Below are 72,089 nucleotides of genomic sequence, written 5' to 3' on the forward strand. Positions count from 1 at the left end.
CCAACTCCACCTAGTTCTTTATTTTCTCCAACAACCTCTCCTTCTTCCTCACTATCGTTTTCTAACCAAGTTGAACCCATGAACACCGAATCACTTTCAACACTAGACACCAGTCCACCATCACCTTCTCATCTCCCGTCACCTTCTTCACCACCTGAGCAACCCCATCCTCGTCATTCCGATCGGCCTCACCGACCTCCAGCATATCTCTTTGATTACTTGTGTAATTCCTCTCTCATCTCTACAAATCAATCTCCCTCAAAGTGCAAGTATCCTTTATCTTCAGTCATGTCTTTTTCTTCTCTTTCATCTTCACATAAAAAGTTTCTTTTATCTCTACATTCTGACGTTGAGCCAAAGTCTTTTAAGGACGTCAATCAACACTCTAATTGGCGTAGTGCTATGAAAGATGAGTTGGATACTCTTGAGATGAACAAAACTTGGCGTCTTGTTGATTGCCCTACAGGGGTTAAGCCGGTTGGCTGTAAATGGGTCTATCGCATAAAACACAAGCCTGATAGTTCAGTTGATCGATATAAAGCACGCCTTGTGGCTAAAGGGTTCACTCAAACCGAAGGTGTTGATTTCTTAGAAACTTTCTCCCCTGTTGTCAAGCCTGCCACCATCAGATTAGTTTTGGCATTGGCCTCTATGAAGCATTGGCCCATACATCAGTTGGATGTCAATAATGCTTTCTTACATGGGATCTTTCTGAGGATGTTTATATGACTCTGCCACCCGGATTTATATCTCCTCAACCGAATCAATGCTGTAAGCTACTAAAGCCACTATATGGTTTATGACAATCTAGTCGTATGTGGTATGACAAACTTTCTCATCTTTTGCTATCTCATGGATATCAGCAGACCTCATCTGATTATAGTTATTTGTCAAATTCATTGGTGATCAAATTTCTATCATTTTAGTCTATGTTGACGACATTGTTCTCACTGGTAATTCCATTTCTGAACTTGCTACCATTAAGTCTATTTTGCACCAACACTTCTGAATTAAAGACTTGGACCCATTAAAATATTTTTTGGGTATTGAGGTTGCTCAATCAGAGAAGGGAATTTGCTTATCTCAGAGAAAATATTGTCTTGATCTTTTGGAGGATTCTGGTTTATTAGGTGCTAAACCTGCCTCTATTCCAATGGATAGTACCACAAGACTATATCAAGACAAAAGTTCCCTGCTATTCGACCCTTTTGTATATCACCGTTTGGTTGGCCGTCTTATCTATCTCACCACTACTCGACCGGACATCATGTATGCCACTCAACAATTAAGTCAATTCATGGCATCTCCTACTGAATCTCATCTTCAAGCTGCCAAGCATGTGTTACGATATCTGAAAACTAGTCCCAACAAAGAACTTTTCTTTCCAAGGGAATCAGAAATTCAGCTTCTCAGCTTCAGTGACTCTGATTGGGCCGGATGTCCTGACACTCAGTGATCTTTAACAGGTTATTGTTTCTTCTTAGGCAGTTCTTTAGTCTCTTGGAAGACCAAGAAATAAACCACCGTTGCCCGCTCATCCACGGAAGCAGAATATCGTGCACTTGCCAACACAACTTGTGAACTTCAATAGATATTAAATGTGTTACAATTTTTACGCATCTCTCCTATCCGCCCACCATCTTTATATTGTGATAATCAGAGTGCTCTTCATATTGCTGCTAACCCAGTTTTTCATGAATGGACCAAACATTTAGAGGTTGATTGTCACTTGGTTCGACAAAAAGCTCAAGTTGGAGTGATGAAACTTCTCCCAATTCCTTCTTCTTGGCAACTAGATGACATCTTTACCAAGCCTTTGTCTCCTCAACCCTTCCATCTTAATCTAAATAAGCTTAGTGTTCTTGACATCTTTCATCCTCCAGCTTGCGGGGGTGTATTAAACCACTCTTCCACCTTAGCCCATGACAACAATAAAGACGTCTCACGGCCCACAAATTCAGCTCAACAGAATACACAAATTCAATTATAATTTTAGTCTTTATCTTATCTTATAGTTATCTTTATCTTTATCTCTATCTTATCTTATAGTTACTTTTATCTTTATCTCTTTCCGTTTTATTATTTTGACTATCCGAGTAGATGGTGGGTGGAATAGGTTGAGGTACTCGAAGCTTTGCCATAGTTGTTGTAAGGAGATTATCTCAGTTTGCACAGCAGCCATACCATGATACTCGACCTCTATACTCGACCTTGACACCTTGGACTGCTTTCCACACTTCCAAGCTACGAGATTACTATCCAGGTACACACAATACCCACTAATCAACCTTTGATCATCCAAATTAGCACCCCAATCTGCATCTGCAAAAGAAATTAAGTGATAGTCAGTGCATTTGTAAAATAATAAAGGTTTAATTACTCTGCAAGTCTCCATAGTTTCATCAAATTTTCAATTAGATTTCTATACTTTTTTTTTTCAATTGGGTCCTTATATGTTAATTTTTTTTTCAATTTAGTCTCTGACGTGAGAAAAATATTTGAAATAATAGAGTATTCTATTAAAAAAATGAATATTCTCATGATTGGGTTAGATTACCTAATTGAGGACACCTCCATATTTTCAAAATACCAAAAGAACCCTTGGCATTTTGTCCCAAAGTCAGAGAACCCTAGCCAGCCCTAAGTTATTCTCCGAAGTTCCCGTCTAGCCGCGTTTCTCCAACATCGAATTCTGGTGTTGTCGTCCGTGGCGTCCGTTGTCGTCGTTGATTTTGCTGATTATAAATTTTGTTGATTGTTGATTGTTGTTGTTGTTGTGATGATGCTAGTTTATTAGGGTTCTTGGCACTCTGGAATGGCGTATGTGGTTAATTATACCTTTTTCTTTCTTGCATTTCTTCATTTTTTCAACAGAACTCAAAGATCCATCACTGAAGTAAGTTCTTAAAGAGCAAGCTACAAAGATAATCTTCAATGCTCACAATGGTACTCTTCTTGTATACAATTATATATTCAACTATGTAATGTACTCTAATGTTAATATGCAATTTTAATGAAACTGTGACTTGCATATATCTTATTATGTAGCTGCAGACATTAAGCTTTTAGAGTATAAACCTTCAACTATTGCAGCATCTGCTCTTATCTATGAATCTCGCGAACTATGTCTGCAGCAATATAGTATGCTGAGAGCTTCAGTTGCAACTTGTGAATATCTAGATGAGGTGAGTTGCATTCAATCAATGTCATTTGAAAAAAATATTTGACTCTTATTTGGCAATAGAACCAATATGTTGATGATGTTTATTGTAGGATTCATTGACCAAGTGCATTGACCTAATGCAGGAGATGGTTATGTGGATGGAAGCGAACAAGTCAACCATTGATACAAGCTTTCTAAGCATTGAGACTCCGGTGAGCGTGCTGGAGAAAAGCATCAAGCGGCCTGAACTGGCTCTGCAATAACAGGTGATGATTTAAATTCTTTTCTTCAGTTTATCAAGGTTGATTCCTTAGGTTTAAGAATATGTCAATTATTTTGATATAATGGTTTATAAGCTGATTAGAAAAAAAAAATGACACTGGTTGAATATCTATTTCTTGAATTGATTTTTTATTTTTTTTATATAATGATTTGGGGTTTAAAATATGGATATATATGCAGGGATTTTGTTAATTGTTGAATTGGTTTGTGAATTAGTTTTGTTGATTATGAATTTTGTTGATTGTTATTCCTGTGATGATGTTGGTTTATTAGGGTTCTTGGTGCTCTACAATGGCATATGAGGTTACTTACACCTTTTTCTTTCTTGTATTTCTTCATATTTTCAACAGAACTCAAAGATCCATCACTGAAGCAAGTGCTTAAAGAACAAGCTACAAAGATAATCTTCAATGCTCACAATGGTACTCTTCTTGTATACAATTATATATTCAACTATGTAATGTAATCTAATGTTTAATGTTCAATTTCAATGAAACTGTGACTTGCATATATCTTATTATGTGATTGCAGACATTAAGCTTTTAGAGTATAAACCTTCAACTATTGCAGCATCTGCTCTTATCTCTGCATCTCACGAACTATGTCCGCAGCAATATTCTATGCTGAGAACTTCAATTGCAACTTGTGAGTATCTAGATGAGGTGAGTTTGCTTTCAATCAATGTCATTTGAAGAAAATATTTGATTATTTTTTGGCAATAGAACCAATATGTTGATGGTGGTTATTGTAGGATTGATTGATCAAGTGCATTGACCTAATGCAAGAGATGGTTATGTGAACAGAAGTGAATGAGTCAACCATTGATATAGGCTTTCTTAGCACTGAAACTCCAGTGAACGTGCTAGGGAGAAGCATCAAGCAGCCTGAACTGGATTTGCAATAATAGGTGATGATTTAGATTCTTCTTTTTAGTTTTTCAAGGTTGATTCCTTAAGTTTAAGCATATGTCAATTGTTTTGATATAATAGTTTATGAGTTTATTTGAAAAAAAATATGACACTAGTTGAATATCTATTTCTTGAATTGATTTTTGAATGTTTTTTTATATAATGGTTTAAGGTTTAGAATATGGATATATATGCAAGGGTTTTGTTAATTGTTGAATTGGTATTGTAAATTATAAATTTTGTTGATTGTTGATTGTTGTTGCTATAATGATGGTGGTTTATAAGGGTTCTTGGCTCTCTAGGATGGCGTATGAGGTTAATTACACCTTTTTCTTTCTTGCATTTCTTCATCTTTTCAACAGAACTCAAAGATCCATCACTGAAGCAAGTGCTTAAAGAGCAAGCTACAAAGATAATCTTCAATGCTCACGATGGTACTCTTCTTGAATACAATTATATATTCAACTATGTAATGTAATCTAATGTTAATGTTCAATTCAATGAAACTGTGACTTGCATATATCTTATTATGTGGTTGCAGACATTAAACTTTTAGAGTATAAACCTTCAACTATTGCAGCATCTGCTCTTATCTCTGCATCTTGTGAACTATGTTTGCAACAATATACTATGCTGAGAGCTTCAATTGCAACTTGTGAGTATCTAGATGAGGAGAGTTGCATTCAATCAATGTCATTTGAAGAAAATATTTTATTCTTATTTGGCAATAGAACCAATATGTTGATGATGGTTATTGTTAGATTCATTGACCAAGTGCATTGACCTAATGCAAGAGATGGCTATGTGGACGGAAGCGAATGAGTCAACCATTGATACAAGCTTTCTAAGCATTGAAACTCCGGTGAGCGTGCTGGAGAGAAGCATCAAGCGGCTTGAATTGGCTCTGCAATAACAGGTGATGATTTAAATTCTTTTTTTAGTTTTTCAAGGTTGATTCCTTAGGTTTAATCATATGTCAATTGTTTTGATATAATAGTTTATGAGCTTATTAGAAAAAAATATGATACTGGTTGAATATCTATTTCTTGAATTAATTTTTGAATTATTTTTTATATAATAGTTTAGGGTTTAGAATATGGATATATATGCAGGGGTTTTGTTAATTGTTGAATTGGTTTATGAATTGGTTTTGCTGATTATGAATTTTGTTGTTTGTTGATTGTTGTTGCTGTGATGATGTTGGTTTATTAGGGTTCTTAGTGCTCTGGAATGAAGTATGAGGTTAATTACATCTTTTTCTTTCCTGCATTTCTTCATCTTTTCAACAGAACTCAAAGATCCATCACTGAAGCAAGTGTTAAAGAACAAGCTACAAAGATAATCTTCAATGCTCACAGTGGCACTCTTCTTGTATACAATTATATATTCAACTATGTAATATAATCTAATGTTAATGTGCAATTTCAATGAAACTCTGACTTGCATATATCTTATTATGTGGCTACAAACATTAAGCTTTTAGAGTATAAACCTTTCATTATTGCAGCATCTGCTCTTATCTCTGCATCTCGCAAACTATGTCCGCAGCAATATACCATGCTGAGAGCTTCAATTGCAGCTTGTGAGTATCTAGATGAGGTGCATTTGCATTCAATCAATGTTATTTGAAGAAAATATTTGATTCTTATTTCGCAATAGAATGAATATCTTGATGGTGGTTATTGTAGGATTCAATGACCAAGTGCATTGACTTAATGCAAAAGATGGTTATGTGGATGGAAGCGAACGAGTCAACCATTGATACAAGCTTTCTAAGCACTAAACCTTCGGTGAGCGTGCTGGAGAGAAGCATTAAGCGGCGAAGAATCTAATACGCCTTTTCCGCCGACACATGTTCTAGATTTCTCAAGTTTTGAAGGAGCAAAGAAGCTAAGAAAAAACCATCATTTGTGGTACATGTTTTTCCTGTTTCAGTGTTTCAACTCAGACCAAAACTCAAGCCAGCAGAGAGGATGACAAGGCTTTGGTCAATAGAGTGGATAAATTCATATTTTACTGGTTTCTATTGCATAGAATCAAAATTTAGAAATAATTAAAATAATTATTATATGTAGAGTAACTAGAGAAAAATCTGTAATATAGAGAAAAACCTATAACTAGGAAGAAGGAAAAAACGGAGAAGAAGAGAAATCAGAAATATGAACCTATTATAGGTGGAAGACAGGGGTATACAAGTAATTTCACAATTCACTAACGTTTTTTTAACGTTTAACATTAACAGGGACTAAATTGAAAAAAAAATAATGTACAAGGATCCAATTGAAAAGAAAAAAAATTATAAAGACCTAATAAAAATTCGATGAAAATATAGGGACCTCCAGAATAATTAAACCAATAATAAACCATTGCTTACCAAGTCCTGTACATAGCGTATAATTCTTTTCACTGCCTTACAGTGATTAAGAGTGGGCGATTTCATAAATTGTAAAACTTTGTTCACGGAGAATGACAAATCCGGTCTCATGATAGTTAAATTTTAAAGTGCGCCTACAATGGAGCGGTATTGTTTGGGATCCTCATACATGTCAGAGTCATTCTTTGTCAGTTTCAGTCCAAAGATCATCGGTGTAGGCATTGGTTTGGTTGCATCCATTCCAGCTTTCTTCAAGAGATCTGTTGCATATTTTCTTTGGCTAAGCATGACTCTTCCACTGTTGACATAATTCACTTCCAAACCAAGAAAATAATGCAATTTCCTCAAGTCTTTTAGAAAAAAAATTTGATTCAATTGTTTAATAACCACATCAATTTCAGAACTAGAACTTCCAGTAAGTATAATTTCATCTACATATGCCAATAAATATAAGTTTTCAGTGCGTTTAATAAATAATAAATGATCTATTTTTGTATTTTTAAAACCAAAGTGTTTTAGTGTTCTTGCAAGAGTTTGAAACCATGCCCTTGGGGCTTGTTTCAAGACATAAATGGATTTTTGCAATTTACTCACCATACATGGATTAGATGAAGTAAAGGCCTCGGGTTGATGCATATATACAGTTTCTTCAAGCGTTCCATTGAGAAATGCATTATCAAAATTAAATTGGCGCATTTGCCAACCATTAGTTAGAGAAATAGAAAGGATAACTCTTAGGTAGCGTTTGTTTTGAGGTATTGAGATAGAGACTGGGATACTGAGACTCAGTATCATGTTTGTTGGTTTAGAGACTGATACTAAAATTTCTGTTTCTGTCCCCAAAATTTTAGTATTTCAGTACCTCCAAAAAGTAGAGACACAAGAGAATAAAATTTTTAGAGATGGAGACTGAAACTTTAATAACATTTTATACCTAAAATACTTTCATTTCAATTAATAAATTCCAATTTTACTCTTTGTGCAAATTAAATTAGAATTTTATTTTTGTTTCAATTTTTGTCTCTCACTTTGCACCAAACAGAATACTGACATTTATTTCAATTTCTATCTTAGTCTCTGTCTCTCAGTCTCAGTCTTTCCGTCTCTGTCTCTCCACCAAACGCTACCTTATAGTTTGTGGTCAAATTATCGGGCTATACACTTGCTCAAAGTCCACACTTTCATGCTGATGAAACCCTTTTGCGACAACTTGTGCCTTATAGCGCAAGATCTCTCCAGCAAGGTTCCTTTTAATTGCAAAATTCATTTGCAAGGTACAATGGTAGAATTTGGTGGTGCGTGAATGAGAGACCAAGTTTCGCACCTCATAAGTGCATCAAATTCAGTTTGCATTTCTTTCCTCCAGTGCTTATGTTGAACAATTTGCTTAATATTTTTAAGGATAATGTTCAAGAATTTTAAATTAGTAGTGACTGTAGAAATAAAAGTTCTTGTTGAATGGCACCACTCTTGGAATGAATGATCATAGGTTGGAAATTTGTGATAGGTGGTGGAGGGTTTGGTATAGAATTTGTGATAGGTTGTAGAGGATCTGAACTATTACTAACGGGTAAATGAACTTCAATAGCACAAATAGGTACTGTTGCTGAGATTTGTAAATCTGGTGTAATAGATAAAAGTGTATTGATGGTGGAATTGTTATTATGATCATGGTTGGTATTTGATGTAGCTAAGATAGGAGTTTGGGGTAAAGTTATGATGGATTCAGCAAAGGATTGTAATTTGGATTGCACGTACTCCTTTAGAGCTAGGACATGTTCGAAATGATCATTATAAGGGAATAATTTTTCTTCAAACAACATATGCTTAGTAAGGACACAATTTACAAGATTTAGATAAACATTTGTAGCCTTTGTGTTGGCTATCATACCCCAAAAAAAGGCATAACTCAGATTTGTAGTCCATCTTCCTCTTGTTATATGGCCTCAAATAAGGGTAGCAACCGCAACCGAAAATTCTCAAAGAGCCATAATCAAGCTTCTGGTGAAAGATAACTTCAAATGGTGATTTAAGATTCAAAATTGATGTTAGCAACCTGTTTGTTAGAAAGGGTACAAGAGAAGAGTAAAAAAAAGATTCGTGTGTATTCAAATTATATCAAATGATACAATATAAAAGAATATTTATAGGTGCTAAGAGAATCAAAATAATAAAAATGTAATATTCTATAATAAATATTCAGATATGCTAAATAATTCTAATGAAAGCTAATTGATCCTAATATGTTCTAATATCTCCCCTCAAACTCAAGTGACAACTTAGGTTTGAAACTTATTTAAAACAAGAAAAATAAAAAAAAAATGCATAAACTGATAGAATGGGTGCAGACAAAGCTGCCAGAAGAAAGCACAGATGGAACGGCCAGAAGGAGGCGCAGACGGAACTGCCACAAGAAAAGTGCAGACAGAACTGTCGGAAGGAAGCACAGACGAAACTGCTGGAAGGGAACGCAGGCGAAATGCCGCAAAGAAAGTGCAGACAAAACTGCCGCAAGAGTGACCAACTGTCGAAAAACTGCTGAAAAGATGGCGAACTGTCGAAAAAATGGTGAGAAGTGACAAAGTGCAAAAAGATAACAAACTATCGAAAGGTGACAAAAAAACATATGGTTTCTCCATGAGAATAAGTAAGTAGTGAATGAGCTAATCGATTAGGTGAGAAAGCATCAAAGCATTCACATAAGAGAAGGGAAAAATGGCACGAAAGAAAAGTATGAAAAATACGATAATTTCACCAGAAATAAAATATATCCTCACCAAGGAGGATACCGTGGCTCTGATACCATGTTAGAAAGGATAACAGAGAAGAGTAGAAAAAAGATTCGTGTATATTCAAGTTGTATGGAATAATACAATATAGAAGGATATTTATAGGTGCTAAGAGAATCGAAATAATAAAAACGTAATCTTCTATAATAAATATTCAGATATGCTAAATAATTCTAATGAAAGCTAATTGATCTTAATATATTCTAACACTGTTAATCAAATGTACCGCAATAATAAAGGCATCATCCCAAACGAGGAATGGCAAGGTAGTTGTGGCAAGCATAGACAATCTCATTTTTGTGATATGTTTATGTTTGCGTTCCACACTTCTTTATTGCTCATATGTATAAGGACAAGATAAACGATGAGCAATTCCATGATTTTGCAAAAAGGTTGTAAAAAAGTTTGAGAGAAATTCAAGGCCATGATCAGTTTGCAAGGCCTTCACTTTGCAACCTGTTTGAGTCTCCATAAAATGTTTATAGCTCTGAAATGCAGTTAAAGTTTGTGACTTACTCGTAAGAAGCAAAATTCAAGTGAACTTACTATAAGCATCAGCAAAGCATACATAATATTTGTATCCATTCTTGAAGCTAATGGTGCAGGCCCTCAAATATCTCCATATACAAGCTTAAGAGGATTAGAGTATTTGGACTCAGAATCATTACATGGCAACTTATGCATTTTGGACCCGAACACAAAAATGAGTATATCCCGGTGACTGAGCACTCGAGATATGATAGCAGCCAATATAACATGTCCCAAATGCACTTGGGATACGACACAGTACCCGAGAGATGCGCCTGTAGTGAGAAATGGGTTACAGTACCCGAGAGATGCTCAGATTGGAAAATAGGGTCGCAGTACCCGAGATGCATTTGAATATCTATATATAATGGTTGCAGTCGAGATCTCCATTCATTTGAAGTATTTTTTAAAGTTTAGTAACCTTTTAACACCTTTAATTTGAGTACTTGAAATACAGAGGTCCCCCGACAATATGTGTGCGACGAAGACATCAACCGATTAAATGCAACGTGGTACGTTGCCGGAGCATTGGAATTCGAGGTTAGTTTTTGTTTTATCTCTTTTATTTTGAGTAATTAATTAATTTATATATGTACCCTTTATTAAGTTGGTTAACGTGTTAGGTATTTTGAATTAGTGAGTTAGAAGATTTATTAAAATACTTACCTAATTTATTGAACATGTTAGGATAAAAAGATATAAGTAGTTAGAGTAACTGTTAAAATGTTTAGAAATATTTTTTATTTAACTTAAATAAATAAATATATTAGTTAAAAGAATAAATATATTATTTTTTTGAAATACATGTTAGATCATATGTTTTTGCTTTAATTAATTGTTGGATTTAGATTATCTAGAAGACCATTTGTTAAGTTAGAATAATTGAATATGAACAATTAATTTTCTAATACTTACTTGAAGTTCCTTTTTTATTTAATACTTAGGATATTACTAATTAATATTAATGTTGTTATATGAATATATTATTCATGAAATAGAATATTTTATTAACAAAATTATTTATTTATTAGGTTTAGAATATTTAATGGGTTGGATAAGATTAATTTGCGAGACTAAATGTTGCTACTATTGCAAAGGCCTCGATTACTATTGCCACGTCATGTGACTTTGTCCACTCCCCCGCCTGACGTCCTATTGCCTTACATTAGGGAGGTTAGACTTAGACATGCAGTAGAGTTGAGAAATTTTATATTTGACAATGCCTTGCTCTTTGCATTTGTGGAGCGGTAGAGGCCCGAAACGCATTCCACTTGAGGCAAATCCGGATACTCTCCGTAAGTATGTCAGGTGCTACTTAATGATGCTTATTGGGAGGTTTCTGTTCATAGACAAGTCAGCTACACTTGTCCCCCTCATATGGCTGCTGTTGCTGGAGGATTTCGATCATTGCAGGTGGTTGTCTTGGGAGTCTGCACTCCTGCCATACACATACCACTCGCTTTGCACTGCTTTTAGGCGTGATGTGACTGGCATTGCAGGGTGCATATCGCTTGTACTGTCCTGGATTTATCAAATATTCCAGTCATTTTGTTTGGTTGGGTATAACATCCTTAAGTTTCCACTTGCAGTCAGGTAATTAATGATTTTTAAAAAAAATTATTTAAGATCATTAATTAGAGTACGATTTAGTTACTACTTTAATTAATTTTATAATTTTTATTATCATTATTATTCATATTTTATAGATAATGATAATAATACTTATCCTGAGTATACTTTATACACCTTGTGTAGGTTGGTAGGACTTGGACAAAAAAGCAGAGACCATCACCATGGCAGGATATTGCGATTACGCGGTTGTATCGATGCCCTCACCTTTGATGAGGTACAATGTAAAATTCAGTTAAATAATAAATAATATATTGATTATGAGTGAACACGATTAAAGACTTAAATTTATAATTGGGAGAGATAAAAATATTTAGAATACGAATTAGAACTCTTATCTTAAAGATTTTGGCTCAATGTTGGGCCAAACAAACTAAAAATTAAAATGGGCCCATGTTGGGCCCAAGCCCAAGGCTTATAAGCCTTTCCTTTCGCCACATTTCAGCATTCACTTTATCATTTTAGAGAGTGAGTAGCTGAAAGAAGAGGGAAGAAAGATGAGAAAGCAAACCCTTGTACACTATTCATTATCACTTTCATGTGCTCATTACTTCCAAATCTTAGCTCCGATTGACGAACCATTTGTGGCCACGCGTTGCTCTCCTTATCCTCTTTGATTCTATCCAACTATTATGGTGAGTAAATCTGAAATCCTTGCTCCATTTTGGAATTCTTCATTGTTTTGCGTTTTTGGGGTAAATGGTGTTGAAATCTTGTAATTTTGGTTCTTTAAGGGTACTCTAGCATGGATTCCAAGTTGGTTCCATCCTAATTTCGAGGGTTAATGTAAGGAATCTCAACTCCCTTTATTATCCATAATTTTAAGTAAAAGTCCTAGTATGAATGTTGAATAAATTGTTGTGGTTCGATTATATGGGCTACCTTAACTTGTTTGGTTGAATTTATGCGGTTGGAGTACTTGGTGTGGTTGCGGAACAATTGGTGGAGGCTTGGACGAGTTGTTTGAGGCCTGATTCTAGTCAGAGAGGAAGTTCAAGTGTTAGAGAAACCGTTGTCGATAAGGTATATGTTTTAGTTTTGAGTAGGCATTATGTAAGAGTATGTGAAAACCTAGGCTAATTGCCTTAGGATAGGATTGAATGAATTGGTTGATTGATGATTAACTATTATTGAGATAAAGTGTGAATTTGCAAAAAAGAGCATGATTGAGTCTTAATATATTGTGATTGAATAAATGATGTGAATTCTTTGTTGTATGAGTGTTGTGTGTTGTTGTTGTAAATGGATATAGTTGATGGGATGTGCTAAATGAGTTAGAATTGGGTTGCATAGGCTTGGAATTGTTGGAAATTGATAAATAAGTTTTGAGGAATGATTTGGGGTTATTTTGAAAGGAATGGAATAGAGGAGTTGGTGAAATTAGTGATTTATCAAAGTTGGTAAAAACAGAAATTTAACCAATTTCAATGGGCCATAACTTGGCGCTCGTAGTTCAGAATTGAATGAAATTTTTCTTAAATTAAAGCTAGTGAAGATCTTTAAAACTATCTAAGAACGGAGAAAAACGGAATTTTGTAGAGAAAGTTATAACTGATTGAAAATTGGCATTAAAAACTAAAAATTGAGACTAATGCAGAAAAACCAGAATTTTAGCTTGTGTGTGCAAGCACAAGTCAGAGCGAGTGTAAGTGCTCGTGCGTATGCATGCCAAGGGGAGTTTTCAAGTTGTGGGTACGCACAAGGTGATGCGTACGCACAAGCTGGAAATTGCTTTTGATCAGTGCGTATGCACAAGGGTGATGCATACGCACAGGTCCTATTTTCTCATAAATTCTCCATTTTTTTTTACTGTTTGGCTTTCCTGGGAAGCCTGTAAACTCCTGTAACCCCTGTGTAAGGTTTGATAACTAGTTTCTAGGTTTTAAAATGAGTGTGAGTATATGAGATGTATTAAAATGATATATTGAATGAGATTGTGGATCGAAGTTAATGATAATTGATGAAAGCTTGTGGTTAATGGACCTACTGAATATATAAAACTAATTAAAGACTTTAATGTTGACTGATTGAAAACTAAATTACTGTATTGGCAAGGACGGTGGTGAATCTCGCTTGCATACTAACTGATATTTGCTCTTGGCAAGGACGGTGGTGAATTCTGTTTGTGCAATAAGTTGAGTTATACCAAGGCAAGGGCGGTGGTTAATCCCGCTTGTTCGTGGTTCTCTCTGGTTGTAAGGGTGGTCGGCCATGCATCCCGGATAGCAACACCTCCACGGAGAAGGTGATAGGGAAATATCCCTCTTAGACTGACATGAGATAAGTCTGGGTTATGCCTCTTGGGATGCTCGGCAGAGAGACAATATCCGCGTTAGCTACTGGATGTGTCGGATTCTGGCAGTTTAACCGACACGTAAGCTCATGGTCAGTAGGACAGGCATGCATCATGTGCATCTCTGTGCAACTGCTTGAGTGTGTATCTTGTGTTTGGTTTGCCTAAGTGAATATATCTGCTTAACTGCTAATTGCTATATATGATGTAATTGCTTTTGGTTGTGTTTGTACCCTATTACTTGTGTTTGCTACTACTGAATATATTGTTGAACTATATACTGATTGGTTGTGACACTAAAAATAGAGGAATGCTGAGATATGTTGTGATAGTAGAGGATATGGACCAATGATATAGACGAAGACTTGGTTTATTTATCTTGTTTGGATTAGCAAGACCCTAGGCTTGAATCTTGGGAGTTGGAGTTTAGGATTGCCTAAAGGGTTCGTGTATTTTTACATTGTTTCTATTTTGGAACTGTTACCCTACTGGGAACCTTCGGGTTCTCACCTGTTGTGGGTTTTGTTGTTTTTCAAATACAGGACATGATGCACCTCGCTGAGCATGCTGAATTTTCTTGGACAGCGAAGACTCCTTTATATTTTGTACTTTGTGTTTAGTAATGTTTACTTCTTCAATTTTGTATATGTATTTGTATACCCCTCCTAGAGATTGATTTTGGAGAAGTAGTATTGTACCTTGGTTATCTTTCTGGTTCTGTAATATACTTTCTAGCCAGCCTTTTCTTTGCAGGTCGAGAATAGTACTTGTTATGTATCTCCTTTTGGATCCTGTGTTTATATATATCTTTTGTTTCTGTATATCGACGCTTTTATCTTTAAGGTTGTCGAGTGAGATGCGATTCTTATTTTGCTTATCCTTTTTCACAGGCTTCTAGTTAAATTATCTTTTGAATATACGTATGTACTTTTCCGTTTTAGATGTTGCAATACCTCACCACCTCTAATTTACGACTATAGCGTAAGACCTTCTGTGGTAGGGTGTTACATACGATCTATTTTAGTTTCTATTTTATCACAGTTATTGGTCTTCCATATCTAATTATTGTTCTTTATGCGACATTCTAATTTCGATGGACATGATACGAGGATCCCCAGTTACAGCAGTATATATATACAAATCAGAACACTGCATACCAAACTCTAAACCTAATTTTAGTGAAATAACAAACCCAAACTAACAAAATTACTTAACAAACTCAGTTACTCTAACACATCTACTGTTATAATTCGAGATTAATTTTTAATCACTAATGAGTGAATTGTTTGAACACTAAGAAGATTCTATGTAATACCGGGAGCATGCAGTAATCTATTTAAAAGAAATTTACGATTGTCATAAAGAAAGACAATATATGTTTTACCAAATGAGCAATAAGAATAGTTGACTCATTACTTAAGAGGTTTGATCAAGACCATTATGTATTCAAACATAGTGAAAATATTATTAGTCTGCCTTGATATGATAAGTACCACCATTGTCAAAGAACCATGATGAATCAGACATGGCAGAGAAAGTGAAAACATAAGCTTTTGGATTATGAAAAGATGAAAAAGGAGGCAATGTTGAAGATTAAGAAGCAGTTGAATTCAAAGGTGTAAGTTGGAAGGATGGTCAAACCTATGGAAGTAGGACAAAGCTAAGTGGCCAAGCTTGTTTTAAACAGGGCATTAGGACAAAAAACTTGATATGAAGATTGACCATCTCTAACGGAACAAGCAGATCTACCACTTTTTGCTCCAAAATTTTTCTCGAAATTGCTTCCATTGAATTGGGTTCTTTGAGTGAGATATCGATTACTTTAATGAGAAGACCAGGCCAACCTCTATTTTCCGAAAAGGATCAAGAATATCCTCATGTGCTAGAAGGAGCGCCTTAACTTCAATCAAAGAAACAAAACTAGATTTTGCCATAATTGATGAGATAAACATTGCATCTTCAGTCAAATCATTGGATATCACATAAATATGATCTTCCAGAGAAAGAATGTGAACAACCAGTAAGAGAATAAATATTTTTTTGAATTTTTTGCAAATAATCAACAGCAATTAAACCTTATTTCTTAACTGATTTGAGTTGAACTTTCAATTGTTGAATCTTGATCTTTGAAGTCTTGGAGAAATACTCCTCTAAACACTACAAGAATAATACTGAGTACCATCGGATTTCGTCGAGTTCAGCATCGCAGAGTAGCCATGGATTTACCAGCAGATTTATCGGCAGTAAAGGTGATTACTGAGCATTTTTTATATTTTTTTAATAATTTAGATGTGAATTTCTTGAGTTTTTATGCGATTTAGGTGTTTTAGATCATCATGGATGCTGCTTTGAGTCGCATTATTGTTTTGTTAATTTCAGGTGAAATTCGGACGAGTTTGACAAAGTTCATACAGAAGAAAAAGGAGAAAATTTGGTGCTATCAAGCTGGCACTAAATGCCACCACCAGGCGTATAGCGCTACAAGCCTCGTTCTTTATGCCAGGGTTCTGTGAAGCTGGTGCTAAACGCCATGTCTCGGTGTTTAGCACCAGGTGCATTATAACTCGTGCCATGACTCTACGAAGGTGGCGTTAAACGCCATTGCCTGGCGCTACTGCCTGGCGTTTAGCGCCAGGTGTCCAGAAAGATTGAAGATATATTCTGTTTGGTGGCGCTAAATGCCACTGTCCAGCGTTTAGCGCCAGCCCCGTGTTGACAAGTTCTTCGGAAGGCTTAATTTGGTTTTAAACTTCATTTTTAAATTAGAAATTTATAATTTTTAGGGTTTGAGGATTATTATTTTGCATCAATTAGGATTAGATATAAAACGAGAAAAGATTCAACCCTTCGGGCTCTCTTCTCTTCTTCTTCCTCATTCCGCACTTTCACACTTTTACTTGAGGTTTTTCTCTGAGTCATGAGCAACCAAACCTCCACTGTTAAGATTAGGAGCTCTATTTATTTTAATGGATTAATACTATTGTCAATCTACACTTAATCAATGTACTGATTTAAATTCAAGGAGTGATTTCGTTCTTCATCCTAGGAATTAGAGTATATTGGAAGATAACTTTTTTTCTATTTGAATTCTTGTTGAATCTTGAAAAAGTTATATCACTAGAATTAAAACTTGGAATCAATTCCTTACAACTCTCTAATTATCTGGACTTAACGGATACGTGACATATAATCTCCTTATTTTTGCGTACTTAGGGTTTGTGTGGCTAAAAACTAGAATTGGACTTAATCTTCTAATTTAAATTAAGTGACCAAGGAATTAGTGGTTGATTGAGTTAGATGAGATTAAATTACTAAGGAATTAGGGTTTACTCACTTAAGGTTTGCTATAAATTGAATCTTTGTTCGATTAAAGTAGTTGATAAGAATTGTTAATCTGGAAATCTAAACATCTACAAAGCCTTAACTGTTTTCTCATATTAATTTTACCCACCATTCACTGTTTGCTTTCTTACACTCTCTGATTTACTGCTTTATGCTATTTGAACTCGAAACCACTCAATTTAGCTTGTCTTACTAGCCTAATCACTCAACTATTATTGCTTAATCCACTAATCCTTGCAGGATTGACACTCACTCACCTGAGTTATTACTTGGTACAACCTGATGCACTTGTCGGTTAGTTTGTGGTATTCAAAATTTCGCACCAAGGTGTCAAATTCGTTAGGTTAAATTATTACCAGTTGATTTGTGTTTTCGACGGTAAATTCGCCAATAATAATTGGAGGGAAAACAAAAAACTGGGCGTCCTTTAGGGTTGGATTTACAAAAAATTGGCACGTCCTTTAAGGTCGGATTTACCGGCAAAAAAATCCGATGGTAAACCCACTTAGTGAAACGCTTTGTTTTAGCGACTCGCAAAACGTTACCTCGGATTTTTTTATAGTAAAGCGACGGTAATTATGCTGTAAATTTGAAGCACGAACCCTCTTCTACCTCATTGAAATTTGAATATGATGTGTATTATACCAATTTGAATTTATTTTTTATTTAATTCAATTTAAAGAGCAAATGATCAAATTCGTCCCTAAAAAATCACTCATTCTCCAAATTGATTCTCGAAAATTTTTTTTAATCAAAGTCGTCTTTCAAAGATTTTAAATTAGTCACATTAGTCATTCCGTCACTTTCATTATTGATAGCGTCAAAATTTGCTGATGTGACACGATAAATGACACCACACTGACCACAGCACACTCCTGGTAGTCTTAAGTAGCTATTAAGATGATAAGTTTATACAATTAGATCAAATCAATCCCAAATTAAAGAAATTCTTGAGACATTGGAATCTCTTAATTTGAAGTTGAATTGATCTAATTTGATAAACTTGTTGTCTTAGCACTCAATTAGAACCATTAGATATGTGTTATGACATTACATAATATGCTATATCAGCAAATTCTAACACCATGAACAACGAAAGTGACAAAATAATTAATGTAATTAACTTAAAATCTTTAAAAAATAAATATAATTAAAAAAATCTTTTAAGAACCAATTTAAATAACAAACGATATTTCAAAAACGAATTTGACTATTTACTTTCAATTTAAACTATTGTGATTTTGCAATAGTTCCCTTTTCAACCACTTTTGTCCGGTTTAAGGGTTATGGAATTTGCATTAATAAGATGAAATGGGCATGCTAGCTAGGTACCAAGGGTGTGAAACACGCATCGCAATTCGCAGATTCTTGTTTGGCAACAAAAGGATGAATGATAACGATCACATATCCACCAATTTGGCTTCATCGCCTCACAACCCAACACGGAATTTAATTTATATCACCCGTCCTCATCATCCTCATCCTATTTACATTCTCCCGTCAATGACAAATAAAGCAGGTCCATTACCCCCTTGCCTTCCCAGCTAGCTAGCTAGTGTTTGAATTCTTAGGTAAAGGCGTAAAGCTACTCAGTTATAAAGGTAAAAATAATATGTTATCCATCCACAGGCATTTTTTTTAAAAATTATTCCAATATCTTTTATAAACTAGCGAATTTCATGTATTATTATAAATCTATTTCTATATGTATTTAATATATAAAATAAATTAAACTATAAATAATTAAGTTAGTACATTATTTTTATCTAAAATACATTTAATGTATGTATGTTGTAAAAACTTATTTTTACCGAAATTTTAATTATGTATTAAATTAATTAAATATCTGATTATTTTATTATGTGTTAAAAATGGTTAAAATAGGCATGTTAAATAATATTATGGGAGAGAAGATAATTTATCCCTAATTTATGAAAGATACTGGAACAATTATTTTTTAATGTGCACTACTGATGGGTTGTTTCATCAATTTGTCATTTTATTACAAGTCATAATTAGCTCAACTTAATTACACATTAATAATTTTAAAGTGTAAACGACATGTGTTAATGGTGGTTATCAATTTTATGATCAAATGGTCACAACGCCGATGGATATCAACAATGTTAAATATGTAATTGTCCGCCTGAATTAGAGTTCTTAATTACTTCTTCTAAGTGGGTAATGTTAAGTAGACAAAAAAAAAAACCAGAATTTGTTTTATTTAGTATTAATTAATTATCGCAATAATTAATAAATACTAAATAAAGTAAATTATGGCTGTTTTTTACTGATTTTCTTTTGTTATCAAACATTTCCGCTTCCAAATAATGCTGAGCTTTGTAGTCTATACAATTTACCTGTTCAATTAATTTCTAAAATAACCTAACATGTTTTGTCTTCTTTATTTCCATATTCATAATATGTTTACTAACACACATGTAGTGTTTATCAAGTTACGTATTAGAACCTATTATTTATCTCGATCACTACTAAGCATGTGGAAGATAAACTTTTAAAATAAATAAAAAAACATTAAGTGGGCGTTACCAAGGAATTTCAATTTATTTAAGAAATTATTCATAAAAAGTAAATTATTCTGATGTTTGTTTGAAGTTTTAAAATCTAGTTTTAAAGAATAACTTATTTTCGAAAATGTTTTATTGCTTAAAATATAAAATTTTTGTTCCATATAAAAGTTAGATATTTAATATTTTCATGTCAAGAGAATAAAATTAAAATATAAAATTACTATTATATTCTTCAATTATCATTTCTTTTGTCAAAAAACTCATATTTTTGTTGACACTGAGGTTATTTAAAAAACTCAATTAAAGAATCAATTATTTTGCAGCCAATATTAATTATTTTTTATTTTAAATATTAAATATTAAATTTTAAATATTAAATTCTAAATCTTAAATTTTAAATTATATATTCTAACATTGAACTCTAAATCCTCCAAAAATTGAGGATTGGAAAAAATAATTTTACAATAAAAAATTAGTTAATATTTACTAATTGAAAATAGATTGTTTATATATACTTATTCTTTTAAAAGAAAAGATTATATTTCTAATTTATTCTTGAAACTATTAAAATAATTTTCGATCAATTGTAAAGCTAAATAAAAAATTTTAATGTTCAAGTAAATATTTCCTAACATACTCATAAGTTTCTCATCTTAGAAGATTCCATTGAGGTGATTAGATAGCGATGATTTTTTACTTTCAACGATAAATTTAGTATTAAGTCAACATGCTCTGTCTATTTAAACATCTCTAAAAATTCTAGGATTGATTTATTTTTAAAAATTTGAAAAGTTGAAACTTCCTAAAAATGTGTACCTTTCTTTAGCTAATTGCTAATGTAGTCGCCAATAAAATCATTTTGATAAATGGAGTTCGAACTCACAGATACGTGAGCCAAAAAGATACTAATTGCTCGACTTGTGGTTTTTTTTCAAATTCTTTGCTCTACGTCTTTTGTGACTGCAAAGTCACAAAGAATACGTGGAAGAGCATTGACGCTTCATTGAGTTCTAGTATGTTCTTTTGTCAACCCTTCTTTTTCAGATTGTTGAAGAACTTATCATCTCTATCCCATTACCAAGGCGGTCTTTGGTCCTTATTGTTTACTTGCACTCTATGCTTTCTTTGGTCTCGTCGCAACAAGCATATTTTTGAGAGGGATAATGCAGTAGATGAAGATAAAATTCATTATTTAGCTATGCACTTATTAGCAAAAGTGTATAACTTAATACATAAAGAGATAGTTCGGTCAAAAAAAAGGGTTGGTGCTTTTCTGAAAAAGAAATTCATTAGATCTCCTAAACTCTCCTTTCATTAAACTAAATTCTGATGGCTCTGTTACAAAAAATGGTCTGGCGGTTTGCAAAAATATATTAAGAGACCATAAAAGTAAGTTTTTGACTTGTTATAGTGCAAATCTAGGCAGCTATACGATAATTTTAGTAGAACTTTGGAATATTCTGTTTGGATTGGACGTAGCTTTAAACTTTGGATACATGAATATTTATATGGAAGTGGATTTTAAAGTAACAATAAGTCTCTTATTTTAAAAAACTATCAAATTAATTAATCTCTACAAGGGCATTAGTTTTGGCTATTAAAAATCGTTGGAGTAGGTTAAGCAATTAAAATATCGTTCATGAGTTCTAAAAAGCGAATGCTTATGCAGATATATTGATATGAGAAGGATATAAACTTCAGTTGGGATTTTTTTTTTTTATTCCGTCGTGTATTTTTTTAAGTTTTTATGCAGATTTCATTAGAACTACTTTTTTTTAATGATTTTTGTTTTTTTTTTTATTTTATGTTTTGATATCTATAAAAAAAAATATTTTTTAACCTTAAAACAAATCCTCTTAACCTCCGTCAAGTTATACATGACAGACACACCGGCTACGCACCCTATTATGAAGGCTTCAAACGAAGCACCAACGTCCAGCTTCAAACAAATAAACCACTACATACAGTATTCTCAATGAATTAAATTATACGCCAGTCTGCTGCATGTTTCTAACCTGAAACAATAGGCATATTTCTAATTACTCAGAATTGCTTATGTTTATTTATAATGAGTGTCTGTTCGACGTGATTAAGTCAGCGCAACCTTAATTACATGTCACAGATGGGGCATGTGGCCCTTTTAGCTTGGACACACAAAATCAATTTCGATTCTTCGAGTAGTTAATTTATTTATCTATTTAAATATAAAATTTAAATACTCTAAATAAATATTAAAATTACAGAATTATATTTGCAATTCAAGTTCAACTAGATACTACCGGTATAATTTCTTTTAAAGAAAAAAATACAAGCAATATAAGTAGGAGTATATATATATATATATATATGAGGTGAAGTTTATGATATCTATATAGTTATAGTGGTTATTAGAATTATATAATTTTAATAATATTTAAAAAATATTAGTTAAATTAAAATAATATTTTTAATTTAAAAATAAAAGTAAAAAGTATTAATAAAATATAAAAAATATATAACTTTAATGCAGTATAAATATTTTAATTACTATAGTCATAGACACCATAAGATATACCTCACAAAAAAGATCGAGTATAATTTTAATATAGTATAAATTTTTTATATAATTATTTAATTATATATTTTTTATTAGATGAAATAATAATTTTGGCAAGTAAGTAGCTACTTTTAATTTGTTACATCACAATAAGTAATTAAATATACTTATAAGTTATAAAATTGATGTAAACGGGTGTCGAAATCATAATTGATATATAAAAAAAATACAGAATCAAATCAATGATTGTGGAGAAGAAGTGAAGAACAATGACACTATTCTTGAATGGAAATGCTTGCTCTGACGAATAATTCGAAAAAGAAATAAAGTTAAAAAGAAAAAAATTCTCATTTCGCTGGTTGATTCACATAATTTTAGCGGGAGTATAATTTTTCATTAGAGAGAAAGACAGGTATCTTAGGTTGAAAAAAATAGACTCAATATTCCCACTTGACACATACATTACATATAAAGGAAAAAATACAATGTTTTCTAAAAAATAATTTACTATTAGAAAGAATAAATTATAAAAAGATTTATTTTATTTTTTTATAAAAGAATATATTCAACAACTAAAATTTGTTAAATTGATAAAAAAAGATATTATTCTTTAATTAATAAAAAATATTTAAAAATCAACAATCCTATAAAATGAATTGCGAGTGAATTTGTTTATAATTATCGATTTATTTTTAAATATTTTTTATTTATTAAATAAAAATACTGTATTTTTTTATTAAGTAAATTTTAATTTTTTATTTATTATATTTTATATAAATAATTTATATTTAAAAGTTATAATTTAAAATTTAGAAAATACTTTTTTTTTTTGTTTCGAAAGGCATTAACATTTGTCGCAATTATCACGGTGAAAGTGAGAGCAGGCAAATAGCCAAATACAAAGCGGTAAGCAAGTCACCAAAAAAAAAAAAGCGGTAAGCGTAACGGTGAAACTATTACACCAGCCAAAGAGTGAAAAGACGGTAATACCCAAAGAAAAAGTGATCATGATGTTCACAAGTGGGTGTGTTGGACTGTTGGTTTTGTCGTATTTGGAAAAGGGACGTAATCGTCAATAAATGAATTTGTATGAACAAAAAGGGAAACGGAAAAAGGAATAAAAGAAAGGACTACAAAGTGAGTCATGTATAGGACTACAAAGTCTCCTACGCCATAAATAGAACTATGAAGTGAGGGCTTAACTACTGTGCTCTACAATTCCATGGACGGAAAGCTATGTCCTATGTACATTTTGTGGGGTCATCTCATGCGAAACACGTGCGCCGTAGCAGTCAAGATCATGAATAATTTATATGTGAAATCAACGATGTTGATTATTATAGTGGTTAGCTTTGAGGGCGACTAGTTTAAGTGGGTGGAGTGATCAGTTCATTTATTTATTTAAATTAATATTAAAACTTAAATATCGTTTTATATATATAATAACTTATTTATCAATACATTTTTAAATGAAATTCAAATTTACTTCGTTTTTGGCCTGTCAAATTTTGAGATGATAAGCATCGTGTGGGACCATATTCGCTCTTAGTCTTCCTTTCGCTTCAAAAATTATCATGTGATGTTGTGGGTGGGTTTGGGAGAGAGATAGATGATCAACTTGTGGCCCTTTATGCTCTCTTACTCTAAATAATATATTATATATGTCACCATCTATTGCATAATGCACACCTTAACTAATGAGTAATTAAATTCAGAGGCTACCACGACATATGCTCAATACATGCACCACCGTCCACCGCCATTGTTTGTAAATTCAGAATCAGGACGCTGCACGCCCCTCTGCTCCCAACTCACTACACAGACTCCTCAATATATAACATGAATTAGATATTGCGATACTAAATTCCTATTAGAATTACGACTATATTAATTTTAGGGCAAAACACTAAGATAAATTAAGAAGAACTAAATTTTATGCAAATCGGTCAAATGGAAAAATTGATTCATGAATTCATCATTGCACAAAATCATATAGTTCGAATCAGGGTTCATCGAACTAGGTTTGCATGTAATTCGAAATAAACTGGTTCAAATTACCTTAGCACGTGAACATAGCATAATTCGAATCAGACGGATTCGAATTATACATTGGCTAAATCGAGGCAGGCTGATTCGAATTAGCTTGTTGAGCGAAATACTACATAATAATTCGAATATAGCTTATTTGAATTACTCGTTTTTGGCCACTAGTAGTAATTCAAAGTGGCCTGATTCGAATTACACTAGATTCGGCTATAAAAGGAGTTCGAATCCACCCCATTCGAATCATTTCTCACTCTCAGACACCACTAAATCACAGAGAAAACAACCCAGATTAGCTTCGACAAAGGCTCGAGCAGGATAGTTAGCTGATGGGGGACAATCCAGCTAGACTATATCGCTTGGATGGAATGGCTCATATTGTCGGGGTCATCAACGACGAGGTTAGTAGTTAATTTTTTTTCTAGTGGTTTATTTTTGTGGTTATGCATGTGGTTTTTGTTGGCAGTATTAAATGTGGTTTATTGAAGTGGTTTTATTTGCGGTTTTGTGGCGGTTTATGTTAGTGGTTTACGTTAGTAGTTTACGTTAGTGGTTTTGGATGTGGTTTATGTTAGTGTTTTTGGATGTGGTTTATGTTAGTGGTTTTGAATGCGGTTGACTTTTGTGCTTTTAGTTAGTGGTTTTGTTTGTGGTTTATGTTAGTGGTTTATGTTAGTGGTTCATGTTAGTGGTTTCCCTAGTGATTTTTGTTAGTGGTTTAGGTTAGTGGGTTTGTTTGTGGTTTATGTTAGTGGTTTAGGGTAGTGGTCTAGGTTAGTGGTTCATGACAGTAGTTTTGTTAGTCATTTTGTTTGTGGTATTGTTAGTAGTTTTGTTAGTGGTTTACTTTAGTGATTTTGTTTGTGGTTTTGTAGCCGGTTTATGTTAGCGGTATTGTTAATGGTTTCGGAAGTGGTGTATGTTAGTGGTTTTATGAGTGGTTTATGCTATGGTTGTTGCAAGTGGTTTATGCTATGGTTGTTGCAAGTGGTTAATGTTAGCGGTTTTATGAGTGGTTTATGTTAGTGGTTTTATTAGCGGTTTCATTAGTGGTTTTGCATGCGATGTTTGTTACTTGTTTATGTTATTGGTATCTGCAACTGGTATCTGTAGGTGATTTATGTTGTTAGTCGTTTCTTTTAGCGGTTTTTCAACTGTGTTTAAATATGCGGTCTATGGTATGCGCAGTCTCAGCGATGCATCTCGAGCATGCGGCGGCAGCAGGGCATGCGACTCGATGAGAGGTACGTTCTGTACTTGCAGATGGCTGGCTTATACCATCTTGCGAGGCTGAACGATAGATGGTTCAGACTGGATGAGCCCCTTGTCAGTGCTTTCGTAGAGCGGTGGCGTCCGGAGACGCACACCTTCCACATGCCGTTTGGTGAGTGTACGATCACACTCCAGGATGTGGCCTACCAGTTGGGGTTGCCCGTTGACGGACGTTATGTCAGTGGTTGCCTGACGGACTTCCAGATATACATACATGGCGGTCGTCCAGCGTGGGTTTGGTTCCAGGAGTTGCTCGGTGTGTTACCTCCTGCGAACCAAATTCAGAAGTTTGCAGTGAATTGCACATGGTTCCAAGAGACCTTTGGAGAGTGCCCCGACGGCGCCGACAATGAGACAGTCAGGCGCTATGCTCGTGCGTATATCATGATGCTTTTGGGGACACAGCTGTTTGCCGACAAGTCTGGCAACCGTATTCGCATTCGGTGGCTACCGTACGGCTTGCAATGACGGAAGGCCTCAATACACGGGGAAACGTCCAGAATAGTCGGTGAAAATATGCATGTGAGTCGTCTAGCTCGCCCCCAACTCGAACTGGGCTAGTCCTAAGGACAGCAACAGTACCAGGCATCGTTAGCTGAACTCATAACACCCACCTAGGGAGCTCATTGTACGACTCATCTCAGTCACCTTAGATGTGGGCAACGGCCTTCTGTTTCGCCAACCAAACCCTCCTGTACGTCGGCCTGAACCCAAAGTGTGCTGCCGTTGCATTCAAGAGCACCTTGATGCTGACGAATGCATCAGCTCTCACCATTGGCATGATGAACGCCGAGATGACATGGTAATCCAGACTTCTGTGGTCGCTGGATATGGACGTTGCGAGACAAGTATGTGGTCCGTTGTACCGTTTGACCTCCCAAGTGCCCTTGCGCTGCCGGAGACTAAGCCTAATCAACCATGTGCACCCATTCCCAAACTCAGAACACTTCCCAACATACTGGCGATAGTCAGACTCCACCACCTTGTACTGTACCCCGCCTCAGATGCTGTACGTCTTAACACATTACACAGCCTCATCTTTATCCTGAAATTGCTGGCCAACCTGAAACTCTGTTAGACCCAAAGACCCTTCGGTATCCCTAGCACCAAATCCAGCAAGCTCCCCAGGAACCCCCTCCTGTCTCATGGCATCCAAGTCTAAAGCTGAAAAGTGCGATATCATCATCGTTGTCGTCAGCAATGATATTCGGCTCCACATCATCATCGTCTACATCGGCCAGCAATGCATCTCCCAGGGGAGGAGGTGCAGCACACTGTAAAGAGGTCGGGACAATATTCCCTCCTCCAACCTCCCTGCCTCCACCACAGTTGAGATCAACAGCGAACGAAAGGGAGGCTACAGGCTCGATCAGAGTTTCATGCACAGGGGCAGACGAAGATGCACCAACAGGTCTGGAGCTAGAACCCGCAACCGTGCCTACCGTGTGGGTATTCCGGTTCGAACCCCCAGAGCTGGATACGACATCAACCAACTTCGCCAACAGCTCAGGTGTCCTAACTTCGAGAAACTGGCGACGACAATGAAACATGACCTGCAAGTCCTCATCACTCCCGATCGTGAAACAATCATACTTAACGAGTTCTTGTAGCACTGAGATCGAAATCCGATAGAAAAACTTTTTAACCCGTTTCGTCCCCTCCAGACCAATTTTTTGTAGAACAGACATCACGAGGTCATCATAGGTCGTCGTAGGCCTCACAAATATACTGAGAGGATCCTTGTCGGTGAACTTCACACCGGACCGTGTTTTCCTCTTAATAGATCCTCTGTGATGAACGAGTACTACAAAAGTCTCCTCACCAGCAATTTTTTTCACTCTAATGAGGTCAATAACGTTCACAACATATTTATACAAGTCTGGCCCTATATAATTCGAAGTGGCCTCTTTCGAACTATACTATATGTAATTCGAATCAAGCCGTTTCGAATTACTTTGATTTGCGTGGTTGGGAGTAAATCGAATCACACTAATTCGAATTACTAGGGAGTGTGCATCTTAATGTAGTTCGAATCAAGATGATTTGATTTATACGAATTTGCAGTTCGAATAGGACTGTTTCGAACTACATAAAAACGTGCTTTGGTGGATTCTTGAACCAGAATCTGGTTTGGCGGATTTGTGTAAATTTTTGTTCTCCCTGGTATATTTTGGTGATTTGCCCTTAATTTTATAGTATTAGTCATTATTCAAATTATCTTTTAATCGAATTATAATTTTATTTTTTAAGTTTAGCTTAGATTATATTATTAATAGGTTTAATACTTAAATTAAACACTAAAAGATAGTCTATTTTTTAAATTTGTCTTTAAAAAATTTTATCAATTAAATTATTTTTTTAAAAATTATAAATTAATCATTTTTATCTTTCAGTCACTTAATTAATAGTTTTCGTCAATAATTAATGACATAAAAAGTTAACTCACATTATACATGATGTCTAAAATATTTAATTAGACATTGAATAAATATATTTATGAAAAATTATCAATTTAGTGTCGTTAGATTATATTAGGTTTATGATTTATATAATTAATTAGACTAAATTGATTTTCATAAACATATTTGTTCAACGTTTAATTAGACATGATAGGTGTCATGTATGATATCAGTTAACATTTTATATCATCAATCGTTGACGAAAACTATTAATTGAATGACGGAAAGACAAAAATAATTAATTTATAATATTTGAATGACTAATTTAATTGATAAATTTTTTTCAGGGACGAATTTAGAAAATGACTCGTCTTACGAGAACTAATTTGATCATTAACCCTATTATTGATCGACAAAATTTGAGAGTTGTAATTTGTTACTCAAAATGAGTTCTAACTCAATCTTTATTATACATGATAAGTCATATATTCGATTTTATTATACATGATGAGTCGTAATATAACAATAAGATTAAAATTATTCATCAGTTCTATATCTATAAAAGACGCCTTTTATATTTCAATAAAAGACCCATAAGATAAATTTTATGATTTTTATGTCTTATAAACTATTTTATAATATTTATATTGATAGAGTATTTTTATCTCTTAAATACTTACTAACTTGAGTCTTAAAGTGTTTTTTTTCAAATATGACTATAGATTCTTTATACTCTTACTTTTATGTGGGAGTATCATTAACCACTATATAAATATTTATAAAAAAATTTTGACTTTTTATTTTTGGAAAAATCAATAATAATTAGATATTGACTCCTCAATTTATTTTTTTTAGACATTTTTTCTTTTTCTTTTGATTCCAAATTCAAAGAAGGAAGAGAAAAATCTAGTAGACCTTCTTTCAATCACCATCATCGATCTTTCTTCCTCTCTCTCTTCGGTCACTCGTTCTCCTCTGCACCGTGCTTGTTCTGCTAGAATTTTTTCCTCTTTCACTCACCATTACTTGTTCTATGTTCCTCTCCATCCGCGACCTCGCTCTTTCCCTGATCCTCGCCACCACAACACGCTTCCGTCGCTGCTACTGCAACACTCGAGTCCACCATTTCATTGGTTTTTGTCATCTCTCTATCCCTCTTTTTCACTAGCGACTCTGATCTTTGTCCTTCTTCCTCGACCTTTGCTTTTGCGACCTACTCCTTTAAGATTCCATTTTATTTTTATTTGACTTATTTCCTTTTCTATGAAATTTTATGGAGATTTAAAAGTTCTTATTCTAGTATTTTGTGAGAATCATGATAGTTTGCACTACATTTGGCCATACCCTTCCACATAGAATACGACAACTAAAAGAAAGTTATAAATTTTATTGACATGTAATATGGTTAGAATAGATTTATCCATATATATAGAATGTGCATAACTTAATAATTCATATTTGTGTTCATTGGTCATCAATCTTAAATTTTGTGCATAAAATATAGTGTAGAGTGAAATAGATGCCTGAGTGATTTCTTTAGTATGGCTAAGACCATTGATTTATACTTTTCTCACCACTTTCTAAGTCTTTCCTTCTCTTAATAGCTTCCTCATCTTAGTAGAATTGATAATCTTGATACTTAGAAAATATTAGGAGTCACAATATTGAATCTATTAACATAAAGTTGTGACGTATATAGTTTAAATTTTTGAACGTTAACTTTCTAGTTTAATGCATTGATTATTTGATTTACTTGATTGCACTATTACAAGTTTCTTATGATTTTAACCATTCAAGTATCATCTGTTCTTGTTGTTTCAGCTAACTTTTATCTTGTCCATGAAAGAATGTCATAAAAAATTGCTTGTTGAAGTTTGTAGCACCCGTATCTGTGGTTTTTTTTGTAAGACTCAGAATTTTCAAATAAATCTTATTATGAATTAATTTTAATTTATTTATTCATTAGAAATTTTATTTTCAGAAATTATTTCATTAAAGTTAATTAAATCAAAAAATAAATCAGGTTGTGATAATTAATTATAATTTTACGTAATTTTATAATTATTGAATTATTTTTTATATTTAAATTACAAAATTAGTAGTTACGGAGTGACAAGAATATTTATGTGACTTAATTCAAATAATTGATGTTTCTATGATTTAATACTTCAAGTTTTAGGAATAAAGAAATTTAATCTTATTATCTTATAAATTCAATTAGAGAATTTGATTTCAAACCGATTAGTATTTTAATACAACAAATAATATTTTAAAATAATTTTGAAGATTAAATTAGATTTCAAACTAACACTCTATACCCTAATTTGATTAAAAATAACCAAAATCCAAATCAAACCCTAAATTGCTAAAACAAAACCCTACTCCCCAAAATTGGAACCCTAATTTTACCCAGCCTTACCCTAAACCTTCAGCCGCCATTTCCCATTCTTCTCTTACCCCATGTATGCAGAAAAGAAACAAAGGAAAGAGAGAATGAGAAGCAAAGAGGGAGACGAGGAAGAAGAGTGAGCCAAGGGGGAGGAGCTGCTACCGCCGGCCTGGAGCTCGTCGCGTCGTCGTCTCGCCGCGTCCAGCTTGCCACCGATCGGTCCACGAACCGCCGTTGAGGCAGGAGAGGGGAAGGAGGGAACTGTCGCAGAGCCTATCGCCACCGCTACCACCGTCATCGCCGTTCAGCCGCGGGGAAAGAGAGGAAGATCGCGAGGAAGCTGCCGCGTAGAAGTTGGGTCTGTCGCCGCCGTTTGAGTCGCGTCGCCATCAAACCTGCCGTTGTCGCTGGAGGGTCACCGTCGCCGATGTTTGGTCACCATCGCCGAGCTGCATGTGGTCGTTGCCGTTGAGGGAGTCGTCGCCATTGAGGGGGTCACCGCCGTCGCGTTCCACTGCCTCCATCAGTATTGATATGTCGCTGTTGCTACTGAGTTGGTGTCGCCGCCGCTACTTGCCGCTCTGAGCTGCGCCGCCGCGACTGTGGTCGCCAGAAATGGTGTTGTGGCCGTCAGAACTGCTTGGAAATTGCCGCTGCTTCTTCTGACTCTGTTCAGATCCACTGCCGTCGCCGGGAAGACTCTGCCGTTGCCCTCGCCGGAGCTCCACGCCGCTGCCACTGTCACCAAAAACCATCATTGAAGCCTAAGTCTGTTTGGGTAAGCTATGTGTTCTGAAACCTTTAAATTAGTATTTCCGTTTTAAATTGTTTGAGGATCTGAGGTCTCGATGTCATAGGATCGAGTTACGGGTCTTGATTGCTGAGTTCTATGGCTGTTGCATACAGCATTAAGGTGCTGCGTTGTCACCGGAGCTGCTGTTGCTTTGTTTTCTCGATCATTCGTAAGCCCAGTAAGTCGTTCATTGTTCCAAACTCTTTTAGTTGTCGTTTTGTTATAAATTATTGAGTTTTACGCGATATTAATGTTTTAGGATTGAGCTAAGGCTGTGTTTAGAGGTTGTGGCTGCTGCTGGGGCGGTTGGCATTGATGTTGTTGTTGTGGGATAAGAATAGAAATGCAGTTTGTCACGTAGTTGAATCGCGAACGAGGTAGGGGTTTTCTTAAAATTCATTTTATCTTACAAAGTTGTTATAAATAGATATTAATGTGAGAAACATATGTCTGTGATTATGATTGTCTTATAAATGTGGTTGTTTGCTGAACTGAATGGCTGATTACTTTATTGCTTGGGTAGTTTGTGATTGCTGAAAAGAAATTAGTTTGAAAGGTTATTTATTTGATTATTATGAAAAGTGGCTTTCTTGGTTTTGAAGCTGTGTTTGAGAATGTAAACGAATCGACTTTAGAAATGATTTGAAATATGAAAATGAATTAATCTTGTAAATGGTTTAATTTTGAGTTAGTATGAATTTATGAATGATTTAGTATTTGAGCTAGTTTGATTTTAAAAAGAGATTTATTATTGTCATTGATTCGCTTTAAAAATAATTTGATATTGAAATTGGTTGAATTTTGGAAAATGATTGAGATTTGGAAATGGTTGAGAAAAGGTTTAAGAAATGTTTGGATGGGACCTGAAAAGGGTGGCAGTGTCCGAGTTTTAGAGGAGATGCTGTCGAAATTCTATAAAATTAGAAGTTTTATTTAAAGTAACTAATTAAAAAGATTTGTTTTTAAGCATTATACGTTTTAAGATTGATTTGCCTATCAAAGAAAGAATTTTGTTCTGGAATTGAGATTGTTCACGAACAGAATGAAAAAGAGGAGGATGGGGATTTTATTTGAAATATAGCTTTGAAATGAACTTGGAAATGAGATTTGGATTGATGAATGATTATGATGTTGAGAATGTTGAGATGTGAACTTTGAATTATTCATATGGCTTATGAATTTGAAATATCTGAGATACGAGGTTCCCTGGATTAAGTGCCGTGGCTTGCCACCACGTGTACCAGGTTGAAAACTCGATACTCTGTTGACCCTACGATGTAAGTGGGTGACCGGGCACTATATAAATTCCCGGGAATGTTACCCCCATTGAGTAATATTGACTATTTGAGAAAAAGCTATGCATAGACTCTTGGGGATGCACGTTGGGGGACAGTCTAAGTACAATTCAGACTTGTCGGGTTGGCTGGATAACCGACAGATGAGCCTCATCAGCCATAGGACAGGCATGCATCATATGCATTTGTATGCTTTGCTTGGGTTTGAACTTGTTTTGGTTTGCCTAATTGCTAAACTGTTCTTAACTGCTACTTGAACTATTTGCTGTAACTGCTACCTACTTGTGCTTTCATTGTCTGTCTTGCCTGTGTTTGTCCTGGCGTGCTACATTTGAGAATGAATTTAGGTGTTGAATTAATAATTGTGTTGTTTGATTGCCTGGTTGGCTTTTGATTGAGAACTTCTTATAAGAAACGAAAGGTTTCGAATTTCTGAAAGATTAAACATTGTTTCTTTGAAAAGATTTTGAACGATTACCTATTGGTTTTTAAAAGATTCATAAGGCAATGATAATCACTGAGTTTGAAAATAGTTTTCTTATTAAATATCTTCTTATGACAACTTTGAAACTCTGTGGTGAGACCATGTGGTTAGGTTCTCACCCCCTACAGCTTTACCTTTTCAGGAACCGGTTGAAGCATTATGAAGAGTTAAATCGCGTTTGGTTTATATGTTGTATTAATTAGATTATTTTCTTCCCTCGTCTTTGTTATTACCAGTTTGTAAGAGGGATAGGAGTTGTATGTTTTATAAGTATATTATATTATGAGATATTATGTAAGGAGTATTGTATGTGAATCTATGCCTGTTTGTACTTTTCTTAAGATGAAATTTTTATTTCCGGTTTTCAAAGGAATCAGTGATACGGTGTTGAGTCACAGGCTCCTATTTTAATATTAAGTATTTAAAGTAGTCGTAGCACTTCTTGCAATCAGAGTGGCGCAGCTGGAAGCGTGACATTCTGGTAGTGAGGATGTTACATTTTTTTTTGTTATTTAGAATGCGACAATCCAAGCCACCAACATGCTTACTTTTATTTAGCCTTTAGAAGTATTGTAGAAATAGTTTTTGGGGTTTCATTGGTGCTGACTTTGTCTTCTTCCAATCTCTCTTATACTATAGTTTATTCAAACAAATAAAAACAAAAAATAAGTTGGTTGACTTTAGCGAGGAATACACCGTGGCTTGGAGTAATGTTTCCGTGCATACTTTTATATTATTAAAAATATCTAATTATCAATTCTTCCAAAAATAAAATGGTTTGTCTCAACTTGTAAGTGTCTCTAATATTTTTATATTCAACCTTGTTTCCTACACATGGATGTAGCCGAATTAGTACTTAACACACTCCTCACTATTTTATGTGTAATTTATTTAGTTATTTATATTTCACTCCTATTTGAAAATAAGTTGTTAAATACTTATCATAATCAAATTAGCTAGTCCTTCTAGTTTTTATTTTAGAATTAAATCAGTTCTCAAAGGAGAAACCAAATTGATTGAAACATTTTATGTGTCACGACATCTTGCCTAATATGACAACTGCGTTGCAGTTAAGATTTTGCAAAAATCTTCACTAACACTGTTTGACTGATCAATTGATAGAAGAACTAATTATAACTTAATATGGCATATCACACCTTTTGGCCTATCCAGTTAAAAAATATATCGCCGTAAGTCTTTTCATTATTATTATTTTTGAATATTATAACAAGTTCAGTAATTTATATCTTGCATGTATATAATAATTATTTGTTGAATGCTTTATATCTTAAGAATGATAGCGGAGTTTGAATGACAAGCTGAATGAAAGAATGTAATTTAGACGATGACTTCAAAATTTAGGTAATATCTATAACATTTATATTTTTAACTATTTTTTTAACACACTTCTAATTATAATTATATTATTGATGTTCTAATTAGATTAACGACTCCACATGAATGAGACTTGTTGTAGATCTGGTTATAGAGGAATACAATGATTTAAGTCCCGTAATTCAAAAGAATGCTTGAAAATATAGGAATAAGATGGAAGCAGAGCATGAAGATACTTGGGAGTGATGAATACTTTATATAGATATTTTTATTATTTTCTTTCAAAGTCAAATTATTGAGTTATTTTTTATTAGTTTATACACTGATCCTCTACATGTTACAATTCCATATTACTAATTTAGCAATGACGTTTGATATCACCACCATGTGTGCTATGTTTTCTAGTATTGTTATCTGAACACACAAGGCATTGGGCACCCCACAAATACCAATGGGGTTCTTAAAAGAAACTTTTAGAACCTGACATGATAGAATACAGAAAAATCAACTCCATGGTTGCTTATTTAGAACAAACGCAAAAATAATTTAGCGTGTTGTACATCACTAAAGGAATTGGCCTTAATCTTGTTTTGCCAAGTAATTAATCTTGTTAATTTTTAAATGCAATACAAACAACAAGCTACAATAGTATAGACAAGGTTATGTGCTAGAACTAAAATACTATGAAAAGTAAAGAATTACAACAAAAATACAATAATCATATGAGTTCCAATTAGAAAATAGATGAGAAAAAAATAAATATGCATTCAATATTGCGTTTCTGAAATGTAAACATTCTTGAAGTTTAAACCAACAAGTTTCACAAAAGACATCATGGGATAAAATCAATCAAATTCCTTCAAGAGTGCATTTTCATCCAAAACTATGCAAGGCAACATAATTTTTCTTGACTGCTCTTTGATCCCGATAGTTGGGAATGCAGTCATTTTTTATATTATCTTGAAAAATTTTGTTGCAGGACATCTTGTAGCCAATTCTTCAATGCATTGCATCAAAACCCCATATTTAGTAATGCTGTCAAAATAAAGTACAACGGACTTCTGCAATTAGCACAAGAAGCATAACAATAAAATTAAACAAATTTGGATCACCCAAATAATTTGTAGATATTACATGAGAACGTGTGTATTCAGAAACATTTTTTGGAATTTGAACTTGGAAATGTCATGTAGCATATCCATCTTCGTAAATGATGACAACCACCCAAACACCAGAGGGAGCCTGTCAAACCTCTCGAACGAAACCACCCAAACCTCAAAATTTTAGCTGCTTCCTTCATCTCAGTCGGTTTCTTCTTCCTGTTAAAGCACAACGTCTAATAAGGTGGTTATTGATAATAATGAGCCCAAAATTCTTGTGATTATGGCAGGGGATGAAACCCTTCATACTTAGTTGAACCAATTGCTTCTTTGAATCGTTGCACTTGTGATTGTGAAGCTAATCCAACAACACCTTCATCAAGTTTAATCAATGAAAAAATACTGACCAATTGATTAGAAACAGCTTCACAATGATTTTTGTTATGGTGCTTCTTCTTTCCCTTTCATATTCGAGTAATTTTTAGGTCCCCTGAATATGTCAAGCAATTAATAGTATTTATGTAATAAACACAATGATTTATATCATAAGATATAGAATAAAAACAAGACCTTACTTACACCTAATTTAACATTCATTTCCCTTGCCAAACTCCCAATCCAAATCATAACGAACTAACCAACCAGATATTAATATAAATAGACAATTTCATATCTCCATCAAGGATATTGAACTCTCGAGTTTATGAATTTCCTAAATTGAGTTTGTGAGTTATATTTCACAATTTAATTTTATCTAAGCCTCATGACTTCAAGTGAACTTTAGAGTTTGATATTTGTTCATACCCTGGGTCGAGCTATCCGACCCGGGATGATTGGCGACAAAGCGACCGACCTCTTCAGGTCAGACTATCCGACCTCTTCCTAAAAGAGGTCGGCCAAATCGACAGGAAAGCCCAAAAAAGGGCCCAACTCAAGGAATACGACCCAGATCCAAAGGCAGCCCAAGCCTATAGAGATAAGGGCGATTCCATTGAAGATAAGCTGACCTCGCCAAAAGATAAGATAAGATAAGATAACTAACTTATCTATCTAAGAAGGTCATCCCACACTATTATAAATACACTGGAGCACCCAGGTATAACTCATACTCTGATTCTACTAAAAACCTGTTTAATACCCATGCTAACTTAAGCATCGGAGTCTCTTGCAGGTACTGTTCATACCCTGGGTCGAGCTATCCAACCTGGGATGATTGGAGACAAAGCGACCGACCTCTTCAAGTCAGACTATCTGACCTCTTTACAAAAGAGGTCGGCCAAATCGACAGGAAGGCCCAAGAAGGCCCAAACAAAGGAACACAGCCCAATCCAAAGGCAGCCCAAGCCTACAGAAAGAAAGGAGGTTCCGTTGAAGATAAGCTGACCTCACCCAAAGATAAGATAAGATAGGATAAGATAACTAACTTATCTTATCAGAAAGGTCAGCCCACACTACTATAAATACACTAGAGCACCCAGGTATAACTCATACTCTGATTCTACAATAAACCTGCTTAATACCCGTGCTAACTTAAGCATCGGAGTCTTTTGCAGGTACCCCCACCCTCCGGTGACCAAGGATCAGAAGTGAAGCCAGTCCATCAAGTCGGACATAATAGCTCCGGCTGCCACCAGCCAGCCGGATACGTCATCTCCGACCAGTACAGAAGATCTCATCCAAGATCGGCCTACAATTTCAGGTAACCCTCGGAACATTGGCGCCGTTGCCGGAAAACCTGGAAGTCATCCCATCACCATGGCGGACGACCATGACAACGACCACAACTCAGATCTAGAGGACAGAACGCCGCACAAAAATACGGATGCCACACCAAAGGATACTCCAGAATCTAACGGAGACAAAAACTCATCACATCCGGGAGTAATAGAAGCACTTCAAGATCGCCTAAAGCAACTCGAAAAAGAAAGCCAGTACCAGCAAGAAGTTGGCAAGGATCTACAAAGAGAGGTAAGGCGACGTCGAGAATTGGAAGATAAACTCCTACAACTTGAAGCCGATCTCAAAGCAAAGGCTACCCGGACCACTCCTGAGGACAACTCTCGCAAGGATCAAGATCCATTCACTAGGGAAATCATGAAGACTAAAATCCCTAAAGACTTCAAACTTCCGGATATGACTTTGTATAATGGCACCACAGATCCCAACCATCATCTCAGCAACTTCAGAAGCAGAATGTACTTCACCGACGCTTCAGATGCCGTTCGCTGCAAAGCTTTTCCAACGACTCTCACAAAGACAGCAATTAGATGGTTCGACAACCTACCTCCGAAGTCCGTCTCAAACTTCGACGACCTGGCCAAAAAGTTCCTGGCCAGATTCTCCATCCAAAAAGACAAGGCTAAGCACGCTCCCAGTCTACTGGGTATCAAGCAAGGAGATCGGGAAAGTCTTCGCAACTACATAGAAAGATTCAACAAAATATGCCTAGACATACAAAGCTTGCCAACAGAGGTTGCCGTCATGGGCCTCATCAACGGCCTACGAGAGGGACCTTTCAGCCAATCTATATCAAAGAAATACCCCACATCTCTAGACGAGGTGCAAGAGCGGGCAGAGAAGTACATCAACATGGAAGAAAATTCCCGACTTGGAGAAGCCTCAAAATCTGGTTTCACCTACCAAGATAAAGAATCCAAGAAGAAGGAAGATCGAACGGGCGAAAAAATCAAAAAGTATCATAATTACACCCCTCTTCGGGTGTCCCTTGTAGATATTTACAAAGAAGTCTGTAACACAGAAAAGATACCCCCAGCTCGACCACTCAAAGGCAAAAGAGGAGGAGGAAATTGGAACGAATACTGTGAATATCATCGGGTCCGAGGGCATTCCACCAACGAATGCTTCGACTTAAAAAATATCATAGAAAAATTAGTAAGAGAAGGAAAACTAAATCGGTATCTGGCCACCCGAGATGATGAGCAAAGAAAAAGACAAAGAGATGAAGATGTCGGAGGAGCTGAGCGATCACCTCGTACGCCAGAAAGACATGTCCATATGATACATGGAGGATTCGCAGGAGGTGGAATCTCCAAATCATCCCGCAAAAGATACCTCAAAGAAGTATATCATGTCGAAGGAAAGGGGGAAACACCCGACATCCCTGCGATCACGTTCACCAAAGAAGACGCATCCGGTATCATCTCAGGACACGACGATTCCATGGTCATCACCATCATACTAGAAAATGCCAATCTCCACCACACATTAATAGACCAAGGAAGTTCTGCCGACATCTTATTCAAAACAGCCTTCGACAAACTCGGCTTAGAAGAAAAGGAGCTTAGAGCATACCCGAACAGCCTGTTCGGACTGGGAGATACCCCAATACAACCACTGGGATACGTGTCACTACATACAACCTTCGGAAAAGGGAACCAATCCAGAACACTCAAGATAGACTACATTGTGGTCGACGTGAGTTCAGCCTACAATGCCCTAATAGGTCGGACAACACTAAATCAACTCGACGCAATAGTTTCAACTCCACATCTATGCATGAAATTCCCAACTACAGAGGGGATAGCCACAATAAAAGCAGATCAAAAGATGGCACGCCGCTGTTATAACGAAAGTCTAAACCTCAGAGGCAGAGGAGAAGAGTTCCATACAATTGAGCTTGGTGGAGTCCAGAGACGAGAAGAACTCTGTCCACAGCCCGAAGGCGAAATAGAGAAAGTTCAGATCGGAGACAACTCAAACAAAACGACTAATATTGGTACGATCCTGAAAGGAGATGGAAAGGAATTACTAGTACAGTTCTTGCGAGATAATGTCGATCTCTTTGCATGGAAAGCTGCAGACATGCCAGGCATAGACCCCAAGCTAATGTGTCACAAATTGGCGGTCTATCCAGGATCTCGGCCGGTACAGCAGAAACGAAGAAAACTTGGATCAGAGCGATCCCAAGCTGTGGAAAAAGCAGGTACAAGCACTACTGGAGGCAAGATTCATAAGAGAAGTCAAGTACCCACTATGGCTAGCTAACGTCGTCTTGGTGAAAAAATCAAATGGGAAGTGGCGAATGTGCACTGACTACACCGACCTCAACAAAGCCTGCCCAAAAGATCCTTACCCACTCCCAATTATCGACGCTCTGGTAGATTCTTCCTCCGGATATAAATACCTCTCGTTTATGGATGCATATTTTGAATACAACCAAATCCCCATGTATCCACCAGATCAAGAAAAGACCTTGTTTTTTACGCCAAAAGCAAATTACTGCTACATTGTGATGCCTTTCGGTCTCAAGAATGCGGGAGCTACTTATCAAAGGCTAATGAATAAAGTCTTCTCAGATCACATCGGAAAAATCATGGAAGTCTATGTGGACGACATGTTGATAAAGACACAAAGCAAAGAGACATTATTGTCCGACCTGGCTCAAGTGTTCGACACTATAAGGAGACACGACATGCAGCTCAATCCCGCAAAATGCACATTTGCAGTAGAAGTGGGAAAATTCTTAGGTTTCATGCTCACACAAAGAGAAATTGAAGCGAATCCAGACAAATGCCAGGCCATACTCAATATGAAGAGCCCAACTTGTGTCAGAGAGGTACAACAACTCAACGGGAGATTGGCAGCCTTATCCAGATTCTTAGCGGGATCAGCGATAAGATCTCTCCCCTTCTACGCCACTTTAAGGAAAGGAAAAAATTTTGAATGGACAAAGGAATGCGAGCAAGCCTTCCGGGATTTCAAAAACTTCCTAGGACAACCACCTATTCTAACTCGACCACGAAAGGAAGAACCACTCATATTGTACCTTGTGGCAGGAAGTCGGGTAGTAGCCTCAGCACTGGTTCGGAAGGACGACAAAGAGCAACAACCTGTATACTTCATTAGTAAAACGCTGCAGGGATCCGAGCTAAACTACCAAAAAATAGAAAAGTTTGCCTACACTCTCATACTGACATCTCGATGACTTCGCCCGTACTTCCAGGCTCACACCATTAAAGTTTGAACCGACCAGCCCATAAAAGGGATATTGCAGAAAACAGATCTAGCAGGCAGAATTTTACAATGGGCAGTCGAATTGTCTGAGTTCGACCTCCAATATGAAGCTCGGACAGCCATCAAATCACAGTACTTGGCCGACTTCATCGCAGAATTCACAGATACCCTGGAAACCCCCACATAATGGAATCTCTACGTGGACGGTTCCTCGAATAAGACCGGAAACGGCGCAGGTGTGATAATAGAAAGCAACCAAGGAACCCAAGTTGAGCTTTCCCTCAAATTTGGGTTCCTGGCCTCAAACAACCAGGCAGAATATGAGGCGTTACTAGCTGGTTTGAAGCTGGCTAAGGAGGTTGGAGCTCAAAAGCTCAACATCTTCAGCGATTCACAAGTAATCACCTCACAAATAACAGGGAGCTACCAAGCCAAAGACCCCACCATGAAAAAGTATTTGGATAAAACCAAGGAACAGCTCGGACAACTCGGGGAATATAAGATCTGTCACATACCCCGCGAACAAAATGCCCGAGCTGACGCACTCTCGAAACTAGCTAGGACCAAACCAGGGGGCAACAATAGAAGCCTCATCCAGGAAATGCTACATAACCCGTCAATCTCGGAAGAGAAAAAAGTCCTAGCCATAACAAGTCAGGACCAAGGATGGATGACCCCCATAATTAACTACCTCAAAGCAGAAACACTCCCCACAGATGAAAAGGAGGCAAAGAGGTTAAAGCGGGAGGCTCAGTATTACACTATCATAAACAACACCCTATATAAGAGAGGGATCTCAATACCATTGTTAAAATGTGTGCCGACCTCTAACACAAGGGAAGTTTTAGAGGAAGTACACAGCGGCATTTGTGGTAATCATCTCGGAGCACAAGCTCTCACCAAAAAGGTACTCTGGGCGGGATTTTACTGACCAACCCTACAAAAAGAAGCTACAGAGTTTGTAAAGACATGTCCCCCATGCCAGAAACATGCCAACTTCCACATTGCCCCGCCAGAAGAACTCATCAGCGTAACTTCACCTTGACCATTCGCAAAATGGGGACTCGACCTTCTCGGACCCTTTCCTCAGGGATCGGGACAAGTCAAATTCCTCATAGTTGGGATAGACTATTTTACAAAGTTGATCGAGGCAGAGCCCCTAACCAACACCACTGCTCAAAGAAGCCAGAAATTCTTATATAGAAATATTGTCACAAGGTTCGGAGTCCCGCACTCCATCACCACAGACAATGGCACTCAATTCACAGATGCAGGTTTCAGAAAACTAGCTGCCGACTTGAACATAAAACACCAGTTCACCTCCGTCGAACATCCTCAAGCCAATGGACAGGCCGAAGCTACCAACAAAGTCATATTGGCTGGACTGAAGCAGAGACTGCAAGAAGCAAAGAGAGCTTGGGCCGAAGAACTCCCACAAGTCCTATGGGAATATCGAACAACACCACATTCTACCACAAATGAATCACCATTTCGATTAGCGTACGGAATGGAGGCAATGATCCCAGTAGAGGTCGAGGAAGGGTCCCCTAGAGTGGTCCACTACAATGAACAAGCCAACTCTCAACTTCAAAGAGAAAAGCTCGACTTACTTCCAGAAGTCCAAGAAAGAGCTCGGATCAGGGAAGAAGCGCTAAAACGCCGAATGGCTTCAAGATATAATCAAAGGGTAGTGCCAAAAAGTTTTGCTGAGAATGATCTCATCCTAATCCGAAATGATATTGGAACAACTCGACCTGGAGAAGGAAAGCTGGCAGCAAACTGGAAAGGACCCTACCGAGTTACAGAAGTACTTGGAAAGGGCTACTACAGACTGTCCGAACTCGATGGACGAGAGCTTCCCAGATCATGGCACGCATGCAACCTAAGAAGGTACTATAGCTAGAAGATCTCGTCATAGGGGGTGCACTCTTTTTCCTAAAAAGGTTTTTTAATGAGGCACCAAGTTGAGATCCAGAAATTATTCGACTGAAAGGGATGAAAAACTCCCGCATGTATATATTTGCATTTCCTTTTGAATAAAATATATTTTAGATATTCTACAAATTCTCAAGACGCATTAATCTGAAGCATTCATCGCCCGATTATAAAGCAACAGATCGGCAGAAAGTGAAAAACAAATTCACTGCACAATCACGATGGAAGACCAATAAAGATGAAAACGCGATTCATCTAAAGGTCGACCAAACAAAGACAGAAACCACCTTCTACAAATCGGCAAAGATGAACATAGAATAATGTAAGAAGTTATCGAAAGTGATCCGAAAAAGAACCTGACGAGGTCTTATGGATTGCTAAATAATAACTTAAAGACTGGCCGACGTTAAGAAGTCGGACCAAGTCAACCCAAGTTATCAGCAAATTCCTGGAAAGAGGTCTGGCCAACCCTATAAAAGAGAAATTGCTATAACTTAGAAGAGATCGACCTAACGAAGTCGGTCTCCTACAAACAAGTTATAAAAGTAATCCCTGAAAGAGACCTAACAAAGGTCCAAGAAAGAGGATTACAAAAATAACTTAGAAGTGATCGACCTAACGAAGTCGGTCTTCTACAAACAAGTTATAAAAGTAATCCCTGAAAAAGACCTGACAAAGGTCCAAGAAAGAGAATTACAAAAATAACTTAGAAGAGATCAACCTAACGAAGTCGGTCCCCTACAAACAAGTTATAAAAGTAATCCCTGAAGGAGACCTGACAAAGGTCCAAGAAAGAGGATTACAAAAATAACTTAGAAGAGATCGACCTAACGAAGTCGGTCCCCTACAAACAAGTTATAAAAGTAATCCCTGAAAGAGACCTGACAAAGGTCCAAAAAAGAGGATTACAAAAATAACTTGGAAAAGGACGACATAAAGAAGTCGACCTCCTACAAAAAGAGTTATAAAGTAGTCTCTGAAAAAGACCTAACAAAGGTCCAAGACAGAGGACTGCAAAAGTAACTGGAAAGAGGACCAACGCAAAGAAATCGGCTATGGATCGATAGAGATACAAGCAAGAAGCAAGAAAACCAAGAAACAAGTTGGAACCACCCCTTCACGACCACAAAAGATCCAGCCCAATTCAAAGAGGCCGAAGGCTCTGACATTTTCAAAAAATGCTAAAACAAACAAGCATGATACGAAATACAATATTATAAAGCTTTGGGGTCAGGATCAAAAGCATAAAAGCTACTTGTTGTTTTTTCAAGATAGAAGTTGCTAAACAAGCAACCAAAAGGAATATCAACAGTCAGCAGAATCAGTACGGGGAGAAGGAGCCGAGTCTGAATGGGGACAGCATCTACAGTTCCATCATCCCGGTTCAGAATCTGGCAATCCGGGTCAGACACAATTGGAGGAACTGAAGAGGCTGACACTTTGGCAGAAGACACAGTGGGAGGTTCAACATCATCATCATCCTGGTCATCAGGGACAATCTTACCATCCCTCACAACATTATCTAGGCTGAAAAGAGTAAGATCGGCCTCGGGAGGAATAATCCGAACTTGCTCCCTCAAGCTCTCATAGGCAGCAGTTACGCTGCCGACAAGATGACCTTGGAGCTCGGAGTAATCAGCTCACGCATTTTCCAACTCCTCCCTCAAGCGCACCACCTCCCGATAAGATGTCACATAACTGTCCTTATGCCTCAATGCCGTGTCCTCGGCCAACTGCACAGAAGCTGCCAGAGCAAGGGAACTCGCTTTTTCGTTCTCCAGATCCTTCTCTAACTCAGCTACCTTTACCTCAAGCTCTTCCTTCAGGCCCTTCATTCGGTCGAACTCCTGTTTAGCCTCCTCCATAAACTCCTTGGTAGCATGGAGAGGAAGATTCTGGGCAGTTCGGTACAGGGCAGCCCCCATATATGCCATTTTAACACTATTTCAGGTCATAAAATCCAGATGGCGAAGGATTGACACATCATCCATGGGGAGGGTACCGTAGGGACCGATTTGCTGATCTACGAATTTGATTGCATTAAAATCAGGGGCGTCAAGGTTAAAGGCCTCAATTAGTTTCTGCTTCTTGTTGGGAGGAGCACCAGAAGCAATGGCAGAAGTCTGTGGAGGATCAGTCAGGCGAACTCGAGGAGTGGGGATCACCTTCCTTGGCCCAGGAGAACTTGGCATGGGCGGCTTCACAGGAACTTGAGAAGATCCCTCTCCGGCCGCCATGGCCGAGATGTTTTGAGCAGCAGCAGCCTTCTTCGCCTTCTTGTAGGCCTTCATGGAATTATTATTTTTCGACATCTCTGAAAATACAGAATCAACCATAAATGACGAGTTACAATATAGGAGAAGAAAAGCTCAGAAATAAGTATAAAAACAAGTCAGACAGTACCCAAAGCAGTTCGAACCAAAGATGGATCACTCAAGAATCTTTTTATATCCAGATGGGGTGGTTCCCCCCACAAATCTTCAAGAAGAACTACAAAAGCCCGCTCAACCTCATTAAGTATCTCCCATGTATAACGTGGCACTCTCCATTCTTTTGCCACTCTAGAGGAAAAGCAGGCTCGTCATTCTCATCAAGAAAAAAGGGGCGGACCCCCTCAACAGCACGGACTCGGAAGAAATAATTCTTAAAATCTTTAAAGGACTCATCATACATGGCAAAAATTTTATGCCCCTGGGCCGATATGAAAGAAACCCAGGAAACTTTCTTTTTGGAAGAACCTCTGGGCTTGGCCGAGACAAAAAGATAGAGGAAAAGAGTTTCAGAAGGTGTTACGCCTAACTCTTGGCAAAGCAGTTGAAATATTTTGATAAAACCCCAGGAATTCGAATGAAACTGGGATGGAGCAATATTACATGACCACAACAAGTCGGTCTCGAAAGCAGTAAAAGAAAAAGTAACGTCCAACTGGCTGAAGAAATATTCATAGGCGTAGAAGAAGGGACGTTCCCCCTCGACGAAAGTAGGAAAACAAGCCCTCTCATAAGAGTCAGGAGCTACAAGCTCATAATCCCTCTCCCGAGTACTGCTACCACAAATCCTATGACGTTTCCTCAACTCTACACAAAATTCAGCATCCACGACAGAGACACACATTAAGACAAGGGAGTCCAACCAATCGGACATCCTCTCGGGAACTTTGGAAGACACCTCTACAATGTTATTGTGAGAAGACATGACGCCGACTAATCCTACAAATAAGAAAAGAAGATTGGATTACTAAAAAACATCTTGGACAAGGGGCAAAACAACTCGACTAAAATGACACAGGCGAACAAGCAGAAAAGGAAAACCCCAAGACTCAAACCAAAGTTCTTGGGCATCCTTTGGAGGCAGAAACAAAGCAAGATTTCAAGAAATTCCTACAGCCTACGTCCCAGCATTCATCAAACAAAAAAAAAAGGTTTCAAATGAAATAAAGGAAGTAAAAACACAAAAGTCATCCAAGCCACTATCTTTCTACAGTATATCAGCAAAAAGCATCACCAACATCAGACAGGCCAAGCGGAAATCGTCAAAGACACAAACCTTTTTTCAAAATCAAACAAAATCATCCTTCCAAAACCATCATCAGAAGCACAAACAGAAATGACGGCAACATGCAAAAAACCCTAAAAAGCATCGAGCAGCAGGGAAGGCGAAAAAACTCACACAAACGGCGAAGAAATTCCAGAACACGCAACAATCAGGCACGGCAAAAAGCAGAAAAGATCCAAACTTTCTCAAAATCAGACATAAAAAGTGACAGAGGAAGAAAAATCTAACCTGGAAAATAGAAGAAAACCTCGAAAGAAAGCTGAAGATCAGAAACGACAGAGCTACCCTGCGAAACGAAAAATTCGAAGAACGGAAAGAGAAATCTAGAATCACCCTTCTTTCACGAAAGCAGTGGCAGAGCAAGCGTCGCAGGAAAGAACTATGAACTCTAGGCAAGAAACAGAAAGCAAGAGAGTAAAGAGAGAAGTTACGAAGAAGAATGAAGAAGAGAAACCGTTTCTGATGGCAAAATTCAAACCAAAGGAAATGGGGCATTTGAAGTCAATTAATGAGGGCATTAAACCCTCGCACATTCCCAAAGCGCTGATATAAAAGCGCGCACTTTTAAAGGAAAACGTTCCACATTCAAAAAGGCTCTACAAAGAAAGGAATCGACAAGATGCTTGAGTTCGGCTTCACTAGAAGGACCGAAGTCAAAGACTCGACCTCGACAAAAAGACCAAGCTCAAGCAGGGGCACTGTTCATACCCTGGGTCGAGCTATCCGACCTGGGATGATTGGAGACAAAACGACCGACCTCTTCAGGTCAGACTATCCGACCTCTTTCCAAAAGAGGTCGGCCAAATCGACAGGAAGGCCCAGGAAGGCCCAAACAAAGGAACACAGCCCAATCCAAAAGGCAGCCCAAGCCTACAGAAAGAAGGGCAGTTCTGTTGAAGATAAGCTGACCTCACCCAAAGATAAGATAAGATAGGATAAGATAACTAACTTATCTTATCAGAAAGGTCAGCCCACACTACTATAAATACACTGGAGCACTCAGGTATAACTCATACTCTGATTCTACAATAAACCTGCTTAATACCCGTGCTAACTTAAGCATTGGAGTCTCTTGCAGGTACCCCCCACCCTCCGGTGACCAAGGATCAGAAGTGAAGCCAGTCCAACAAGTCGGACATAACAGCTCCAGCCGCCACCAGCCAGCCGGATACGTCATCTCCGACCAGTACAGAAGATCTCATCCGAGATCGGCCTACAGTTTCAGGTAACCCTCGGAACAGGTACCCCCTACCCTCCGGTGACAAAGGATCAGCAGTGCAGCCAGTCCAACAAGTCAGACACGACAGCTCCGGCCGCTACCCCAAGCCGAACACGTCATCTCCGACCAGCACAGAAGATCTCGACCGAGATCGACCTACAGTTTCAGGTAACCCTTGGAACATTGGCGCCGTTGCCGGGGACCTGGAAGTCATCCCATCACCATGACGGATGACCATGACAACGACCATGATTCATATCTAGAGGATAGAACGCCGCACAAAAACGCAGACGCTACACCAAAAGACACTCCGGACCCTAACTGGGACAAAAACTCATCAAATCTGTTAGAGGCGCTTCAAGATCGTTTAAAGCAACTTGAGAAAGAAGCCCAACACCAGCGAGAAGCAGGAAATGATCTACAAAGAGAGATAAGGTGACGCCGGGAATTGGAGGATAAACTTCTAAAAATCGAAGCCGATCTCAAAGCCAAAACTACTCGATCCACCCCTGAGGACAACTCTCGCAAGGATCAAGATCCATTCACTAGGGAGATCATGAAGACCAATATCCTAAAAGACTTCAAACTTCCAGATATGACTTTGTACGATGGCACCACAGACCCCAACCATCACCTCAGCAATTTCAGAAGTAGAATGTACCTCACCGACGCCTCAGATGCAGTTCGTTGCAAAGCTTTTCCAACAACCCTTACCAAAACTGCCATCAGATGGTTCAACAACCTACCTCCGAAATCTATCTCAAGCTTTGACGACTTAGCCAAAAAGTTTCTGGCCAGATTTTCAATCCAAAAAGATAAGGCTAAGCACGCCCCCAGTCTCTTAGGAATCAAGCAAGGAGATCGGGAAAGCCTTCACAACTACATGGAAAGATTCAACAAAACATGCCTAGATATACAAAGCCTACCAACAGAGGCCGCTATCATGGGCCTCATCAACGGCCTACGGGAGGGACCTTTTAGCCAATCTATATCAAAGAAATACCCCACATCTCTGGATGAGGTGCAAGAGCGGGCGGAGAAGTACATCAACATGGAAGAAAATTCCCGACTTGGAGAAGCCTCGAGATCCGGTTTCACCTACCGAGATAAAGATAAAGAATCCAAGAGGAAGGAAGATCGAACGGGGGAGAAAATAAAAAAATATCATAATTACACCCCTCTTCGGGTGTCCCTTGTGGATATTTACAAAGAAGTCTGTAACACATAAAAGATACCCCCAGCTCGACCACTCAAAGGCAAAAGAGGAGGAGGAAATCGGAACGAATACTGTGAATATCATCGAGTCCGAGGACATTCCACCAACGAATGCTTCGACTTAAAAAACGTCATAGAGAAATTAGTGAGAGAAGGAAAACTAGATCGGTTTCTGGCCACCCGAGATGATGAGCAAAGAAAGAGAAGAAGGGATGAAGATGTCAGACGAGCTGAGCAATCACCTTGTACACCAGAAAGACACGTCCATATGATACACGGCGGATTCGCAGGAGGATGAATCTCCAAATCATCTCGCAAAAGATATCTCAAAGAAGTATATCATGTCGAGGGGAAGGAAGGAGAACCCGACATCCCTACAATTACGTTCACCAAAGAAGATGCATCCAGTATCATCTCGGGACACGACGATCCCATGGTCATCACCATTATACTAGCAAACGCAAATCTCCACCGCACGCTGATAGACCAAGGGAGCTCCGCCGACATCTTATTTAAAACGGCCTTCGACAAGCTTGGTTTAGAAGAAAAGGAGCTTAGAGCATACCCAAACAGCCTGTTCGGACTGGGAGACACTCCAGTGCAACCACTTGGTTACATCTCGCTACACACAACGTTCGGAAGAGGAAACCAATTCCGAACACTCAAAATAGACTACATAGTGGTCGACGTGAGTTCAGCTTACAATGCCTTAATAGGTCGGACAACATTGAATCAACTCGGCGCAATAGTCTCAACTCCACATATGTGCATGAAATTTCCAACTGCAGAAGGGATAGCTACAATAAAAACAGATCAAAAGATGGCACGCCGCTGTTATAACAAAAGCCTAAACCTCAGAGGCAGAGGAGAAGAGTTCCATACAATTGAGCTTGGTGGAGCTCAGAGACGAGAAGAACTCCGTCTACAGCCCGAAGGTGAAGTAGAGAAAGTTCAGATCAGAGACACCTTGGACAAAATAACTAATATTGGCACGATCCTAAGAGGGGATGCAAAAGAATTACTAGTACAGTTCTTACGAGATAATGTCGATCTCTTCGCATGGAAAGCCGCAGACATGTCAGGCATAGACCCCAAGCTAATGTGTCACAAGTTGGCGGTCTATCCAGGATCTCAGTCGGTACAGCAGAGACGAAGAAAACTTGGGCCAGAACGATCCCAAGCTGTGGAAGAATAGGTACATGCACTACTGGAGGCAGGATTCATAAGAGAAGTCAAGTACCCACTATGGCTAGCTAACGTCGTCTTGGTGAAAAAATCAAATGGGAAGTGGCGAATGTGCACCGACTACACCGATCTCAACAAAGCCTGCCCAAAAGATCCTTATCCACTCCCAAGTATCGACGCTCTGGTGGATGCCTCATCCGGATATAAATACCTCTCATTTATGGATGCATATTCCGGATACAATCAAATCCCTATGTATCCACCAGATCAAGAAAAGACCTTGTTTTTAACACCAAAAGCAAATTACTGCTACATCGTGATGTCTTTTGGTCTCAAGAATGTGGGAGCTACTTATCAAAGGCTAATGAATAAAGTCTTTTCAGATCATATCAGAAAAATCATGGAAGTTTACGTGGATGACATGTTAATAAAGACACAAAGTGAAGAGACATTATTGTCCGACCTGGCCCAAGTGTTCGACACTATAAGGAAGCATGACATGCGACTCAATCCTGCAAAATGCACCTTTGCAGTAGAAGCAGGCAAATTCTTAGGTTTTATGCTCACACAAAGAGGAATTGAGATGAATCCGGATAAATGCCAGCCATACTCAACATAAAGAGCCCAACTTGCGTCAAAGAAGTGCAACAACTCAACAGGAGATTGGCAGCCTTATCCAGATTCTTAGCAGGATCAGCGATAAGATCTCTCCCCTTCTATGCTACTTTAAGGAAAGGAAAGAAGTTTGAATGGACAATGGAGTGCGAGCAAGCCTTCCAGAATTTCAAAATTTTCCTGGGACGACCACCTATCCTAACTCGACCACGAGAGGAAGAGCCACTCGTATTATACCTCGCGGTAGGAAGTCGGGCAGTAGCCTCAGCACTGGTTCGAGAAGACGACAAAGGGCAACAACATGTATACTTCACTAGTAAAGCGCTGCAGGGATCTAAGTTGAACTACCAAAAAATAGAAAAGTTTGCCTACGCTCTCATACTGACATCTCGACGACTTCGTCCGTACTTCCAGGCTCACACCATTAAGGTTCGGACCAACCAACCCATAAAAGAGATATTGCAGAAAACAGATCTAGCAAGCAGAATTTTACAATGGACAGTCGAGTTATCCGAGTTCGACCTCCAATATGAAGCTCGGACGGCCATCAAATCATAGTACTTAGCCGACTTCATTGCAGAATTCACTGACACCCTGGAAACCCCCACAGAATGGAACCTCTACGTGGACGATTCCTCGTATAAAACTGGAAGCGGTACGGATGTGATAATAGAAAGCAACCAAGGAACTCAATTGGAGCTTTCCCTCAAATTTGGGTTCCCGGCCTCAAACAACCAGGCGGAATATGAAGCGTTACTAGCTGGTTTAAAGCTGGCTAAGGAGGTGGGAGTTCAAAAACTCAACATCTTCAGCGATTCACAAGTAGTCACCTCACAAATAACAGGGAGCTACCAAGCCAAAGACCCCACCATGAGAAAGTATTTGGATAAGACCAGGGAACAGCTCGGACAACTTGGGGAATATAAGATCCACCAAATACCCCGCGAACAAAATGCCCGAGCTGACGCACTCTCAAAGCTAGCCAGCACCAAACCAAGGGGCAACAATAGAAGCCTCATCCAGGAAATGCTACAGAACCCGTCAGTCTCGGAAGAGGAAAAAGTCATAGCCATAACAGGTCAAGATCAAGGATGGATGACCCCCATGATTAATTACCTCAAAACAGAAACACTCCCCACAGATGAAAAGGAGGCAAAGAGATTAAAACGGGAGGCACAGTACTACACTATCATAAACAACACCCTATACAAAAGAGGGATTTCAATACCATTATTAAAATGTGTGCCGACCTCCAACACAAGGGAAGTTTTAGAGAAAATACACAGTGGCATTTGTGGCAATCATCTCGGAGCACAAGCTCTCACCAAAAAAGTACTCCGGACGGGGTTTTATTGGCCAACTCTACAAAAGGAAGCTACAGAATTTGTAAAGACATGTCTACCATGCCAGAAACATGTCAACTTTCACATCGCCCCGCCGGAAGAACTCATCAGCGTAACCTCACCTTGGCCATTTGCAAAATGGGGACTTGATCTTCTCGGACCCTTTCCCCAGGGATCGGGACAAGTTAAATTCCTCATAGTCGGGGTAGACTATTTCACAAAGTGGATCGAGGCAGAGCCCCTAGCCAACGCCACTGTTCAAAGGAGCCGGAAATTCCTATATAGGAATATCGTCACAAGGTTTGGGGTTCCATACTCCATCACTACAGACAATGGTACCCAATTCACAGACACAGGCTTCAGAAAGTTAGTAGCCGACTTGAACATAAAACACCAGTTCACCTCCGTCGAACATCCCCAAGCCAATGGACAAGCCGAAGCGGCCAACAAAGTCATATTAGTTGGGCTGAAACGGAGACTACAAGATGCAAAGGGAGCTTGGGCCGAAGAACTTCCACAAGTCCTATGGGCATATCGAACAACGCCACATTCCACCACAAACAAATCACCATTTCGATTAGCGTACGGAGTGGAGGAAATGATCCCAGTGGAGGTCGAGGAAGGGTCGCCTAGAGTAGTCCACTACAATGAAGAAGCCAACTCTCAACTTCAAAGAGAAGAGCTGGACCTACTTCCGGAAATCCAAGAAAGAGCTCGGATCAGGGAAGAAGCGCTAAAGTACCGAATGGCTTCGAGATATAATCAAAAAGTAATGCCAAGAGGTTTCGCTGAAAATGATCTCATCCTAATCCGAAATGATATCGGAACAACTCGACCCGGAGAAGGAAAGCTAGCGGCAAACAGAAAAGGACCCTACCGAGTCATAGAAGTACTTGGGATTTCTTTTAGGTCTACCAAGAAGAAGGCTTCTTGGATTTCTTTTAGGTCTGCCCAAGGGCACAAGGTTTTTTCTATGTATGATGAATCCTTTCGGGATTTTAAAAATTACTTATTTAAGGTCCGGGCTGTTGAAGGAGCTCGGCCTTTCTTTCTGGATGAGAATAACGAACCCTGCTTTCCTTTAGAGTGGCAGAAGAACGTAGTGGTATCCCGATATACCTGGGAGATGTTGGACGAGGTCGAGCAGGCCTTTGTAACTGTTTTGGAGGACATTTGGGGGGAACCTCCTCATTTGGACACTAAAAAATCTTTGGGGGACCCATCCCTTGTCCAAACTGCATTGGGTATTTACTTGATTTATTTTGTTTCTTATTTTTTCTTTGCTGCCTTCCTCTTTTTCTGGTTTGTAAAGCTGTTTGTTCTTCATTTTTCAGATGGCCAAGAATAATGAATCGATGAAGGCTTTCAAGAAAGCAAGAAAGGCTACTGCGGCCCAGAACATCTCGACCAGGGCGGATGGGGAAGGGTCCTCTCAGGTTCCACCGAAGCCATCTGTGCCGAGCTCGCCTGGACTGAGGAGAATGATCCCTACTCCTCGAGTCTATGTAATTGATCCTCCGCAATCTTCTGCCATTGTTTCTTACCCTCCGGTCATTCCTCATTCCAAAAGATCCCGAACTGTCGAGCCCTTCAATCTGGATGCACCTGATTTCGACGCTGTTGGCTTTGTCGACCAGCAGATCGGTCCTTATGGTGCCCTCCCTATGGATGATGTATCTATCATTCGCCATTTAGATTTTATAACTCGGAGTAGTATTAAGATGGCGCATATGGGGGCTGCCCTGTACCGAACTGCCCAAGATATTCCTCTTCATGCCACTAAAGCCTTCATGGAGGAGGCTAAGCAGGAGTTCGACCGGATGAAGGGTTTGAAAGAGGAACTCCAAGTGAAAGTGACCAAGCTGGAGAAGGAGTTGGAGGTCGAAAAGGCTAGTTCTGTTGCCTTGGCGGCTTCTGTGAGGTTGGCTGAAGACACGGCATTAAGACACAAGGACAGCTATGTCACGACCTATAGGGAAGTGATGCGTCTTAGGGAGGAGTTGGAGTCTGCCCGGGTTGATTATGCCGAGCTCCAGGGTCACCTTGTAGGCAGCGTAAATGCTGCTTATGAGAACCTGAAGGAGCAGGTTCAGGTTCTTGCCCCCGAGGTCGACCTTGCTCTATTTAGTCTAGATAATGTTGTAAAGGATGGCAAGATTGTCCCTGACGACCCTGATGATTACGATGTTGAGCCTCCCTCCGTGCCTGCGGCCAAAGCTTCTGTTATGCCGACTTCTTCGGCTCCTTCCTCTGAGGTCGTTCATCCTGAATCAGATCCTGATTGCTAAATCTTGAATAGGGATGACGGGATAGTGGATGCAGTGCCTCTTCAGACTCGCCCTCCTTCACCTCGTGTTGATGTTGCCGAGAAGCCTTCGGATAAATATTCTTCTAAATGTTTGTGTAGATAGCCCGGCTTGTGGGCTTTTAAACTCTTTATGATGTTTGATGACTGTTGACACTTTTTTAGTTGCTTGTTTAGCAACTTTATTTTGAAAAACAAAATAGTTTCCAAGTTCTTGGGGCTGTTTTTGGTAGCCTCTTGGGCTTGTCATTATTATAACTTTATGCTTTTCATATCATGTCTGTTTGCATCTGCCTTGGTATCTTTTTAGGCTTTTTGGAGTGTTGGAGCTTTGTTGACCTCTTTAGATTGCCTTTATACTTGTGGCTTGATTCCTCTGAGGTTGTAGTTGCTTGGATCCAATTTGTATGTCGGCTTCCTTATGTTGGCTTGAAGTTATTTCTAATAACCCTATTTGTTGGGACCTTTGTGAGGTCTCCGTTAGTAATTACCTTTATAATGTTAAGGTTTTTGGGAAGCCGACTTCGTCATTTCAGTTACTTCTAGTAATCCTTTCTTTTGGACCTTGTTAGGTCTTATTTTAGGAATTACTCTTGTAACTTGTTTGGGGGAGGCCGACTTCTTTATGTCAGTCTTACCTAAGTTATTTCTAGTAACCCTCTTTCTCGGACCCTCGTCAAGTCTCTTTTAGGGGTTACTTTTTATAACTTGTTGATTTTGGAACCAATTTCCTTGTGTTGGTTCCATCTAAGTTATTTTTAGTAATCCTCTTTCTTGGACCTTGTTCAGGTCTCTTTTAGAGATTACTTTTATAACTTTATGTTTTGGGCCGACTTCATCATGTCGGGCCCTTCTAAGTTATTTTTGAAATCCTCTTTCTTGGACCTTGTTCAGGTCTCTTTCAGGGATTACCTTTATAACTTTATGTTTTGGGCCGACTTCTTCATGTCGGTCCCTTCTAAGTTATTTTTGTAATCCTCTTTCTTGGACCTTGTTCAGGTCTCTTTCAGGGATTACTTTTATAACTTTCTATTTTGGGCCGACTTCTTTATGTCGGGCCCTTCTAAGTTATTTTTGTAATCCTCTTTCTTGGACCTTGTTCAGGTCTCTTTCAGGGATTACTTTTATAGCTTTCTGTTTTGGGCCAACTTCTTTATGTCGGGCCCTTCTAAGTTATAGTAATCCTCTTTTATAGGGCTGGCCAGACCTCTTTCCAAGGATTTACTTATAACTTTGGTTATTGCGACCGGTCCGACTTCTTTACGCCGGCCAGTCTTTAAGTTATTTTTTAGCAATCCATTTTATTAAGACCTCGTCAGGTCCTTTCTATGGACCACTTTCGATAACTTCTTGCATTATTCTTTTTTCATCTTTGCCGATTTTGTAGAAATTGGGTTTAATCCTTGTTTGATCGACCTTTTAATGAATTTGGTTTTCATCTCTGTTGGTCTTTATCGCGATCGTGTAGTGAATTTGATTTTCACTTTCTGCCGATCTGTAGCTTTATAATCAGACGATGAATTCTTAATGTTTCAGATTAATGCGTCTTGAGAATTTGTAGAAAATCTAAAAAACTTTTATTCAAAAAGAAAATACAGATATACACATGTGGGGGTTTTATCCCTATAAGTCGGGCAATTTGTAGATCTTGGCTTGGCACCTCGTTAAAAAACCTTTTCAGGAAAAAGAGTGCACCTTATCCTAAGATCCTTTATTGTCCCTAGCTATAGTACCTTCTTAGGTTGCAGGCGTGCCATGACCTAGGAAGCTCTCACCCATCGAGTTCGGACAGTCTGTAGTAGCCCTTTCCAAGTACTTCTATGACTCAGTAGGGTCCTTTCCAGTTTGCTGCCAACTTTCCTTCTCCAGGTCAAGTTGCTCCGATATCATTTTGGATTAGGATGAGGTCGTTCTCAGAAAAACCTCGCTGCACTACCTTTTGATTGTATCTCGAAGCCATTCATCATTTTAATGCTTCTTCCCTGATCCGAGCTCTTTCTTGGACTTCTGGAAGTAGGTCGAGTTCTTCCCTTTGAAGTTGGGAGTTGGCTTCTTCATTATAGTGGATCACTCTAGGCGACCCTTCTTCAATCTCTACTGGGATCATTGCCTCCATTCCGTATGCTAATCGGAAGGGTTATTTCTTTGTGGTGGAATGTGGCGTTGTTCGATATGCCCATAGGACTTGTGGGAGCTCTTCTGCCCAGGCACCTTTTGCGCCCTGTAATCTTCGTTTTAGCCCTGCCAATATAACTTTATTGGCAGCTTCGGCTTGTCCATTGGCTTGGGGATGTTCTACGGAAGTGAACTGGTATTTTATGTTCAAGTTGGCTATTAGTTTTCTGAAGCCTGCATTTGTGAATTGGGTGTCATTGTCTGTGGTGATAGAGTATAAAACCCCGAACCTTGTGACAATATTCCTATATAGGAATTTTCAACTTCTTTGAGCAGTGGCGTTAGCTAGAGGTTCTGCCTCGATCCACTTTGTGAAATAGTCTACCCTACTATGAGGAATTTAACTTGTCCCGATCCCTGAGGAAAGGGTCCGAGTAGGTCGAGTCCCCATTTTGCGAATGGGCAAGGTGAGGTCACGCTGATAAGTTCCTCTGGCGGGGCGATGTGAAAGTTGGCATATTTCTGACATGGTGGACATGTCCTTACGAACTTTGTGGCCTCTTTTTGTAGAGTCGGCCAATAAAATTCTGCCCGGAGTACTTTTTTGGTGAGTGCTTATGCTCCGAGATGATTGCCACAGATGCCACTATGTACTTCTTCTAGAACTTCCTTTGTGTTGGAGATCGGTACACATTTTAACAATGGTATTGAAATTCCTCTTTTGTATAGAGCATTGATTATGATAGTGTAGTATTGTGCCTCCTGTTTTAACCTTTTTGCCTCCTTCTCATCTGTAGGAAGTGTTTCTGTTTTGAGGTAGTTAATTATAAGAGTCATCCATCCTTGATCCAGACCTGTTATGGCCAGGATTTTTTCTTCTTCCGAGATTGACGGGTTCTGTAGTATTTCCTAGATGAGGCTTCTATGGTTGCCTCCTGGTTTTGTGCTGGCTAATTTTGAGAGTGCATCAGCTCGGGCATTTTGTTCGCGGGATATGTGATGGACCTCATACTCCCCGAGTTGTCCGAGCTGTTCCCTGGTTTTATCCAAGTACTTTTTCATGGTGGGATCCTTGGCTTGGTAGCTCCCTGCTATTTGTGAAGTGACCACCTGTGAGTCGCTGAAGATGATGAGTTTTTGAGCTCCAACCTCTTTATCCAGCTTCAAACCAGCTAGTAGTGCCGCATATTCTGCTTGGTTATTTGAGGCAGGGAACCCGAATTTGAGAGAGAGTTTGATTTGGGTTCCTTGGTTATTTTTAATTATCACACTCGCGCCACTTCCAGTTTTATTTGAGGAGCTGTCCACGTAGAGATTCTATTCTGTGGGGTTTCCGGGGTGTCTGTAAATTTTGCAATGAAATCGGCCAGGTATTGTGATTTGATGGCTGTCTGAGCTTCATATTGAAGGTAGAATTTGGACAACTCGACTGCCCATTGCAAGATTCTACCTACTAGGTCTGTTTTCTACAATATCCCTTTTATGGGCTGATTGGTCCGAACCCTAATGGTGTGAGCTTGGAAGTATGGACGAAGTCATCGAGATGTTAGTATGAAAGCATAGGTAAATTTTTCTATTTTTTGGTAGTTCAGCTCGGATCCTTGTAATCCTTTACTGATGAAGTATACGGGTTGTTGCCCACTGTCGTTTTCTCGAACTAGTGCTGAGGCTACTGCCGGACTTCCTACTGCGAGGTATAATATGAGTGGTTCTCCTTCTCGTGGCCGAGATAGGATAGGTGGATGTCCTAGGAATCTTTTGAAATCTTGGAATGCCTGTTCGCACTCCTTTGTCCATTCGAACTTCTTTCCTTTCCTTAGAGTAGCATAGAAGGGGAGAGATCTTATCGCTGATCCCGCTAGAAATCTGGACAAGGCTGCCAGTCTTCCATTAAGCTGTTGTACCTCTTTGATGCAAGTCGGACTCTTCATATCGAGTATGGCCTGGCATTTTTCTGGATTTGCCTCGATTCCTCTTTGCGTGAGCATAAAACCCAGGAATTTGCCAGCTTCTACTGCGAAGGTGCATTTTGCAGGATTAAGTCGCATGCCATGCCTTCTTATGGTGTTGAATATTTGGGCGAGGTCGGACAGCAACGTCTCTTCATTTTGTGTCTTTATTAACATGTCGTCCACATAGACTTTCATGGTTTTTCCAATATGATCCGTGAAGACCTTATTCATTAATCTCTGGTAAGTAGCTCCCGCGTTTTTAAGACCAAAAGGCATGACGATATAGCAATAGTTTGCTTTTGGGGTTAAGAATGAAGTTTTTTCTTGGTCAGGTGGATACATTGGGATTTGGTTGTATCCCGAATAAGCGTCCATAAACGAGAGGTATCTATATCTGGAGGAGGCATCTACCAGAGCGTCGATACTTGGGAGTGGATAAGGATCTTTTGGGCAGGCTTTGTTGAGATCAGTGTAGTCGCTGCACATTCGCCACTTTCCATTTGATTTTTTCACCAAGATGATGTTAGCTAGCCATAATGGGTACTTGACTTCTCTTATGAATCATGCCTCCAGTAGAGCTTGTACCTACTCTTCCACAGCTTGGGATCATTCTGGTCTGAGCTTTCTTCGTCTCTGTTATACCGGCCGAGATCCTGGGTAGACCGCCAACTTGTGGCACATTAATTTGGGGTCTATGCTTGGCATGTCTGCAGCCTTCCATGCAAAGAGGTCGACGTTATCTCGTAAGAACTGTACGAGTGATTCTTTTATGTCTCCTTTTAGGATCGTACCAATATTGGTTGTTTTATCCAGGATGTCTTCGATCTGGACTTTCTCTACTTCACCTTCGGGTTGTGGACAGAGTTCTTCCCGCCTCTGAACTCCACCAAGTTCGATTGTGTGGAATTCTTCTCTTCTGCCTCTGAGGTTTAGACTTTCATTGTAACAGCGGTGCGCTGTCTTCTGGTCTGCTTTTATTGTAGCTATCCCTTCTGCAGTTGGGAATTTCATGCATAGATATGGAGTCGAGACTATTGCGCCGAGCTGATTCAATGTTGTCCAACCTATTAAGGCGTTGTAAGCTGAACTCACGTCGACCACAATGTAGTCTATCTTGAGTGTTCTTGACTGGTTTTCTTTTTCGAAGGTTGTGTATAGTGAGATGTATCCAAGTGGTTGAACTGGGGTGTCTCCCAGTCCGAACAGGCTATTTGGATATGCTCTAAGTTCTTTTTCTTCTAGGCCGAGCTTGTCGAAGGCAGTTTTGAACAAGATGTCGGCGGAGCTCCCTTGGTCTATCAGTGTGCGGTGGAGATTTGCGTTTGCCAATATAATAGTGATGACCATGGGATCGTCGTGTCCTGAGATGATACCGGATGCGTCTTCTTTGGTGAAAGTAATTGCGGAGATGTCGGGTGCTTCATCTTTCCCCTCAACATGTTATACTTCTTTAAGATATCTTTTGCGAGATGATTTGGAGATTCCTCCTCCTGCAAATCCACCGTGTATCATGTGGACGTGTCTTTCTGGTGTACGAGGTGATCGCTCGGTTCGTCCGACATCTTCGTCCCTTCTTCTTTTTCTTTGCTCATCGTCCCGGGTGGCCAGATACTGATCTAATTTCCCTTCTCTTACTAGTTTTTCTATGACATTCTTTAAGTCAAAACATTCGTTGGTAGAATGCCCACGGATTCGATGGTATTCACAATATTCAGTCCGATTTTCTCCTCCTTTTTTGCCTTTGAGGGGTCGAGCTGGGGGTATTTTTTCAGTGTGGCAAACTTTCCTGTAGACATCCACAAGGGACACCAAAGAGAGGTGTAGTTGTGATATTTTTTTATTTTCTCCCCATGTCGATCTTCCTTCTTTTTGGGTTCCTTGTCCTTATCCCATGAGGGGTAGGTGAATCCGGATTTTGAGGTCTCTCCTAGTCGGGAGTTCTCCTCCATGTTGATGTACTTCTCTGCTCGTTCTTGCACTTCGTTCAGAAATTTGGGGTGTTTTTTCGATATAGATTGGCTAAAAGGTCCCTCTCGCAAGCCATTAATGAGGCCCATAATGGCGGCCTCCGTTGGTAGGCTTTGTATGTCCAGGCATGCCTTGTTGAATCTTTCCATGTAGCTGTGTAGACCTTCCCGATCTCCTTGTTTGATTCCTAATAAACTTGGGAAGTGCTTGGTTTTGTCTGTCTGGATAGAGAATCTGGCTAGAAACTTTTTGGCCAAGTCGTCAAAGCTTGAGACGGACCTAGGGGGTAGATTGTCGAACCACCTAATCGCCGTTTTGGTCAAGGTAGTTGGGAAGGCTTTGCAGCAGACTGCGTCCGAGGCGTCGGTGAGGTACATTCGACTTCTGAAATTACTGAGGTGATGGCTGGGATCTGTCGTGCCGTCGTATAAAGGCATATCCGAGAGTTTAAAGTCCTTAGGAATTTTGGTCTTCATGATCTCCCTAGTGAATGAATCTTGATCCTTGCGAGAGCTGTCCTCATGGGGGATCGAGTAGCTTTGGTTTTGAGATCGGCTTCGAGTTTTAGAAGTTTATCTTCTAATTCTCGGTGCCGCCTTATCTCCCTTTGTAGATCTTTCCCAGTTTCTCGCTGATGTTGGGCTTCTTTTTCAAGTTGTTTTAAACGATCTTGAAGCGTCTCTAGCGCTCCTGGGTTTGGTGAGTTTTTGTCCCCGTTGGATTCCGGGGTATCTTTTGGTGTAGTGTCCGCGTTTTTGTGCGGCGTTATATCTTCTAGATCTGAATCATGGTCGTTGTCATGGTCGTCCGCCATGGTGATGGGATGACTTCCAAGTTCCCCGGCAACAGCGCCAATGTTCCGAGGGTTACCTGAAACTGTAGGTCGATCTCGGACGAGATCTTCTGTACTGGTCGGAGCTGACGTGTCCGGCTGGTGGATGGCGGCCGGAGCGGCCGTGTCCGACTTGTTGGACTGGCTATGCTGCTGATCCTTTGTCACCGGAGGGTGGTGGTACCTGCAAAGGACTCCAATGCTTAAGTTAGCAAGGGTATTAAACAGGTTTTTTGTAGAATCAGAGTATGAGTTATACCTGGGTGCTCCAGTGTATTTATAGTAGTGTGGAGTGACCTTTTTAGATAAGATAAGTTAGTTATCTTATCTTATCTTTGGGTGAGATCATCTTATCTTCAAGGGAACCGCCCTTATCTTTGTAGGCCTGGGCCACTTTTGAATTTGGGTCGTGTTCCTCTATCTGGGCCCTTTGTTGGACTTTCCTGGTGAGTTGGCCGAGCTCTTTGGGAGGAGGTCGGATAGTCTGACTGGAAATAGGTCGGTCGCCTTGTCGCTAAACATTCCGGGTCGGATAGCTCGACCCAGGATATGAACAACTACCAAGTCATGAAAATACCAAATCATGGCATTAAGAGCATGTCATGAAGGTAGTAAATGCCCAAAGAAACAGTACTGCCGAGATAAAGGAATAAAAAGAGAAGAAACTGAGCAAGTAAACTCAAAAAAAAAAAAAAAAAAACAACATTTAAAACACATTGCTAACTTAAGTATTTTAGTGTCTTGTAGATTGCCTCCCGACTCTACTTTTACTAAAATCAGGGTTTCGATCTTCTCAGCTTACGAATTTGTGATCTCTACACTTAAGACGAACACATTGTAATTGTAATGGACTTAAGCAACTAACTTGCAATTGCATGCAACATTTAATGTATTTGATCTACTAATAATCAGAGTACTCATTACTTACGTACTTCTGATATATTTTTTTTAGGTTGCTTACTTCCGTTATACTTAATACACAAAAAAGAGGTAATATTTCTATTTAGTCATCACAAAAAAGCAACAACTTAACAACAGTTTTGAACATCCGCCGATAACATCATCATTAAGTTAGTTGTAGCAATTTTGAGTGGTGGGGGGTTTAACTGATGGAATAGAACAGTTTTTTGTTGATGCAGATTAGGACAACTTCATCATTGGCATCACTCACTTGAAGTCCAAAGCCAAGCTATTTCCAATCCTTGGCAATTCTTTTTTAAACAAATTTAGATTAGTCTGATAGTTAATTTACCGTTTGCTTAAGTAAGAGTTAGAAATTTAAATTCGTTTTATATTTATAGTAATTATTGTTAGAAACAAATTTTTAAATAAAATTTTGATCTATAACAGATTAATTTTTAATTATCGAACTGAAAGATACAATGACAAATAATAAAAATCCCCCCCCCCCCTCAATTTTGTCGTGTACACCATGCAGAATCCCAGGTTCTAAGCGAATCTATCAAACATGGTCGAGTGGGCCATTAAAAGTTCATAACTAAGTTTATCCGATTAGTAAAAATTTATTTTAAGTTTTCAACCGAAGTCTCTATCATAAGAAATATTCCTCTATCAGTTTATTAAATATATAATGACATTAAATTAGCCTCGTCTTCCACAAGAAAAAAAAATACCATAAAAAAAAAAGAAAAAGAAAGTAGCGGAGCTATATCTAAAACTAGGTACCAAACTACCCATGAATGTTGCTAAATACATGATTATTCGTTATTATTAAGAGATATCATTATTCGTTAAAGAAAGAAAAAGAAAAACCAGCAAATTTGTCTAAAGTAGAAGGAACAACCTTGTCCGGATCCGAACTAATAAGCATGGGTGGGGTGGGATGATGTCATCATCATCATAACAAAACACCAACCCTTTAATTGGGAATTGAAGGTGGGAGAGGGTGGCCTCACTTTCTTCTTGTCTTAGCTTGAAAACACCTATGATACTAGTACATAAAAGATTAGACACTAAATTAATTATTTATATATAATATATTTTAAAATATAAAATATATATTAAAAATATATAAAATAATATATCAGTTATCAAAATTAGTTATTAATATAGAACATATATTAAAATATAAAATACATATTAAAAATAAGTTAAATTATATATTTATATATAAATAAATAATTACTGATTTTAGTATATAAATAATATTTTTTATATTTTATTTAATAATTTATTATTGACTAATAAATTAATATATATAAAATAAAATTTAAATTTTTCATATTTATTTAAATAAATTAATAAACTAACTACCGATCTAAGTCAGTTATAACAGATTATATAAATATGGACCCTTGAGCTAAACGAAATCCAGGGGAACCATAACTCAGAGAGAAATAAAAATCATTCATTCAGATATTTGAATGGGATCGGCCCACGAGAGGCCCCACGCACACATAATTATAACAATTCCTCTAAAATCGAAGACCTCCTGGGCCCCTGCACCTCAAAAGGGGGATTTCATACCTTAAAGTGATGGGCCCACTATCACACTAATTTTCTTAAATGAAGTGACCCTTATTCATATTGGGCCTAAACCATTGTTATGCATTGCAAATTGTTCACCGGGGGCCGGGGCTGGGCGCGTTCCATGTGAGAGTCAGATCCAGTGGCAGGGTTTTGGGCCCCACAAAGATATTTGGGTTTGTGGAAGATGGGGCCTCATCAAGATATCTTAGTACGTACGTACTTTGCAGCAAGCAGTGTTGTCTAAATTCTAATCTAATCTAACAATACAATAATACCAAAAAAAACTAAATTAGGATGATTCAGTGACTAGCTCATCAGTATATTTAAATAAATGTTAGAATTTAAATTTTATTTTTGTACATATAAAAATTATTGACAAACGATAAATTTTTAAATGGAATTTTAATCTACTATTAATGATGGACTCAGAAATATTTAGTAGTAGAAGTAAAAATAATACAAAAAAAAATAAAAATATATATTTAAAATTCAAAATATATTAATTAAGTTTTCAATAATTTAATTAACATGCTAAAAATTTGTTAATTTAAAAATATTTTAATATAGTTATTACTAATACTAGCGGCTTGTTAAATATTCTATACCTATCGAATCATATTCTATTGATTTTATATAATATAAAAAAGAATTATAGTTCAATAATTAAAAAAATATATATATTAGAAATATAATTGGATGGACCAATTTTAATTTTTTTCTAAATTTTTATAGTTGTGTGAAAGAAATTAACAAAAAATTTGAAAAAAGATAAATTCAAATTTAATAGCTACTTATAATTTTGTTTATATGTATATAATGTCTCTTTATTTTTTATTTAATAAATTTTTTTATTCAATTGTAAAGTTAAATAACTCTATCATATTTATGATAGATATTTGTTTGACAAAAAAAAAAGATAAATTTAAATTTAATTTTTAATTTATCAAATTGGAAGATACAATAAAAAACCAAAAAAAATACCAAAAAGAAATCTAATAATAATATAAGAAGGGTGTTAAGAGGCTAGCAATTTTTATATTTTGTAACTATTAATTGGCCATCAATAATATTTTTAATAATATAAGATTATATCTAATAATATAAGATCATTCATTTTTCTTTTAATAATTAAATACCGACCAAATTTAGAAAAAAGTGCTAACTCCTAAATTTTTCCATTATATAATATGAGAGTAGTGCATTGCCTGGTGCGCTGATTCCATGTTGCTTGAAGTTGGGACGTAAGACCATCCAGTAGGGAATTCATTCTAATTCCTATTTATGACCCACCTGTCATAAAAAGTAACTCCACATCAGCTTTTACTTCATAAACAGTAAATAGGAATTCAAAGTATCTCTTTCTTCTCCATTAGGAGGAACTAACTTTAGTCCCTATTGTGGTCCTACTTAATTAATTAATTAAAATACTTAAAATTAATATAATTAATTTTTTTCAATAATATTATTTAAATTTATAAATTTAAAAATAATTCATTATTAAAAAATATTAATATTAAATAAATTCATATATAATAATAATACACAATATATAATTCGGGATTACACTAATTTATAGTTTTGTGTTTGCAACTACTAATTTTAATAATATCATTAACATTTTAAATTTTGAAAATAAAAATAACCAATTCAACTAAAAATTATTTTATAAGGTATAAAAATTAAATTTATTTTTTAATGTAAGTAAATTTAATTAATTATAATATAAATAATTAATATAAATTATTAATTAAATAAAAATTTAATTATTTAATCTAATTAATTATTTAATTAATTATTATTTAAATAATTAATATAAATTATTAATTAAATAAAAATATAATTATTTAATATAATTTTTATTATAATTATTACTAATTTAATTATTATTTAATTATTTAATATAATTATTTAATTATTTCAGATTTTATATTATTATTTTTTCATAATAACTTGCCAAATGACAAGTTATTATTGGTTAATTTGAGTTCCTGCTTAGAGGGATTCCCTTACCTTGATCCTCGTACGGAACTCATTCCTTCTCCCCTCCAATGGTTAGAGTTCATATATGTCAGAAAAAAGTGAAAGAGGTACTCACCATTGAAGGTGCTCTAACGCCTTCATATTTTTTCTTATTTAATGAATTGTTTAACCGTTTGTTTCGATTTCTTTATTTTTTATTGGATAATAGATTGTTTGGACCTTATTTTTCAAAAAAAAATTGTTTTAAATGATATTTTTTATAAAAATAAAAGTGACTTTATATTTAAATATCTTATGTAAAAAAAATATTTATCAATTATGTTAGGGTAAAATAAGATAAAAATACTTTTTTGTTAATTTATTATGTGAAAAATATTTTTTTTAAATATCTTTTAAAAAAAGATGTAAATTGTAACTTTTCAAAAAAGATATTTTTTATTTTTCTAGTGTTTTTATTTTTACTATTAAAAATTTACCAAACACACTAAAAAAAATTTATTAAAAAAAGATCTTTTTTAAACGATTTTTCTTAAATAATATATTCATGTATTTTTCACTCATATAACATAATATCTTATGCTATAAGTCAGTTCTATCAACAAACTCAGCAACATTAATATCTTTCACAATGCTTGAGTTAAATAAAGAGTAGAATGTCGTATATCTCTAACAATAACAATGAAATCCTGCCAATGAGTTATAGCTCAAATGGCATAATCTTCCCATACTCAATTAAGAGGTTGCGGATTCGAGTCTCATATCTTTGGTAAAAAAAAAAATAATGAAATCCTTGTTGAGCTTCTAAATATCACGAGAGAATGAGCTATCTAATTCTTAGTACACAACTTACCAATAGAAATTAAGTTTAACCGAATATCTGGAACATGCTTGCTTCAAAATCAATTTAATACCATTGAAAGTTTTTAGACAAATCCGTCCAACATTGCAGATTTTGCAATACCTTGATGAGCCATTTTTACATCACTAAAATCGTCGGGAGTATAAGATGTAAATAAATTCTTCCTTTATGTAACATGAATAGAACTATCACTGTCAATCATCCAATTAGTGCTATTATCAACAAAGTTAACATATTCAAACTCTTCAACTATAAAAAATAATCATGAGTTGTATTGACTTTGTCTTCATTGCTGCTATCATCTTTATTTATGCTCTTGTCTTGACTTTCTCTTTTTTTAACTGCCAACAAAACTTCTTCACATATTCCTTTTGACCAAAATGATGAGACTCAATATTTTTATACATTTTTTGATATTTATTTCTACTATAATGTCTACTTTTAGGATATCGACTTTTATTTCTCTCCTAGACTAAAAAACTAGAACATATGAATACTTAGATGATGCATCTTGTGACTTTCTTTTCATTTCTTCATTTAAAACACTACTCTTGACAATATGCATAAGAGTTATATCAGTAGGTGCAAAATTGGACAAAAAATTCTGAAAATTTTCTATAAATCTGGTAAAGAACCAAGAAAGTAACAATCTTTGAACTTCTTTATCAAACTTGATACTCATAAAAGATAACTGATTCATGATTTCTTAAAAGTTATTCAAGTAATCTGACATGTCTCATCTATATATTTCAAGGCCAATAATTATTTAATAAAAAATATTTTGTTATTTCTATTTTTTCGAGCATATAATTGTTCAAGTTTAATTCAAAGGGTTCGAGCATGTATCTCTTTAATAATATGGTTCAACACATTATCGTCAATTCACTGCCTAATATATCCACAAACTTGTCTATACAACAAAATCTGCTCATTATCAGATTTATTATTATACTTCTCGGCACCAAAAACTGGTTAATAAAATTTATTGACATAAAACAAATCTTCCATTTTTGAGTTTCATAAATTATAATTAGAAAAGGAGTGATTATCCTACTAATATTAGTATTAGCTTCCATTATTCACAGAATCATAGGCCCAAAAAAATATCAATAAGCTCTGATGCTAGGAAAGAACCAGTAACAAAGACAACACAAATAACCAATACAATAACAATATAAAAGCACTCGCAACATAATATGACAACAATCATGAGCAATCAAATATATAAAGTAAAGCAACAACAAGAATACGTCGAGATTTTAACATAGAAAATCTTCTCAGTGTGAGAGGTAAAAATTACAAATCGTCCAAACCAATGAAATAGTTCCACTATAATTAAATATGAGGTACAAGAGAGTCTCAAATAAAGTACAAATCATATATACAACCAACCAAAACACCAAAGCACCAAAACTTACAAATAAGTAACAAGAAGGTGAAAAATACCCAAAATTAGAGTTGTCGTGCGAAGCCAATTTCTCTTACAATAGACATCTAATAAACATCTTCACCATTTAGAATGAATAACAAGAGGAGGTGAACCTGCAGTCTAAATTTTAGAGTTTAAATTAATCCAATGATAAATAAATGAGAAAATACTGTTCAAAAATTGCTGTTTTGCATAAAATTAAAAATTTTGTTTGCTCTCTTCTCCCTCATACTATGGCTGCACTCTCTCTTTCTCAATGGTTCTAGAATTTTAATTAGGTTAGTAGCAAAAAAGTATAAAAAAACATTCTAAAAGAAATTGAGTTTAGACCTTACATAAGAAAAAAACAAACTCAACATGATAGAATGAAGGAGGGAGCTTGACAAAATTAGAGCTTTTAAAACCAGAGATAAAAAATTAGAAGTAAAAGAATGAAAAATGAAAGTAATTAAAGAAAAAAAGAATTTGTTAGAAGTAACTTGATTATTAATTTGATCATCTAATTTTTTTTCTAATCATTTTAAAAAGTTTTGATTCATTATTTATTTTTGAAATTTTATAGAAGAACAAGACTCAGACCCTTGGTAGCATTTTACATGCATTTTTTTTGAGATACTTATTTTATTTTTCGTATATTATTCTCTAATTTGATAGATTAAAGACTAATTTGTCATGAATCTAAACTTCATTTAAAAATTTACTGTTGGTCAATACGTTATTTCATATACAGAAGGAACTTTAGTTATATTTTATTTTCCGTATGTTATTTTTCAATTTAATAGATTAAAAATTAATATGTCATGAATCTAAACTTCATTTAAAAATTTATCGTTGATTAATACGTAACTTTATATACAGAACGAAATTTAAATTCTTAATACTTATTGACACTCGCTCACTATCAGTAACCTAGCTAGATCATATGCCTTAGCCACACAACTCACTTTGGTTTTTTTTTTTTTGTGACTGAAATAAATTAAACAAAGAAAAACAAAAAAAAAAACAAAACAAAGAACTGCTTAAATAGAGGGACAGTCCCGTTTAAGACTACTCTTAAACTCCTCCCAAGGTGAAAGAAGTTCCACATGCGAAAGTTGTAACTTCATCGCCATCTTTGCCATAGTATCTGCCACCGTGTTTGCATCTCTCATAATCAAACGAAAGTCAACACGCCAATTCCAATGCATGATATCTCTTATTTTGAGCACCAGTGGATCAATAAACCCAAAACCATCTTGAGTAACAAGATTAAATGCTTCCACACAATCTGTCTCACAAATAACATCTCGTTGACCCACATCCCAAGCTAAGAGATATCCTCTCCAAATAGCAAACAATTCTCCTTGAAGAATACTATTACTCTCAATCATTCCCAAACACCCCTTTGCCAGCTCCCATTACAATCTCTAATAACACAAGCAAAACCAACACTATCACCCGAACCAAAATAACTAGCATCACAATTAATCTTAAAAGTACCAATGGATGGGGGATTCCAAAAACCATTTAGAGTAGAGGGAAGGGACATACGTTGTAATTCAAAAATATTTCTAAGCTCCTTTTCTGAAGTTAATGCCAGACAAATGACTTTTTCCGGAGGCCAAGTTTCATGGGGATTAAAGATGTCGTTATTCCTTGCTCGCCATATCCACCAAAGTCCCGAAAAGAACTTGAACGAGTGCTCTCTGCTATGATACAAGAACCAGTTCTTCAAATCCAAAGGATGACAAGGAATATCCAACCTTTGCCAGACAAGCTGAGCTTTTGGACAATCCCGAATACAATGTATAACCGATTCCTGGCTAGAAAGACATCTTGGACACCTATCCGATGACGACATCTCTCTTCTAAAGCGAAAACTTGCAGTAGGAAGAGCCTCCTTAAGACACAACCAAGCCAAAAATTTATGCTTTTCCGGAACAAGCTGACGCCAAAGCCAAAGCCAATTCTCCCTCTCCTCCCAACCAAACAGCTGCTTACACAACCACAAGTAACCATTGCGTGAGTCATAGACTTTGGCAGCAGACCCACTCCAATACCAACCCACTTCCGGACCTGCTTGTTCATCTGGATTGTAAGAGAGAATATTATCTTTCAGATTTTGAGATAAAGGAGAATAAAGAGTATCCAAATGCCACCTACCAACCGACCAAATATCCTGTATCCGGAGATTCGAATCAGAAATGTGGACATAATCCATCTCATTAGATAACCGTCCTTCTCTCCTCCAGCTAGAAAACCAAAAATTCTGGTTCAAATCTCCAATACACCAAGCAAACCCATCCTTCAACACTTTCCAAGCCTTGCAAAGACACCTCCAAATGGGAGAGTCCTTGTTCTTAGGATAACTAAAACAGTCATATAAAGATGATCGGTATTTGGCATCCAATAATTGGACCCATAGCTTGTTTGGCTGCTGGAAAAAAGTCCAAACTAGCTTCCCAAGAAGAGCAATATTTACACAATAAGGATCTCTAATCCCCAAACCTCCATATTTTTTTGGAGTAACCAGTACCTTCCAACTAACAAGATTCAATCCTCTTCCATCAACTTGTCCTTTCCAAAGAAAATTCCTCATCATAGACTCCAATTTACTAATGATTCCTTTGGGAAAAATAGAGACCTGCATCTGGTACGTGGGAATAGCAGCGGCAACAGAATTAACCAAGCAGAGTCTACCAGCCCGATTGAGTAAACTCCCTTTCCAGCTTGCTAGCCTACTCCGAATCTTATCCAGGACACCATTGAAAGCTGAACGAGTCACCCTAGAATGGCTAAGGGTAACTCCAAGATACTTGCCCAAATCCTGGACAAATCTGATAGAGGATACCCCAGTGAAAACCTCTTTCCTTGTTGCAGAGATATTCTTGGAGCAAAGCGCTCACTTTGGTTTGAAATAGATAAGATTTAATTAAAAAAAAAATCAGGTCAGATTTAATTTAAGTAAACCAAAAAAAAAAAAAAAAAAACAAGTATACAACAGCTAACTGGTAATTTATCCATGTTTTTGGTTGCCAGACAAATTAAGTGATAGGATGATGAATATGACCCAATAATAAAGCCTAATACCCAGTCCAAATAGAAAGTGGCCCAAGCCTCATAATCCAAAAAATTGAAAGAAGGGAGGAGATGAAGTAAGAAAAGGCGAGAGTGAGAGAGAAGCTCAATACAAAACGACATACATAATCACTAATCAGAGTCTCTCTATTCTCTTAGCAGCACAGCACAGCACAGCACTTTTCGTTCCCAACTTCTCATAGCCAGAAGCAAAAAACCTGACCTCACCCCAAATCCCTTCTTCACTCTCTTTTCTCCTTGTCTTCTCTCTCTCTCTCTAACGCGCCCTCACACATTGTTGTTGCCTTCTCTGTTCACTCTTTGATTGATGACCGCCGTCGAATCCCAACCCTCCCTCACCGCCATGGCCCCCACCATCCTCTCCTCCGCAGCTCCCAACCAGATTCGCTTCTTGCTCACCTCCTTGAACGAAGTCAACTTTGACTCCGTTCTCCATCAACTCTCTCAGGTACTCACTCTTCCATTCCCGATTCAATTTCCCGCTTTCATCTCTCTTCCTTTTCGTGTTCGCACTTTATTTCTAGGTTTTGCTTTGTTCGTAAACTTAAATTCGAATTTTGCTCACTTCCTTTTCTTGGGTCTCTCTCTCTAAAGTTTCATGTTTAAATCTCTAGCTATGCTTCAACTTGTTGTGTTCATGATGCGTTGTTGTTTGTGAAGTTTCTTGCTTTTTGATGTGGGGTTGCCAAACAATTATGATTTCGTTTATGGGACTGGGTTAAAATATTGGGTCTATTGCAACTAAATATGCTCTATAAAATTTGTGATGCTGGATCATTTTGGGTTTCTGTTGGTCTGTTTTCTGCATAAATCTTTTTGACATGTTTGCAACATTATAAATGATCACTGTGTTTTTCCTCCATTGCTCGCGTTATTAGCATGCCTAGCTGAAATGCTATTTAACATATGCTATCTTCCTGTGGCACGGATCAGTCATTTAGGGTCTCTTTCACTACTGCCTTTAGTTTTGGTGATTTGGAGAATGAAATGGTTGATTGATGAGCTTACCTGGTAGAAGAGATGATAGGTGTAGCCTTGAGTTAGGTCGCAATGATGAAGTTCCATTGTTTCATGTTCCTTCTGATAGTTGAAACTTGTAAATGTGACATATTTCATGTGTTCTAGTGTGCGCCCTCAATCTTATCTAAAGATGTTCTGCTATTATTCTCTTCATTTTCTTGTGAAAATATTAGGGGAAAACTGTGACCTCGGCTGGCCTGAGTAGATTTGTTTCAGGATGTTATATTTTATACTACTATACATTTTACAATTTACAATTTACATTCATATTTGAGTTTTATCTGCATTGTTTATCAGACAGATTGATTTGATTTTTGACGCTCACTTTCTTGCACTCACAGTTTGCTGAGTTTGGAACCGTTGGATGCATTTTGCTGCTTCAGACATGCTTTGATCACTTTAATTATGTCAGGAGAGATTTGAAAGATGTGAAGTATGAGCCAATTCTTGGGGCAGTCATAAAGCACCTCCTGGACAAACCAAACTTTAGCACGGTGTTTTCGGAGTCAATGAAGAATATAGACATCAACGAAAA

The 72,089-nt window shown here is 37.2% G+C and overlaps 2 protein-coding genes across 2 annotated transcripts in view; both read left to right on the plus strand.

Annotated features, from left to right (window-relative positions):
• The first annotated feature begins 24,747 nt into the window (after nt 1-24,747).
• Nucleotides 24,748-26,158, plus strand: LOC112729648 (protein MAIN-LIKE 2-like). Its single transcript, XM_025779814.1, has 3 exons — nt 24,748-24,819; nt 25,294-25,335; nt 25,607-26,158. The coding sequence occupies exons 1-3, from the start codon at nt 24,748-24,750 to the stop codon at nt 26,156-26,158; spliced, it is 666 nt and encodes a 221-aa protein (XP_025635599.1).
• A 44,463-nt stretch (nt 26,159-70,621) lies between these two features.
• Nucleotides 70,622-72,089, plus strand: part of LOC112726750 (uncharacterized) — a 19,523-nt gene continuing 18,055 nt past the window's right edge. The window contains 2 exon segments of the mRNA XM_072208711.1: nt 70,622-70,982; nt 71,896-72,089. The exon segment at nt 71,896-72,089 is cut by the window's right edge and continues 104 nt beyond it. Of these exon segments, the coding sequence (XP_072064812.1) occupies nt 70,842-70,982; nt 71,896-72,089 (335 nt within the window). The 5' untranslated portion in view covers nt 70,622-70,841.

This window comes from Arachis hypogaea, chromosome 12 (genome assembly GCF_003086295.3).
Source record: "Arachis hypogaea cultivar Tifrunner chromosome 12, arahy.Tifrunner.gnm2.J5K5, whole genome shotgun sequence".
NCBI lineage: Eukaryota > Viridiplantae > Streptophyta > Magnoliopsida > Fabales > Fabaceae > Arachis > Arachis hypogaea.

Bases quoted from the DNA above. Each gene is read 5' to 3' on its own strand.
- LOC112729648 (XM_025779814.1), top strand. From the start codon at position 24,748: ATGGGGGACAATCCAGCTAGACTATATCGCTTGGATGGAATGGCTCAT. The intron at 24,820-25,293 runs GTTAGTAGTTAA...GTGGTTTTGTAG, and splicing joins TCGGGGTCATCAACGACGAG to CCGGTTTATGTTAGCGGTAT. The intron at 25,336-25,606 runs GTATGTTAGTGG...TGGTATGCGCAG, and splicing joins TTAATGGTTTCGGAAGTGGT to TCTCAGCGATGCATCTCGAG.